This window comes from Scyliorhinus canicula, chromosome 11, assembly GCF_902713615.1.
Source record: "Scyliorhinus canicula chromosome 11, sScyCan1.1, whole genome shotgun sequence".
NCBI classification, from domain to species: Eukaryota; Metazoa; Chordata; class Chondrichthyes; order Carcharhiniformes; family Scyliorhinidae; genus Scyliorhinus; species Scyliorhinus canicula.
In genome coordinates, this window is record NC_052156.1 from 1,208,607 (window position 1) to 1,271,669 (window position 63,063).

Here is a 63,063-nt window from a genome sequence, read left to right on the forward strand (position 1 = left end):
GCTTCAACAATACACTGAGATGCCACCAAATCTGGGATAGACTTTTTTGGACCTCAAGGTTATTAACATCTTAAAGCTGAATTGTTTTGAATTCACTCCCTGACATGGACTAGATCCAGAGCAGGATCCCTGTCCACCAGCTCCTGATTCATCGAGCAGCCAGTAACTCACAGAGGAGGTCCTAGCTGAGGTTGTTGTCGAGTGGATTGAGATGGCAGTGTTTGAGGGAGTGGATTGAGGGCCTTTCGAAGGGGTTGCTGAAACTACCCCACCTGAGATTTACCTCCCCGTTGTTTTTCCAGCCCTCAGTCGAGGCGGTGAATGAAGTCGCTAAACTGAACTGCTCCTTTTATCAATTTAATCTGGGGCTGTGGACATTGCTGGCAATGTCAGAGGTTATTGCCCATCATTCGTCACTCTGAGAGGGGGTAGGCCATGTCATAATATACACCAGTATATCATGGTGCAGACACACACACTGATGGACATACACCAGGACCAATCAACATGCACAAACACCGCAGCCAATCACCAGTTAGAACACACTCACTATAAAGACAGAGGGCATCAGTTTTCCCGCTCATTCGGGATGCAGCCTCTCAGAAGTACAGAGCTTACAGCTTACAGCCCAGATCCTCACCATGTGCTGAGTGATTAGACTGGTTAGGACAGGCACAGGTCTTTAGTTTAATCTAACATTGTGTTAACCCACAGTGAGAGTATGTTCAACAGTTTATAGTTTAATAAAATAGTGTTGTACTATTTTAAGTGTCGGTGGCCTGTATGTGTTTCACGGATCCAGAGCACCCAACCCATCATGCGTGTTCACTCAGTCACACCAGTGGGTTAACTAAGAGCCGGCAATGTTACAGGGGGTCTGAAGTCACATACATGTCCAGTCTGGGTAACAACAGCTGCACTCCTTCCCTGAAATATAGTTAGGTTTTTCTGACATTCCGACAGTTTCATCGTCACTTTTACTGAGATCAGATTTTGCTGTTCAGACTTTTTAAAACTGCACTTAAATTCTCAATGTGCCCAGGTTAGATTCGAACTCTGGACACTCGGGAGTATTGGCCCAGGATTACCCAGGCAGCCAGCGTCCGCCTGTGCTCATCACCAAGCCAGAACAAAAATAAAGCTTGTTTCCAATGTGAGGCAGTGATTAACAAGATTTGCCTCCAGCCTGTGGCTGATGGTGTGTGTCTGACCCTCTCTCTGTCCACACCTTTCCAATAGGATTGCCTCCAGCCTGTGGCTGATGGTGTGTGTCTGACCCTCTCTCTGTCCACACCTTTCCAATAGGATTGCCTCCAGCCTGTGGCTGATGGTGTGTGTCTGACCCTCTCTCTGTCCACACCTTTCCAATAGGATTGCCTCCAGCCTATGGCTGATGGTGTGTGTCTGACCCTCCCTCTGTCCACACCTTTCCAATAGGATTGCCTCCAGCCTGTGGCTGATGGTGTGTGTCTGACCCTCTCTCTGTCCACACCTTTCCAATAGGATTGCCTCAGCAATTTGAGAAAAACACAGAATTAAGATCTGCTTTGGCAAAACTCATTTCCTTCTTTCAGAGTTTGACATTTACTGTGTAATATCCTTCCTGATTCAAGTATGTACTTCCTCTGATAAGGTTTTTGGACTTCAATAAAATTTCCTTTCTTATGCATCCTCCTTGGCTGTTCATTGACTTCCTGGTGTCAAGAGATTCAGGATCCCCGCACACCCTCCCTCCGGCTCCCAGTTGGCCAGCTTGGGGTGCATTACAGGGGAACAGGGGGCGATTTCTGCCCCTCCTGCTTTGCAAAGGGGGACTTTGATACTTACTGGAGTCTGTGAGCTCAAATCCCACAAGGGCCAATCATCCATGATCCAACGGAAAGATGGATCAAGTTTGAGGAGTTAAATGGCTTCTTCCTGTTTCCATATTCCTATTTATGACTTGCAGCTCAGAATGTACCAGTGACTGGCCAGTCACACAGTTGGCAAACTCTTGCCTTAGGCAGAAGATTCATTAATGCCTCTCTGATTCTCCAGCTCTGTACTCGCTGTGTCCATGTCAGTGTTGTCAACATCCCCACCAGGGACAGAACCTGAAAGACCTCGGTTCAAGTTGTTGGTGGACGAAGAGCAGAAAATGAGAGAGCTCGGCACAGGTCAGAAAAAATGTCTGCCCACCTGTTTAATGGAAGTTCATTGCCAAGTGACTCCCACCCAATCCAACTGCTCCCAAATCCTCAGCCCAACTCCCAGTCACATGAGTGAAATGATTTTCTCTTAATAATTGTCCTGTGAAGGATGGTGTCAGTCATAGAACATTACAGCGCAGTACAGGCCCTTCGGCCCTCGATGTTGCGCCGACCGTGAAACCCCTCTAAAGTCCCATCTACACTATTCCCTTATCGTCCATATACCTATCCAATGACCATTTGAACATGTTTAATGTTGGTGAGTCCACTACTGTTGCAGGCAGGGCATTCCACGCCCTTACTACTCTCTGAGTAAAGAACCTACCTCTGACATCTGTCCTGTATCTATCTCCCCTCAATTTAAAGCTATGTCCCCTCGTGCTGGACATCACCATCCGAGGAAAAAGGCTCTCACTGTCCACCCTATCTAATCCTCTGATCATCTTGTATGCCTCAATTAAGTCACCTCTTAACCTTCTTCTCTCTAACGAAAACAGCCTCAGGTCCCTCAGCCTTCCCTCATAAGATCTTCCCTCCATATCAGGCAACATTCTGGTAAATCTCCTCTGTACCCTTTCCAATGCTTCCACATCCTTCCTATAATGTGGCGACCAGAATTGCTCTACCAATAAAAGCTAACACACCGTACGCCTTCTTAACAACCCTCTCAACCTGGGTGGCAACTTTCAGGGATCTATGTACATGGACACCGAGATCTCTCTGCTCGTCCACACTACCAAGAATCTTATCATTAGCCCAGTACTCTGTCGCTACTGGATAAAGAAGGGGTGATGGCAGCATGATGGGGATAAGTGGAGGATGTGAGGTAGGGTTTTCTGGGAGGTGGTTGGGGGTGTGAGCCAGGGTAGTGTGAGGGTAGTGGGGGTGAGCTGAAGTCTCTATTTTTCAGCATCTGGGTAGATCAGAATTTGCTTTCAGAATTCTGCTTCCATATCGGATCAACCCCTCCCAAGGAACTGGGAGCAGTGTGACCCAGGAGGGAGTGGGTGGGTTTTACTGCCTGCTTTAGCAATACCTCCTGTTTAACTTCTCTATTATTCCTAATCTTTTCGCAATGCTAAGGTTTTTGGGTGAGTTGATTGTAATCAGCAAGTCAAGAATAATCAGCAGGAAACTGAACTGACGCACGAGGAAATGGATTGACTTGGAGCTGAGACTGAATCTGAAGTGAAATTCAAAGTGGCAGTGGTGCTGACAGACTCTGCACACTCTGGACTGAGGGTAGTTGTCAGGTAAGAATCCTCTCCACTCCATTCACCCTCCCTCATAACCACTGCAGCTTTCTCTGTTGGCATTTTAGGATTTCACTTGATGGACCAGTGCATCAGTAGTGAGTAGGAGTTTTAAAGTGGATTGGGATTTGTGTGAATTCATGGCTGAGACGGCGAGACTAAAGGAAACAGGACATAGGGAATGGATGAAGATTTTTAAATGTTTTCATGGAATCTGGGCGTCGCTGGCTCGATCAGCATTTATTGCCCACCCCTAGTTGCCCTTCAGAAGTGGTGTTGTTTCCTTCTTGAGCCGCTGCAGTCCGTGTGGTGTAGGTACATCCACTGTGCTGTTAGGGAGGGAGTTCCAGAATGTTGCCCCAGCGACAGTGAAGGAACGGCCGATATATTTCCCAGTCAGGGTGGTGAGTGACTTGGAGGGGAACCTCCAGGTGGTGGATTTCCAGGTATCTGCTGCTCTTGTCCTTCTAGATCTAGATGGTGGTGGTCGTGGGTTTGGAAGGTGCTGCCTAAGGAACCTTGGCGAGTTAGTTCAGTGCATTTTGTAGATGGTACACACGGCTGCCACTGTTCGTCGGTGGTGGAGGGTTAAATGTTTGTGGAAGGGGGAGCAATCAAGCAGGGCTGCTTTGTCCTGGATGGTGTTGAGCTTCTTGAGTGTTGTTGGAGCTGCGCTCATCCAGTAAGTGGAGAGCATTCCCTCACACTCCTGACTTGTGCCTTGTAGATGGTGCACAGACTTTGGGGGGTCAGGAGGTGAGTTACTCGCCGTAGGATTCCCAGCCTTTGTCCTGCCCTGGTAGCCACAGTATTAATGTGGCTGGGTCCAGTTCAGTTTCTGATCAATGGTAACCCCCAGGATGTTGATTGTGGGAGATTCAGCGATGGTAATGCCATTGAATGTCAAAGGATGGTGGTTAGAGCCTCTCTTATAGGAGATGGTCATTGTCTGGCACTTGTGTGGCATGAATGTAACTTGCCACTTGTCAGCCCCAAGCCTGGATATTGCCCAGGTCTTGCTGCATTTGGACAGGGACTGCTTCATTATCTGAGGGGTCAGCAGCAAAACTCCTCACTTCTGATAAAAGTTAAAACTGTGGACGAAGGAAATATGTAATAAAAACAGAATATGCTGGATAAACTCAGCTGGTCTGGCAGCATCTGTGGAGAGAGAAACTTTGAGTCCATTGACTTTTCTTCAAAGCTAAAGAAAGGGAGAAATGTTATGGATTTGATACTGTTGAAAGAGGGGGAGGGGCATCTGGAGCAAAAGAGAGTGTCAGGGATCGATTAGAGGGTGCAAAGACACAATGGCAAAGATATCATGGAACAGATAACAGAAGGTAAAGTGGAAATCATATAGCAGAACATGGGAAGGTACATCGTATCCTTCACCCTGTGCTGTCTGCATAAGAACAAGGAGCAGGAGGAGACAATTCTGCCCCTCGAACCCTGTCCGCCATTTAGTAAAATCATGGCTCATCTCATCTCCACCTTCCAGCCCGCTCCCCATCCTTCATCCCACTAATTAAAAACAATCTGTCTCCTCCTTAAATGTGTTTAATGTTCTGGCGTCCAATGCACTCTGGGATAGAAAATTCCACAGATTCACCACCCTTTGAGTGATGTAATTCCTCCTCATTTCTGTTTTAAATCTGCCACTCCTTAGACTAAAACTACGGCCTCTTGCCCACCAAGGGGAAGCATCCACTCTACGTCTGCCCTGTCAATTCCCTTTAGCACCATGTATCCCTCAATTAGATCTACATTCATTCTTCGAAACTCCAACGAGTATAAACCTAAGCTACACAATCTCTCTTCATAAGACAAGTGCTCCATCCCTGGGATCAATCTAGTGAACCTTCTCTGAACCGCCTCCAATGCATTTGCATCTTTCATCAATCAAGGAGACCAAAACTGTGCTCCGTGCTCCATACAGCTTCAACACCTCTTCCCTACTTAGCAATGGATATCAAAATTCCATTTGCCTTCCTTATTTCCTGCTGCACCCACAAACTAACTTTCTGCGACTCATGCACAAGGACACCCAGATCCCTCTGCACTGAAGCACTCTGACATTTCTGTCCATTGAGATAAGTTACCTTTTTATTCCTCAGACCAAAATGCATGAGCTCACACTTACCCACGTTAAACTCTATCTGCCACTTACCTAACCCATCTGTATCCATTTCTTACATTTATTTCCTCATTGCCACTTACTGTCCCACCAATTTTAGTGTCATCTGCAAATTTGGCTGCAGCTTCTATAGGGGCTGGTTTAGCACACTGAGCTGAACAACTGGCTTGTAATACAGATCAAGCCCAGCACACAGGTTCAATTCCCGTACCAGCCTCCACAGGCACCGGAATGTGGTGACTTGTGTGAATGTGGCTTTTCTCAGTAACTTCATTTGAAGCCGACTTGTAACAATAAGTGATTATTATTATACCTGCATCCAAGTCATTAATACAGATTGCAAATAATATAGATTGTATATAATATAATATAGATTGTAAATAGCTGGGGCCCGAGGACTGAACCATAGATTCCCTACGATGCAAAATGAGGCTATTCGGCCCATCAAGACAGCACTGACCCTCCGAAAGAGCACCCCACCTAGGCCCCACCCCCCACTCAAATCACTATAACCTCACGCGTTGATCACGGCCAATCCACCTAACCTGAACATCTTTGGACTGTGGGAGGAAACCGGAGCACCCGGAGGAAACCCACGCAGACACGGGGAGACTCCGCACAGACAGTTACTCGACGTCACCGTCGGGAGGTCACGGATTGGTGGCTTCTGCCAGAATTGATTTTCTCGGCTCTCCACACCCAGTTTTGGGAAAATTATTTTGTGAGAAGTTGTGGGAGGTTTGAGACATTTCAAGAATGTCAAAAACCGGGAGCAGGAACCTAGAGAGAGAGGGAGTGAGTGAAAGTTCGATGCCGAGCCTGGTGAGGAATTCAGCGGGAGAAAAGATGGCGGGGGAGAGCGGTGGGAGGGATGGCTGAAGTGATGGCCGAGGAATTTGAGCGGCTGTTCTCAAACAATTTGAAAGGCAGCAGACAGAGATGATGGCCTTGCTTAAGAGGTGGGTGGGTGAGACCCTTGCTCGATGAGAGAGGAGTTATGAAGACTTTAACGGTGTGGGAACAAGGAGAGAATGAAGGGGGTGGAGGAGGCATTGTCGCGGCAACGCGACCAGTTCATCCCGCTGGGTGAGGAGTTGCGGAAGGTGTCGGTGATCAACAGAGGGCTGACAGCAAAAGTAGAGAACCTGGAGAACAGATCACAAAGGCAGAATTTGAGGGTAGTGGGTTTGTGTGAGGGGGCGGAGGGCCGGCGGCCTACAGTGTACTTCACCAAGATGCTGGCAAGGTTGATGGGGAAGTGGGAGGACGCCTCCCAGTACGAATTGGACAGCATCCACTGGTCACTCTGGCTGAAACCAAGAACAAATGAACTGCCAAGAGCTGTGGTCATCTGTTTTCATAATTTTCAGGTGAAGGAGAGGGTGCTGAGGTGGGTGAAGCGGGAGGTGGAGAGGGATGGTAAGGGTGTACGTACACACCAGGACTTGACAATGGAGCTGGCAAGAACGGACGGCCTTCGGTCCGGCCAAGGTGGCGTTGTATTAATGCAATGTGCTGCTTCGTGTAGTTGACAGGGCGAAGCTAAGGGTCACTCATAATGGCAGCGAAAGCAGAAGGCGTGGAACTGGACTCAGGTTGGACTTTGACGGTTTTGATCGGGTTTTTTTTTGACGTTATTCTTTCCCTTTATGGATGTTATGGTAACTGTTTTGCGTACGAGGTGTTCGGGTTGGGGTGGTTTAGGGAGGGTGGTTGGGATTTGTGGTTTGTTGAGTTTTGGGGTTTGTTTGGACGCAGGGTGTTGGGTGTTTGGAGGGAGGTTGGGAGCTTTGGAGTAGGTTTATTTTCTTGATGTGGGGGAGGGGCACTGGCAGAGGCGCTAACAAATGCAATGTTGGCTGGTGAACGGGAGCGAGGTGGGGGGAGGGGCCATGGTCGATGGAACCTGTAGACAGGGCTTGATGGGCCTGGGAGGTGGAGGGATGGGGACAATATTGGGAGCGGAGTTTTCAAGAGGAAGTGGTTGGCGGGGTTTCTGGGAAGGTGGGGATGGGGGGGGGGGGGGGGTGATGGTGACCATGGCCGGGGCTGGGTCTTGCTTGCCTGCCAGGACTTGGGGGGATGGTCATGGTGGGTAGGGAGGGTGAGGGGAGGTGAGAAAGCTCCAGTCAGAGTGGTGTTGTGGAATGTGGGAGGATTGGGAGGACCGGTGAAGTGAGCACAGGTTGTCTCACACTTGAAGGGTCTGGAGGCCTCAAACAGCGATGACACAGGGTATGTGAGCAAAATGCCGGCGGCATTTCTGGACCTGGATACTCACCTGGGTGGCGGGAGTACAGTGTTGGACCCGAAAATGGACAGGTCCCGGCCATGATCACTGGCCCCTTCCGGGGGGAGGAGGGAAGGAGGGGGGTGAAAAGGTGTTGGCGTGAAGGAGATGGGACGGGTGGACTGTGGAAGATTTTCAGCCCCCCCCCCATCTCCACGTCATTGATCAGAACAGAGAGTATTTGTTCTTTTCGCCGATGCATACGGTGCACTCGAGGATTGACTTTATCGTGGCGGGGAAGATGCTGCTGGATGGAAAGGAATGCTGAGTATTCGGTGATTGTGATATTGGACCACGCTCCGCACTGGGAGGATGCATAGCTCCAGGGTCCCAGGTTCGATTCCGGCTTGGGTCACTGTCTGTGTGGAGTCTGCACATCCTCCCCGTGTCTACGTGGGTTTCCTCCGGGTGCTCCGGTTTCCACCCACAGTCCAAAGGTGTGCAGGTTAGGTGGATTGGCCGTGCTAAATTGCCCTTAGTGACCAGAATTGCCCTGAGTGTTGGGTGGGGTTACTGGGTTATGGGGATAGGGTGGAGGTGTGGGCTTGGGTGGGGTGCTCTTTCCAAGAGCTGGTGCAGACTCGATGGGCCGAATGGCCTCCTTCTGCACTGCAAATGCTATGATATCTATGATGATGAGAGGCATGGATAGGGTGAACGCACTCAGGCTTTTCCCCAGGGAACTAGAGGGCACAGGTTTATGTTGAGAGGGGAAAGGATGAATGGGAACCTGAGGAGAAACTTTTTTACCCAGAGCGTGGTCCGTATGTGGAATGAGCTGCCGGAGGGAGTGGGTGAGGCAGGGACATTGACAACATTTAAAAGACAGATACATGGATAGGAAAGGTTTAGAGGGATCTGGGCAAATGGGGTTGGCTTCGATGGGCTTTTTGGTTGGCACGGACCAGTTTGGGCCGAAGAGCCAGTCTCTGTGCCGTAGATTCTATGATTCTCTGAATAATGATAAAATATGCAATAAATACAATTGAATAAGGACACACCAACCCACTACCCTACCTGCTACCCACCCATGCAACACAGACAAACATACTCAATGCTCCACTGTCACGGGGTCAGTACTGAGGGAGTGCTGCACTGCCAGAGGGTCAGTACTGAGGGAGTGCTGCACTGCCAGAGGGTCAGTACTGAGGGAGTGCTGCACTGTCAGAGGGTCAGTACTGAGGGAGTGCTGCACTGTCAAAGGGTCAGTACTGAGGGAGTGCCGCACTGTCAGAGGGTCAGTACTGAGGGAGTGCCGCACTGTCAGAGGGTCAGTACTGAGGGAGTGCCGCACTGTCAGAGGGACAGTACTGAGGGAGTGCTGCACTGTCAGAGGGTCAGTACTGAGGGAGTGCTGCACTGCCAGAGGGTCAGTACTGAGGGAGTGCTGCACTGTCAGAGGGTCAGTACTGAGGGAGTGCTGCACTGCCAGAGGGTCAGTACTGAGGGAGTGCGGAACTGTCAGAGGGTCAGTACTGAGGGAGTGCCGCACTGTCAGAGGGTCAGTACTGAGGGAGTGCTGAACTGTCAGAGGGTCAGTACTGAGGGAGTGCTGCACTGTCAGAGGGTCAGTACTGAGGGAGTGCCGCACTGCCAGAGGGTCAGTACTGAGGGAGTGCCGCACTGTCAGAGAGTCAGTACTGAGGGAGTGCTGCACTGCCAGAGGGTCAGTACTGAGGGAGTGCCGCACTGCCAGAGGGTCAGTACTGAGGGAGTGCTGCACTGTCAGAGGGTCAGTACTGAGGGAGTGCCGCACTGTCAGGGGGTCAGTACTGAGGGAGTGCTGCACTGTCAGAGGGTCAGTACTGAGGGAGTGCTGCACTGTCAGAGGGTCAGTACTGAGGGAGTGCTGCACTGTCAGAGGGTCAGTACTTAGGGAGTGCTGCACTATCAGAGGGTCAGTACTGAGGGAGTGCTGCACTGTCAGGGGGTCAGTACTGAGGGAGTGCTGCACTGTCAGAGGGTCAGTACTGAGGGAGTGCTGCACTGTCAGAGGGTCAGTACTGAGGGAGTGCTGCACTGTCAGAGGGTCAGTACTTAGGGAGTGCTGCACTATCAGAGGGTCAGTACTGAGGGAGTGCTGCACTGTCAGAGGGTCAGTACTGAGGGAGTGCTGCACTGCCAGAGGGTCAGTACTGAGGGAGTGCCGCACTGTCAGAGGGTCAGTACTGAGGGAGTGCTGCACTGTCAGAGGGTCAGTACTGAGGGAGTGCTGCACTGTCAGAGGGTCAGTACTGAGGGAGTGCCGCACTGTCAGAGGGTCAGTACTGAGGGAGTGCTGCACTGTCAGAGGGTCAGTACTGAGGGACTGCCGCACTGTCAGAGGGTCAGTACTGAGGGAGTGCCGCACTGTCAGAGGGTCAGTACTGAGGGAGTGCCGCACTGTCAGAAGGTCAGTACTGAGGGAGTGCCGCACTGTCAGAGGGTCAGTACTGAGGGAGTGCCGCACTGTCAGAGGGTCAGTACTGAGGGAGTGCTGCACTGTCAGAGGGTCAGTACTGAGGGAGTGCTGAACTGTCAGAGGGTCAGTACTGAGGGAGTGCTGAACTGTCAGAGGGTCAGTACTGAGGGAGTGCCGCACTGTCAGAGGGTCAGTACTGAGGGAGTGCCGCACTGTCAGACGGTCAGTACTGAGGGAGTGCCGCACTGTCAGAGAGTCAGTACTGAGGGAGTGCTGCACTGTCAGAGGGTCAGTACTGAGGGAGTGCCGCACTGTCAGAGGGTCAGTACTGAGGGAGTGCTGCACTGTCAGGGGGTCAGTACTGAGGGAGTGCTGCACTGTCAGGGGGTCAGTACTGAGGGAGTGCTGCACTGCCAGAGGGTCAGTACTGAGGGAGTGCTGCACTGCCAGAGGGTCAGTACTGAGGGAGTGCTGCACTGTCAGAGGGTCAGTACTGAGGGAGTGCTGCACTGTCAGAGAGTCAGTACTGAGGGAGTGCTGCACTGTCAGAGGGTCAGTACTGAGGGAGTGCTGCACTGCCAGAGGGTCAGTACTGAGGGAGTGCCGCACTGTCAGAGGGTCAGTACTGAGGGAGTGCTGCACTGTCAGAGGGTCAGTACTGAGGGAGTGCTGCACTGTCAGAGGGTCAGTACTGAGGGAGTGCCGCACTGTCAGAGGGTCAGTACTGAGGGAGTGCTGCACTGTCAGAGGGTCAGTACTGAGGGACTGCCGCACTGTCAGATCGTCAGTACTGAGGGAGTGCCGCACTGTCAGAGGGTCAGTACTGAGGGAGTGCCGCACTGTCAGAGGGTCAGTACTGAGGGAGTGCCGCACTGTCAGAGGGTCAGTACTGAGGGAGTGCCGCACTGTCAGAGGGACAGTACTGAGGGAGTGCTGCACTGTCAGAGGGTCAGTACTGAGGGAGTGCTGCACTGCCAGAGGGTCAGTACTGAGGGAGTGCTGCACTGTCAGAGGGTCAGTACTGAGGGAGTGCTGCACTGCCAGAGGGTCAGTACTGAGGGAGTGCGGAACTGTCAGAGGGTCAGTACTGAGGGAGTGCCGCACTGTCAGAGGGTCAGTACTGAGGGAGTGCTGAACTGTCAGAGGGTCAGTACTGAGGGAGTGCTGCACTGTCAGAGGGTCAGTACTGAGGGAGTGCCGCACTGCCAGAGGGTCAGTACTGAGGGAGTGCCGCACTGTCAGAGAGTCAGTACTGAGGGAGTGCTGCACTGTCAGAGGGTCAGTACTGAGGGAGTGCCGCACTGTCAGAGGGTCAGTACTGAGGGAGTGCTGCACTGTCAGAGGGTCAGTACTGAGGGAGTGCTGCACTGTCAGGGGGTCAGTACTGAGGGAGTGCTGCACTGTCAGGGGGTCAGTACTGAGGGAGTGCTGCACTGCCAGAGGGTCAGTACTGAGGGAGTGCCGCACTGCCAGAGGGTCAGTACTGAGGGAGTGCTGCACTGTCAGAGGGTCAGTACTGAGGGAGTGCCGCACTGTCAGGGGGTCAGTACTGAGGGAGTGCTGCACTGTCAGAGGGTCAGTACTGAGGGAGTGCTGCACTGTCAGAGGGTCAGTACTGAGGGAGTGCTGCACTGTCAGAGGGTCAGTACTTAGGGAGTGCTGCACTATCAGAGGGTCAGTACTGAGGGAGTGCTGCACTGTCAGAGGGTCAGTACTGAGGGAGTGCTGCACTGCCAGAGGGTCAGTACTGAGGGAGTGCCGCACTGTCAGAGGGTCAGTACTGAGGGAGTGCTGCACTGTCAGAGGGTCAGTACTGAGGGAGTGCTGCACTGTCAGAGGGTCAGTACTGAGGGAGTGCCGCACTGTCAGAGGGTCAGTACTGAGGGAGTGCTGCACTGTCAGAGGGTCAGTACTGAGGGACTGCCGCACTGTCAGAGGGTCAGTACTGAGGGAGTGCCGCACTGTCAGAGGGTCAGTACTGAGGGAGTGCCGCACTGTCAAAGGGTCAGTACTGAGGGAGTGCCGCACTGTCAGAGGGTCAGTACTGAGGGAGTGCCGCACTGTCAGAGGGTCAGTACTGAGGGAGTGCTGCACTGTCAGAGGGTCAGTACTGAGGGAGTGCTGAACTGTCAGAGGGTCAGTACTGAGGGAGTGCTGAACTGTCAGAGGGTCAGTACTGAGGGAGTGCCGCACTGTCAGAGGGTCAGTACTGAGGGAGTGCCGCACTGTCAGACGGTCAGTACTGAGGGAGTGCCGCACTGTCAGAGAGTCAGTACTGAGGGAGTGCTGCACTGTCAGAGGGTCAGTACTGAGGGAGTGCCGCACTGTCAGAGGGTCAGTACTGAGGGAGTGCTGCACTGTCAGGGGGTCAGTACTGAGGGAGTGCTGCACTGTCAGGGGGTCAGTTCTGAGGGAGTGCTGCACTGCCAGAGGGTCAGTACTGAGGGAGTGCTGCACTGCCAGAGGGTCAGTACTGAGGGAGTGCTGCACTGTCAGAGGGTCAGTACTGAGGGAGTGCTGCACTGTCAGAGAGTCAGTACTGAGGGAGTGCTGCACTGTCAGAGGGTCAGTACTGAGGGAGTGCTGCACTGCCAGAGGGTCAGTACTGAGGGAGTGCCGCACTGTCAGAGGGTCAGTACTGAGGGAGTGCTGCACTGTCAGAGGGTCAGTACTGAGGGAGTGCTGCACTGTCAGAGGGTCAGTACTGAGGGAGTGCCGCACTGTCAGAGGGTCAGTACTGAGGGAGTGCTGCACTGTCAGAGGGTCAGTACTGAGGGACTGCCGCACTGTCAGATCGTCAGTACTGAGGGAGTGCCGCACTGTCAGAGGGTCAGTACTGAGGGAGTGCCGCACTGTCAGAGGGTCAGTACTGAGGGAGTGCCGCACTGTCAGAGGGTCAGTACTGAGGGAGTGCTGCACTGTCAGAGGGTCAGTACTGAGGGAGTGCTGCACTGTCAGAGGGTCAGTACTGAGGGAGTGCTGAACTGTCAGAGGGTCAGTACTGAGGGAGTGCTGCACTGTCAGAGGGTCAGTACTGAGGGAGTGCTGCACTGTCAGAGGGTCAGTACTGAGCGAGTGCTGCACTGTCAGAGGGTCAGTACTGAGGGAGTGCCGCACTGTCAGAGTGTCAGTACTGAGGGAGCGCCGCACTGTCAGAGGGTCAGTACTGAGGGAATGCCGCACTGTCAGAGGGTCAGTACTGAGGGAGTGCCGCACTGTCAGAGGGTCAGTACTGAGGGAGTGCTGCACTGTCAGAGGGTCAGTACTGAGGGAGTGCTGCACTGTCAGAGGGTCAGTACTGAGGGAGTGCTGCACTGTCAGAGGGTCAGTACTGAGGGAGTGCTGAACTGTCAGAGGGTCAGTACTGAGGGAGTGCTGCACTGTCAGAGGGTCAGTACTGAGGGAGTGCTGCACTGTCAGAGGGTCAGTACTGAGGGAGTGCTGCACTGTCAGAGGGTCAGTACTGAGGGAGTGCCGCACTGTCAGAGGGTCAGTACTGAGGGAGTGCCGCACTGTCAGAGGGTCAGTACTGAGGGAGTGCTGCACTGTCAGAGGGTCAGTACTGAGGGAGTGCTGCACTGTCAGAGGGTCAGTACTGAGGGAGTGCTGCACTGTCAGAGGGTCAGTACTGAGGGAGTGCTGCACTGTCAGAGGGTCAATACTGAGGGAGTGTTGCAGTGTCAGAGGGTCAGTACTGAGGGAGTGCTGCACTGTCAGAGGGTCAATACTGAGGGAGTGTTGCAGTGTCAGAGGGTCAGTACTGAGGGAGTGCTGCACTGTCAGAGGGTCAGTACTGAGGGAGTGCTGCACTGTCAGAGGGTCAGTACTGAGGGAGTGCTGCACTGTCAGAGGGTCAGTACTGAGGGAGTGCTGCACTGTCAGAGGGTCAGTACTTAGGGAGTGCTGCACTGTCAGAGGGTCAGTACTGAGGGAGTGCCGTACTGTCAGAGGGTCAGTACTGAGGGAGTGCCGCACTGTCAGAGGGTCAGTACTGAGGGAGTGCCACACTGTCAGAGGGTCAGTACTGAGGGAGTGCCGCACTGTCAGAGGGTCAGTACTGAGGGAGTGCTGCACTGTCAGAGGGTCAATACTGAGGGTGTGCCGCACTGTCAGAAGTGCCACTTTACAGATAAGATGAACACGTGAGGCCTGATCAATCATCTCTTGTAAATATAAAAGATCATCTGCACCTTGGAAGAAGAGCAGAGTAATTCTCCCCGAGGTCCTTGGGTCAAGAACTGGCCTTCAATGACATCACCAAGAGAAAATCTGTTTCTTCTCATGTTGCTGGTTTGAGATCTTTGTGCAATTTGACGGCTGTGTGTCCTGCAGTATCGCTGTTTTAAAGAAGGACGGTATCTGGATGCATGATCATCATGTGTAGATTCGCCTCCCAGAGCTAAAACTCAGCCAATTACATCATTATGTATGAAGAGTTTGGACAGGAAGTGACCAGTTGAGATGTTAACCAGGAAAGGGATGAACTCAGACCCTATTCAGTGTCATTTCCCGAGGGTTAATAGGCGGATGCTTGATTTCCTGCTTTTCAAATTTATTGCCGCACATCTTGCTGGCAGTTTAAAATTGACACTCCTGCAGCCTTGAATAATTATTTAGAAATAGTTTAACAAATCTCAGGGAACAAATAACACAATCAAATGAAGTAATTGTTCCAAAATATGGGTGGACACTGTTTCCAAACTGGGTAATATTCACAGATAAACATCCAACACTTTAAATCTGCAGAAATGTTCAACTTTGACTGTTATCTGGGTTTGCCTCGATTTCTCAGTCTCTGTTCCTCACACTAGCCTCATCTTAAACACATACGCACTATGATCCGAGTAGGCCATTCAGCCCTTTGAATATCCGTCATTCGATAGTATCATGGTTGTTCAACCTCATATCCTTTGGCCTTGTCAGTCAAGAATCTATCAACCTCAGCCTTCAAAATAATCAATTGTCCAGCCTCTCCCGCTCTCATAGAATCCCTACAGTGCAGAAGGCCATTTGGCCCATTGAGTCTTCACTAACCATCCAAAACAGCACCCTATCCAGGCCCACTCCCCCTAACCTATCCCCACAACAGAGCAGCAATTTACCACGGACAATCCACCTAACCTGCATATCTTTGGACTGTGGGAGGAAACCGGAGCACCCGGAGGAAACCCACACAGACACGGGGAGAACGTGCAGACTCCGCACAGACGTCACCCAAGGGCGGAATTGAACCCGGGTCCCTGCCGCTGTGAGGCAGCAGTGCTAACCACTGAAATTCAGAAGCCCATTGCCTGAGAGTGCAGTTTCAGAGCCTGTATCTGGGTGCCTGAGACAGAAAATACAGTCCAGAGACCCTGGGTGGGTTTCTCCGTCCCGCCATACCAGATTTCCAGTTCACCCCGCCTGCGGGATGCTCCGTTTCGCCGGCTGGTCAATGGGGTTTCCCATTGTGAGGCAGCCCCACGCCTTCGGGAAACCCCTGGGCTGCCAGTAAAATGGAGCATTCGACGGCGTAGAATCCAGCCCCCAGTGTCTATTCAAAGCATTGGGGTCCCGAGACAGAGACTGAGATCCAGTGTCTAAATGCACAATGCCTGAGAACCAGTGCCTGGGAATACAGTGTCTCAGAGCCAGTGCCTGACATACAGTGCTTGAGAGCACAGTCCTTGAGTTCAGTGCCTGTGACCCAGTGCCTTAGATCCAGTGCCCGAGAACACAGTGCGTGATATTGAGATCCAATATCTTGGAGCACAGGGCTGGAGATCAAGTGACTGGGTTCATACTGCCAGAGATCCAATGCATGAGAGCTGGGGTTACAAACGCTCCAGGCTCATCCTGGATTTAAGATCAATCTTCAGAGCAGCACTGTGTACAACCCTGGGGAAATATCATCGGGACATTAAAAAAGAGAGTTTTGTTGTGTCATTTCATTTGAACATTTCTCGTTATCAGTTCTATACAAATTGACTGATGGATGGAGTGTGCGGGCAAAACGTATGATGAAACATTCAGGAATACGTTTAATCACAGTTGGCAACCCAGTGTCTGGGAGCCGGTGTCCAGTGTCTGGAGCCAGTGTCCAGTGTCTGGAGCCAGTGTCCAGTGTCTGGAGCCAGTGTCCAGTGTCTGGGAGCCAGTGTCCAGTGTCTGGAGCCAGTGTCCAGTGTCCGGAGCCAGTGTCCAGTGTCTGGAGCCAGTGTCCAGTGTCTGGAGCCAGTGTCCAGTGTCTGGGAGCCGGTGTCCAGTGTCTGGGAGCCAGTGTCCAGTGTCTGGGAGCCAGTGTCCAGTGTCTGGAGCCAGTATCCAGTGTCTGGGAGCCGGTGTCCAGTGTCTGGAGCCAGTGTCCAGTGTCTGGGAGCCGGTGTCCAGTGTCTGGAGCCAGTGTCCAGTGTCTGGGAGCCGGTGTCCAGTGTCTGGAGCCAGTGTCTGGGAGCCGTTGCCCAGTGTCTGGATCCGGTGTCCAGTGTCTGGGAACTTAAGCAAGGAGTCAGGAGGTCTAAAAGGGGTCATGAAAAGGCAAATAGTGTTTTGGAAAATCCCAAGGCTTTTTACACGTACATAAAAAGCACGAGGGTAGCCAGGGAAAAAGTTGGCCCACTGAAGGACAGGGAAGGGAATCTATGTGTGGAGCCAGAGGAAATGGGCGAGGTACGAAATGAATACTTTGCATCAGTATTGATCACAGAGAAGGAATTGGTGGATGTTGAGTCTGGAGAAGGGTGTGTAGATAGCCTGGGTCACATTGAGATCCAAAAAGACGAGGTGTTGGGCGTCTTGAAAAATATTAAGGTAGATAAGTCCCCAGGGCCTGATGGGGTCTACCCCAGAATACTGAAGGAAGCTAGAGAGGAAATTGCTGAGGCCTTGACAAAAATCTTTGGATCCTCACTGTCTTCAGGTGATGTCCCGGAGGACTGGAGAAAAGCCAATGTTGTTCGGGGAGCACGGTAGCATAGTGGTTAGCACAATTGCTTCACAGCTCCAGGGTCCCAGGTTCGATTCCCGGCTTGGGTCACTGTCTGTACGGAGTCTGCACGTCCTCCCCGTGTGTGCGTGGGTTTCTTCCAGGTGCTCCGGTTTCCTCCCACAGTCCAAAGATGTGCAGGTTAGGTGGATTGGCCATGATAAATTTCCCTTAGTCCAAAATTGCCCTTTGTGTTGGTGGGGTTACTGGGTTATGGGGATCGGGTGGGGGTTGCGGGCTTGGGTAGGGCGCTCTTTCCAAGAGCCGGTGCAGACTCGATAGGCCGATTGGCCTCCTACTGCACTATAAATTCTATGATTCTATGATGTTCCTTTGTTTAAGAAGTGTCGCAAGGATAATCCAGGGAACTACAGGCCAGTGAGCCTTACGTCAGTGATAGGGAAATTACTGGAGAGAATTCTTCAAGAAAGGATCTACTCCCATTTGGAAGCAAATGGACGTATTAGTGAGAGGCAGCATGGTTTTGTGAAGGGGAGGTCGTGTCTCACTAACTTGATGGGAGTTTTTCGAAGAGGTCACAAAGGTGATTGATGCAGATAGGGCAGTGGATGTTGTCTATATGGACTTCAGTAAGGCCTTTGACAAGGTCCCTCGTGGTAGACTGGTACAAAAGGTGAAGTCACACGGGATCAGAGGTGAGCTGGCAAGGTGGATACAGAAATGGCTCGGTCATAGAAGGCAGAGAGTAGCAATGGAAGGGTGCTTTTCTAATTGGAGGGCTGTGACTAGTGGTGTTCCGCAGGGATCAGTGCTGGGACCTTTGATGTTTATAGTAACAAATAATTTGGAGGAAAATGTAACTGGTCTGATTAGTAAGTTTACCGGCGACACAAAGGTTGGTGGAATTGTGGATAGCGATGAGGACTGTCAGAGGATACAGCAGGATTTAGATCGTTTGGAGACTTGGGTGGAGAGATGGCAGATGGAATTTAATCCGGACAAATGTGAGGTAATGCATTTTGGAAGGTCTAATGCAGGTAGGGAATATACAGTGAATGGTAGAACCCTCAAGAGTATTGACAGTCAGAGAGATCAGGATGTTGCCTGGTATGGAGGGCATTAGCTATGAGGAGCGATTGAATAAACTCGGTTTGTTCTCATGGGAACGACGGAGGTTGAGGTGTGACCTGATAGAGGTTTACAAAATTATGAGGGGTATAGACAGAGTGGATAGTCAGAGGCTTTTTCCCAGGGTAGAGGGGTCAATTACTAGGGGGCATAGGTTTAAGGTGCGATGGGCAAGGTTTAGAGATGTACGAGGCAAGTTTTTTTACACAGAGGGTAGTGGGTGCCTAGAACTCGCTGCCGGAGGAGGTGGTGGAAGCAGGGGCGATAGTGACATTTAAGGGGCATCTTGTCAAATACATGAATAGGATGGGAATAGAGGCATACGGACCCAAGAAGTGTGGAAGATTTTAGTTTAGACGGGCAGCATGGTCGGCCCAGGCTTGGAGGGCTAAGGGCCTGTTCCTGTGCTGTACTTTTCTTTGTTCTTTGTTCTAGTGTGATTAGTTTGGGACTGACACAGGGCTATGGGGAGATAGAGGGCCAGTGTGTTCATTTGGGATTCATACAGGGCTACGGGGAGAGAGTGGGGCAGTGGGATTAGTTTGGGATTGATACAGGGATATGGGAGAGAGCGGGGCATTGGGGTTGGTTTGGGATTGATACAGGGCTATGGGGAGAGAGCAGGGCAATGGGATTAGTTGGGATTGGTACAGGGCTATGGGGAGAGAGCGGGACAGTGGGATTAATTGGGATTGGGGCAGTGTGATTAGTTTGGGATTGATACAGAGCTATGGGGAGAGAGAGCATGGCATTGGGATTACTTTGATATTCGTACAGGGCTATGGGGAGAGAGCAGGGCAATGGGATTAGTTTGGGATTGATACAGGCTATGGGGAGAGAGTGGGACAGTGGGATTAATTGGGATTGATACAGAGCTATGGGGAGAGAGCAGGGCAGTGGGATTAATTTGTGATTGATACAGGGCTATGGGGAGAGAGCGGGACAGTGGGATTAGTTTGAAATTGATACAGGGCTATGGGGAGAGAGCGGGGCAGTGGGATTAGTTTGGGGATTGATACAGGGCAATGGGGAGAGAGCGGGGCAGTGGGATTAGTTTGGGATTGATACAGGGCTATGGGGAGAGTGGGCAGTGGGATTAGTTTGGGGATTGGTACAGGGCTATGGGGAGAGAGTGAGGCAGTGGGATTAGTTTGGGATTGATACAGGGCTATGGGGAGAGTGGGCAGTGGGATTAGTTTGGGGATTGATACAGAGTTATGGGGAGAGAGTGGGGCAGTAGGATTAGTTTGGGAATGATACAGGGATATGGGGAGAGAGCGGGGCAGTGGGATTAGTTTGGGATTGACACAGGGCTACGGGGAGGGAGTGGGGCAGTGGGATTAGTTTGGGAATGATACAGGGATATGGGGAGAGAGCGGGGCAGTGGGATTAGTTTGGGATTGACACAGGGCTATGGGGAGATAGTGGGCCAGTGTGTTCATTTGGGATTGATACAGGGCTACGGGGAGGGAGTGGGGCAGTGGGATTAGTTTGGCGATTGATACAGGATTATGGGGAGAGAGTGAGCAGTGGGATTAGTTTGGGATTGATACAGGGCTATGGGGAGAGAGGGGGCAGTGGGATTATTTTGGGATTGATACAGGGCTATGGAGAAAGAGTGGGGCAGTGGGATTAGTTTGGGATTGATACAGGGCTATGGGGAGAGTGGGGCAGTGGGATTAGTTTGGGGATTGGTACAGGGCTATGGGGAGAGATTAGTGCAGTGGGATTAGTTTGGGATTGATACAGGGCTTTGGGGAGTGGGGCAGTGGGATTTGTTTGGGATTGATACATGGTTATGAGGAGAGAGCGAGGATGAGGGATTAGTTTGGGGATTGATACAGGGCTCTGGGGAGAGAGCGGGGATGATGGATTAGTTTGGGGATTGATACAGGGCTATGGGGGAGTGGGGCAGTGGGATTAGTTTGGGGATTGATACAGGATTATGGGGAGAGAGTGAGCAGTGGGATTAGTTTAGGATTGATACAGGGCTATGGGGAGAGAGTGGGGCATTGGGATTAGTTTGGGATTGATACAGGGCTATGGGGAGAGAGCGGGGTAGTGGGATTAGTTTGGGGATTGATACAGGGCTATGGGGAGAGAGTGGGGCAGTGGGATTAGTTTGGGAATTGATACAGGGCTATGGGAAGAGCGGGCGCAGTGGGATTAGTTTGGGATTGATACAGGGCTATGGGGAGAGAGTGGGGCAGTGGGATTAGTATGGGATTGATACAGGGCTATGGGGAGAGAGCGGGGCAGTGGGATTAGTTTGGGATTGATACAGGGCTATGGGAGAGAGTGGGGCAGTGGGGTTAGTTAGTATTGATAAAGGAAGAAAGCGGAACAGTAGAAATATTTTTGGTTTGATAAACGGCTATGGGATTCGTTTGGGATTGATCCAGGGCGATGTTAAGTGCTCCCGGTTTCAGTGGGCAGACCGTAATCTCGGTATCTGGAGGTTGCTGGTCCATTCTGCCTCTGGGTCCAGGGGTGAGCTGGTTGTGGGAATTTGGGAATGGTAATCTGGGACTGGGGATCTGGGAATGGTAATCTGGGACTGAGGAGCTGCATTGGGAATATAGACCTGGTATTGGGAACAGGGATAGTCATAGAATTTACAGTGCTGAAGGATGCCATTCGGCCCATCGAGTCTACACCAGCCCATGGAAAGAGCACCCTATCCAAGGTCACACCACCATCATGTCCTGGTAACCCAGCAACCCCTCCTAACCTTTTTGGACACTAAGGGCAATTTATCATGGCCAATCCACCTAACCTGCACATCTTTGTACTGTGGGAGGAAACCGGAGCACCCGGAGGAAAAGACACGGAGAGAACGTGCAGACTCCACACAGTGATCCAAGACGGGAATTGAACCTGGGACCCTGGAGCTGTGAAGCCACAGTGCTATCCACTGTGCTACCCTGCCGCTCATTGATTTGGGAATCTGGGTTTGGGAAAAGGAGATTTGAGAATGGGGATCTTGGACTTTGAATATGGGATTGGAGGAACTGGGAAATCTGAGATTGGGAAATCTAGGGTTGGGGAGTGGGGAATGAAGATCTGGGATTTGGGAATCGGGGTTTGGGGCTCTGGGACTGGGGAATTTGGGACTGAGAATGGGGATTTGGAAATTGGGATCTGGGATTTCAGTACCTGGGATTGGGGAATCAGGGATTGGGAATCTGGGATATGGGAATGAGGTATTGGGAATCTGGGATTGGGAGCTGCTATTGGGAAAGTGGGATCTGGGGCTGGGAGCTGGGCTTGGGAAAGTGGGATCTGGGATTGGGAGTTGGGACTGGGAAAGAGGGATCTGATTTTGGAGAATCTGGGATTGGGAATGGGGAATGTGGGATTGGGAACCTGGGATTGGGGAATCGAGGATTGGGATGAGGAATTGGGGAAACTGGGATTCGGAATGCAGGATTTGGGAATCCGGGATTGGGAATGCGGGATTTGGGAATCCGGGATTGGGAATGCGGGATTTGGAATACCGGGATGGGGATTCCGGGATGGAGATTCTGGGATTGGTATTCTTGGATTGGGAATATAGGGATTGGGATTCCGGGGTGAGGATTCCGGGATTGGGATTCTGGGACCGGGAATACCGGGATTGGGAATACCGGGATTGGAATTCAGGGATCGGGAATACCGGGATTGGGAATACCGGGAGTGGGATTCCGGGATGGGGATTCCGGACCCTCCCCCCCGGGAGGCCGCGCCCACTCCGGGCCCAGGGCCTCTCCGCCCGGGGCCCAGTCACTGAGTCCGGCAGCCGGATCCAGGCTGAGCCCAACCCGGGGCCGCGGCCCAGCCCAGCGGAGCGGAGCCCAGCGGCAGCCCGGGGACCCAGCGGGGGGGACGGGCCGAACCGCCACCGCCCCACAAACCCGGAGAAACAGTGAGAGGCGGGGGGGAGAGGGGGGTAACCGGGGGGGAGGGGGTAACCGGGGGGGAGGGGGGTAACCGGGGGGGAGGGGGGAGGGGGGTAACCGGGGGGGAGGGGGGTAACCGGGGGGGAGGGGGGTAACCGGGGGGGAGGGGGGAGGGGGGTAACCGGGGGGGAGGGGGGAGGGGGGAGGGGGGTAATCGGGGGGGGGGGTAACCGGGGGGGGGGGGGGAGGGGGGAGGGGGGTAATGGGGGGGGGGGGGAGGGGGGTAATCGGGGGGGGGGGTAATCGGGGGGGGGGGGGGGGGGGGGTAATCGGGGGGGGGGGAGGGGGGTAATCGGGGGGGGGGGGGGGAGGGGGGTAATCGGGGGGGGGGGAGGGGGGTAATCGGGGGGGGGGGGAGGGGGGTAATCGGGGGGGGGGGGGGAGGGGGGTAATCGGGGGGGGGGAGGGGGGTAATCGGGGGGGGGAGGGGGGTAATCGGGGGGGGAGGGGGGTAATCGGGGGGGGGTAATCGGGGGGGGGGGGGTAATCGGGGAGGTGGGGTAATCGGGGGGGGTAATCGGGGGGGGGAGGGGGATAATCGGGGGGGAGGGGGGTAATCGGGGGGGGGAAGGGGGGTAATGGGGGGGGAGGGGGGTAATCGGGGGGGTGGGTGGTAATCGGGGGGGTAATCGGGGGGGGGAGGGGGTAATCGGGGGGGGGAGGGGGGTTAATCGGGGGGGGAGGGGGGTAATCGGGGGGGAGGGGGGTAATGGGGTGGGGGGTAATCGGGGTGGGGGGGAGGGGGGTAATCGGGGGGGGGGGGGGGGTAATCGGGGGGGAGGGGGGTAATCGGGGGGGAGGGGGTAATCGGGGGGGGAGGGGGGTAATCGGGAGGGGGGTAATCGGGGGGGTGTAATCGGGGGGGGGGGGTAATCGGAGGGGGTAATCGGGGGGGAGGGGGTAATCGGGGGGGGGGGGGAGGGGGGGGGGTAATGGGGGGGGAGGGGGGTAATCGGGGGGGAGGGGGTAATCGGGGGGGAGGGGGGTAATCGGGGGGGTAATCGGGGGGGAGGGGGGTAATCGGGGGGGGAGGGGTAATCGGGGGGGAGAAGGGGGTAATCGGGGAGGGGAGGGGGGTAATCGGGGAGGGGGGTAATTGGGGGGAGGGGGGAATCAGGGGAGGGGGGGGGGTAATCGGGGGGGAGGGGGGTGATCGGGGGGGAGAGGGGGGTAATCGGGGGGGAGGGGGTTATCGGGGGGGAGAGGGGGGTAATCGGGGGGGAGAGGGGGGTAATCGGGGGGGGAGAGGGGGGTAATTGGGGGGGAGGGGGGTAATGTTGGACTCACTCCCACAGGGAGTGGGGAGAATGTTGGACTCACTCCCACAGAGAGTGGGGAGAATGTGGGACTCGTTCCCACAGGTAGTGGGGAGAATGTGGGACTCGTTCCCACAGTGAGTGGGGAGAATGTGGGACTCGCTCCCGCGTGGAGTGGGGAGAATGTGGGACTCGTTCCCACAGTGAGTGGGGAGAATGTGGCACTGTGAGTGGGGGAGAGGGGGGTAATTGGGGGGGGAGGGGGGTAATGTTGGACTCACTCCCACAGGGAGTGGGGAGAATGTTGGACTCACTCCCACAGGGAGTGGGGAGAATGTGGGACTCACTCCCACAGTGAGTGGGGAGAATGTGGGACTCGCTCCCACAGGGAGTGGGGAGAATGTTGGACTCACTCCCACAGGGAGTGGGGAGAATGTGGGACTCGTTCCCACAGTGAGTGGGGAGAATGTGGGACTCGCTCCCGCGTGGAGTGGGGAGAATGTGGGACTCACTCCCACAGTGAGTGGGGAGAATGTGGGACTCGTTCCCACAGTGAGTGGGGAGAATGTGGGACTCGCTCCCGCGTGGAGTGGGGAGAATGTGGGACTCACTCCCACAGGTAGTGGGGAGAATGTGGGACTCGTTCCCACAGTGAGTGGGGAGAATGTGGGACTCGCTCCCACAGGGAGTGGGGAGAATGTGGGACTCACTCCCACAGGTAGTGGGGAGAATGTGGGACTCGCTCCCACAGGGAGTTGGGAGAATGTGGGACTCGCTCCCACAGGGAGTGTGGAGAATGTGGGACTCGCTCCCGCGGGGAGTGGGGAGAATGTGGGACTCGCTCCCGCGGGGAGTGGGGAGAATGTGGGACTCGCTCCCGCGGGGAGTGGGGAGAATGTGGGACTCGCTCCCACGGGGAGTGGTCACGGTGAATGTTATTGAGACATTGAAGGGCGAAGCTGTATAAACAGTTGGGGGGACGGGAACAGAGTGAGATGAAGAGGGGAAGGGAGGAGGTTGGTGTGGAGAATGAGCACCAGTAGGGAGCAGTTGGGCCGAATGGCCTGTTTTTGAGTTGGTTTGTGATATATTAGCAACAGGGAAGGAAGCTGACACGAGGTAAGGAGGAATTAAACAATTTGAAATGCAGGAAGAGGCCATTCAGCCTCTGCCTCTGCTCGTTCTTTGAAAAAGTGACCCAATTATTCCTACTTCTCCGACCCTTTCCCTGTAGGCCTGGAATTTTCACCCCTCCTCAGATTTCTCCAATTCTGCTTCTGCCATCCTTCCAGACAGCGTCTTCCAGGTCACAATATTCCAGAACATTCCGGATCACACCTCACTGGACAATATATTTCACCCCTTTTTTGCTGAATCCATTAACTCTAATGGAAAGAAGGAGAAAGATCTCCTTTAATCTTACCTGTTTGAAGAAGAACAATTTACCGCAGTTAACTGAAATCCTTGATCCTGTTCCAGTGCATTTCCTCCCTACCCTCTCCAAAGACATGGGCGAGATTCTCCCGTCCCCTAGCCACATGTTCCTGAGCAGTAGGACCCTCTACTCCTGCCGCTTGTCAATGGGATTTCTGAAGCCACCTCACACCAGCAGGAGAAGCCCGTCTCCCAAACAGATAATTCAGCCCATCTTCCTGGATACAGTATTCTGGCTGAGGTTTAACCAGGGTTTCTATAAAGGGTTTAGCCTATTTACCAGAATGGTACACCCTAGCACCATAGAATTCCCACAGTGCAGAAAGAGGCCATTCGGCCCATTGAGTCTGCACCGATCCTCTGAAAGAGCACCAGATCCCAAAATAATTTGCAGCAGCATTGTATGATAAACCGAGCCACATGATTAGGTCAGGTGTCCAAAAGCTTGGTCAGGAAGCAGGATTCACAAAGTCTCTTCAAGAAGGGGAGGCGGGGTGGTGTCAGATTAGAATTCCAGAGTTTTGGATCCAGGCAGCTGAAAGCATGGCTGCTAATGATGGAACGATTGAGGGCAGCACGGTGGCACAGTGGTTAGCATTGCTGCCTACGGCGCTGAGGACCCGGGTTCGAATCCCGGCCCTGGGTCACTGTCCGTGTGGAGTTTGCACATTCTTCCCGTGTCTGCGTGGGTTTCACCCCCACAGCCCAAAGATGTGCAGGATAGGCAGATTGGCCACACTAAATTGCCCCTTAATTGGAAAAAATAATTGGGTACTCTAAATTTTAAAAAAAAAAATTAAAAAAAAATGATGGAACGATTGAAATCATTAATGGTCAAGAGGCCTGAATTAGAGAGAGTGCTAAGATCTCGGGTGAATGTGGGACTGGACGAGGTGAAGGGAGCTTTCTTTGTGTTCAGGGGGAACCAGCATGAGGGTAGATGGATGGTCATTGGCGGGTCCTTGGCGGGTCCTTTGAGCTGACCAATGGAATTATTCCAGCAATTTCTTCCCCCAGCCTCACCCAACCTTTTTCTATCTTTTCAAATGGATATCACTGTGGGTTTGGCCGCCCCGCCCCCACATACAACAGTGTTCAGCTCTCAGATACACTCTGCTGGGGAACACACACTTCTTTCCAGCGTTAAATACAGAATTTCTTCAAAATCTAGACATCAGATCAAAGAACATCAGGCACTTTTCATGAGTTTGGTGTGACCCTGTGTTTGTATATCATGTTCTCTCACTCTGAACAAACTCGCTCGCATCAGGAAACAGGGAATGTCGCAGACGAGATTTTATAACTCAATTTATTGTGAAAGCTGAATGCCCAGGGAGGTGCCGAATCTGGGAGGTGTGTTGAGGTGGGGGCTACAGAGGGAGTCTGGGGATAGGTGGAGGAGGGGGAAGCCTGGTAACTGTTGAATTCGTAGAATTTTACAGCACAGAAGGAGACCGTTCGGCCCATCGGGTCTGCACCAGCTCCCGAAAGAGCTGCCCAGCTAGTCCCATTCCCCGGCCCAATCTCCACAGCCCTCCAAATTCATCACTTTCAAATATACATTCCTGACCTCGTTCAATCAATTTCCTGCCTTGAGAAATGACATTGATAAGCTTAACACACTTCCGCTGCGCCATCCTGCCCTGGGGTCACACAGTTACTGAGAAATTACATTGATAACAGTTTGTTGTGAAGAATGAAGTTGTTTTTCTTTTAGTATTGAACTGGGCTCTTGTGTCAGTGTTAAAAATCGCACGGGGTTACTGTGAGAGCAAGTGTGTAGCCGTTAGAAACTCATTCCCATTTATCTCCTGAACTTGACAAATGTTTTCTAACGAGTCGCGTCAACCTGTAATCTGCTTTTAGCTCAGAACAATAATTGGGAGAATTCTGCTGTTGTTAGCTCTGAATTCTGCTCGCTTATCTTTGCGTTTACATTCCAGCGTTGAAGGACGGAGGGTGTGTGTGGGTTGGGCCACTCAATCGGAGGTCTGTCTGAGAACATTAAAGTGTCGCTGACTGGTATGTGGAAGAAAGTTGGTAATTAGTGTTCAAAGGCAGGAAGAGGCTGAGGAAAGTCAAACTTCATACCCGAGGTAACAAATCTTCACCATTCTGCTCTGATAATTGACATGTTTAGCCTCCCATTTCCTCAACCTAAATTGAGGAATGATGTGGAGATGCCGCCCTTGGACTGGGATGGTCAGTCTTACAACACCAGCTTTTAAAAAATAAATTTAGAGCACCCAATTCATTTTTTCCAATTAAGGGGCAATTTAGTGTGGCCAATTCACCAAGCCGGCACATCTTTGGGTTGTGGGGGGCGAAACCCAGGCGAACATCAGGTTAAAGTCCAACAGGTTTGTTTGGAATCACAAGCTTCCGGAGCGGAGCTCCTTCATCAGGCCAGTTATGAAATTGAGGAATATCGGGGGGTTTCTACAGAGGAAAGGGGTTGAAGTTGGAGAGATTCAGCACAGACACAACGGGGAAAGACTGGGAATGGTGCAGGTTGGAAGCATTTGTTTGTTTTCCGACTCTCACAGACACTCCCACAAAGGAGGAGCAGATTGATTCTTTCTCGAAACGTGGGTGTCTGGGCGGCACGGTGGGGCAGTGGTTAGCACTGCTGCCTCACGGGGTTGCACGGTGGGGCAGTGGTTAGCACTGCTGCCTCACGGGGTTGCACGGTGGGGCAGTGGTTAGCACTGCTGCCTCACGGGGTTGCACGGTGGGGCAGTGGTTAACACTGCTGCCTCACGGGGTTGCACGGTGGGGCAGTGGTTAGCACTGCTGCCTCACGGGGTTGCACGGTGGGGCAGTGGTTAGCACTGCTGCCTCACGGGGTTGCACGGTGGGGCAGTGGTTAACACTGCTGCCTCACGGGGTTGCACGGTGGGGCAGTGGTTAGCACTGCTGCCTCACGGGGTTGCACGGTGGGGCAGTGGTTAACACTGCTGCCTCACGGGGTTGCACGGTGGGGCAGTGGTTAGCACTGCTGCCTCACGGGGTTGCACGGTGGGGCAGTGGTTAGCACTCCAGCCTCACGGGGTTGCACGGTGGGGCAGTGGTTAGCACTCCAGCCTCACGGGGTTGCACGGTGGGGCAGTGGTTAGCACTGCTGCCTCACGGGGTTGCACGGTGGGGCAGTGGTTAGCACTGCTGCCTCACGGGGTTGCACGGTGGGGCAGTGGTTAACACTGCTGCCTCACGGGGTTGCACGGTGGGGCAGTGGTTAGCACTGCTGCCTCACGGGGTTGCACGGTGGGGCACTGAAATATGCGTGTCGATGGTTAGGCCAGCATTTATTGCCCATTCCTAGTTGCCCTTCAGAAGGTGGTGGTGAGCTGTCTTCTTGAACCACTGCAGTCCCTGAGGTGTAGGTACACCCACCGTGCTGTTAGGGAGGGAGTTCCAGGCTGTTGCCCCGGCGACAGTGAAGGAACGGCCGATATATTTCCCAGTCAGGGTGGTGAGCGACTCGGAGGGGAACCTCCAGTTGGTGGGGTTCCCAGGTATCTGCTGCTCTTGTCCTTCTAGATGGTAGTGGCTGTGGGTTTGGAAGGTGCTGCCTGAGGAGCCTTGGTGAGTTTCTGCAGTGCATCTTGTAGATGGTACACACGGCTGCCACTGTTCACTGGTGGTGGAGGTTTGAATGTTTGTGGAAGGAGGAGCAATCAAGCGGGGCTGCTTTGTCCTGGATGGTGTTGAGCTTCTTGAGTGTTGTTGGAGCTGCGCTCATCCAGGCAAGTGGAGAGTTTTCCATCGCACTCCTGACTTGTGCCTTGTAGATGGTGGACGGGCTTTGGGGGGGTCAGGAGGTGAGTTATTCGCTGCAGGATTCCTGGCCTTTGACCTGCTCTAATTGCCCTTGACACACTGTCTCAAATCATTCATAATTACTATTTTTTTAAAATAAATTTAAAGTGTTCAATTCTTTTTTCCAATTAAGGGGCAATTTAGCCAATCCACCTACCCTGCACATCTTTGGGTTGTGGGGGTGAAACCCACGCAGACTCGGGGAGAATGTGCAAACTCCACACGGACAGTGACCCAGAGCCGGGATTGAACCTGGGACCTCAGCGCCGTGAGGCAGCAATGCTAACCACTGTGCCACTATGCTGCCCGGGTCCTCAGCGCTGTGAGGCAGCAGTGCTAACCACTGTGCCACTATGCTGCCCGGGTCCTCAGCGCTGTGAGGCAGCAATGCTAACCACTGTGCCACTGTGCTGCCCAATCATTGATAATTATAACCCACCTGGTTCATTAATGTCGTTTAGGGGAAGAAATCGGCCGTTCTTACCTGATCTGTCCTACATGTGACTCCAGACCCACAGCAATGTGGTTGAGAGTCAATGTGTGTGGAACTGTATCCCAGTGAGAGTCAGTGTGTGTGGAACTGTATCCCAGTGAGAGTCAGTGTGTGTGGGACCCGTACCCCAGTGAGAGTCAGTGTGTGTGGAACTGTACCCCAGTGAGAGTCAGTGTGGGACCCGTACCCCAGTGAGAGTCAGTGTGTGTGGGACCCGTACCCCAGTGAGAGTCAGTGTGTGTGTGGGACCCGTACCCCAGTGAGAGTCAGTGTGTGTGGAACCCGTACCCCAGTGAGAGTCAGTGTGTGTGGAACCCGTACCCCAGTGAGAGTCAGTGTGTGTGGAACTGTACCCCAGTGAGAGTCAGTGTGGGACCCGTACCCCAGTGAGAGTCAGTGTGTGTGGGACCCGTACCCCAGTGAGAGTCAGTGTGTGTGGGACCCCAGTGAGAGTCAGTGTGTGTGGGACCCGTACCCCAGTGAGAGTCAGTGTGGGTGGGACCCGTACCCCAGTGAGAGTCAGTGTGTGTGGGACCCGTACCCCAGTGAGAGTCAGTGTGTGTGGGACCCGTACCCCAGTGAGAGTCAGTGTGTGTGGGACCCGTACCCCAGTGAGAGTCAGTGTGTGTGGGACCCGTACCCCAGTGAGAGTCAGTGTGTGTAGGACCCGTACCCCAGTGAGAGTCAGTGTGTGTGGGACCCCAGTGAGAGTCAGTGTGTGTGGGACCCGTACCCCAGTGAGAGTCAGTGTGTGTGGGACCCGTACCCCAGTGAGAGTCAGTGTGTGTGGGACCCCAGTGAGAGTCAGTGTGTGTATGGGACCCGTACCCCAGTGAGAGTCAGTGTGTGTGGGACCCCAGTGAGAGTCAGTGTGTGTGGGACCCGTACCCCAGTGAGAGTCAGTGTGTGTGGGACCCGTACCCCAGTGAGAGTCAGTGTGTGTGGGACCCGTACCCCAGTGAGAGTCAGTGTGTGTGGGACCCGTACCCCAGTGAGAGTCAGTGTGTGTGGGACCCGTACCCCAGTGAGAGTCAGTGTGTGTGGGACCCGTACCCCAGTGAGAGTCAGTGTGTGTGGGACCCGTACCCAGTGAGAGTCAGTGTGTGTGGGACCCGTACCCCAGTGAGAGTCAGTGTGTGTGGGACCCGTACCCCAGTGAGAGTCAGTGTGTGTGGGACCCCAGTGAGAGTCAGTGTGTGTATGGGACCCGTACCCCAGTGAGAGTCAGTGTGTGTGGGACCCCAGTGAGAGTCAGTGTGTGTGGGACCCGTACCCCAGTGAGAGTCAGTGTGTGTGGGACCCGTACCCCAGTGAGAGTCAGTGTGTGTGGGACCCCTACCCCAGTGAGTGTCAGTGTGTGTGGAACCCGTACCCCAGTGAGAGTCAGTGTGTGTGGAACCCGTACCCCAGTGAGAGTCAGTGTGTGTGGAACTGTATCCCAGTGAGAGTCAGTGTGTGTGGGACCCGTACCCCAGTGAGAGTCAGTGTGTGTGGAACCCGTACCCCAGTGAGAGTCAGTGTGTGTGGGACCCGTACCCCAGTGAGAGTCAGTGTGTGTGTGGGACCCGTACCCCAGTGAGAGTCAGTGTGTGTGGAACCCGTACCCCAGTGAGAGTCAGTGTGTGTGGGACCCGTACCCCAGTGAGAGTCAGTGTGTGTGGAACTGTATCCCAGTGAGAGTCAGTGTGTGTGGAACTGTATCCCAGTTAGAGTCAGTGTGTGTGGAACTGTATCCCAGTTAGAGTCAGTGTGTGTGGGACCCGTACCCCAGTGAGAGTCAGTGTGTGTGGAACCCGTACCCCAGTGAGAGTCAGTGTGTGTGGAACCCGTACCCCAGTGAGAGTCAGTGTGTGTGGGACCCGTACCCCAGTGAGAGTCAGTGGGTGTGGGACCCCAGTGAGAGTCAGTGTGTGTGGCCCCGTACCCCAGTGAGAGTCAGTGTGTGTGGGACCCCAGTGAGAGTCAGTGTGTGTGGGACCCGTACCCCAGTGAGAGTCAGTGTGTGTGGGACCCGTACCCCAGTGAGAGTCAGTGTGTGTGGAACCCGTACCCCAGTGAGAGTCAGTGTGTGTGGGACCCCTACCCCAGTGAGAGTCAGTGTGTGTGGGACCCGTACCCCAGTGAGAGTCAGTATGTGTGGGACCCGTACCCCAGTGAGAGTCAGTGTGTGTGGAACCCGTACCCCAGTGAGAGTCAGTGTGTGTGGGACCCGTACCCCAGTGAGAGTCAGTGTGTGTGGGACCCGTACCCCAGTGAGAGTCAGTGTGCGTGGGTCCCGTACCCCAGTGAGAGTCAGTGTGTGTGGGACCCGTACCCCAGTGAGAGTCAGTGTGTGTGGGACCCGTACCCCAGTGAGAGTCAGTGTGTGTGGGACCCGTACCCCAGTGAGAGTCAGTGTGTGTGGGACCCATACCCCAGTGAGAGTCAGTGTGTGTGGGACCCTGTACCCCAGTGAGAGTCAGTGTGTGTGGGACCTGTACCCCAGTGAGAGTCAGTGTGTGTGGAACCCGTACCCCAGTGAGAGTCAGTGTGTGTGGGACCCGTACCCCAGTGAGAGTCAGTGTGTGTGGGACCCATACCCCAGTGAGAGTCAGTGTGTGTGGGACCCGTACCCCAGTGAGAGTCAGTGTGTGTGGGACCCGTACCCCAGTGAGAGTCAGTGTATGTGGAACCCGTACCCCAGTGAGAGTCAGTGTGTGTGGAACTGTACCCCAGTGAGAGTCAGTGTGTGTGGGACCCGTACCCCAGTGAGAGTCAGTGTGTGTGGAACTGTATCCCAGTGAGAGTCAGTGTGTATGGAACTGTATCCCAGTGAGAGTCAGTGTGTGTGGGACCCGTACCCCAGTGAGAGTCAGTGTGTGTGGAACCTGTACCCCAGTGAGAGTCAGTGTGTGTGGGACCTGTACCCCAGTGAGAGTCAGTGTGTGTGGGACCCGTACCCCAGTGAGAGTCAGTGTGTGTGGGACCCGTACCCCAGTGAGAGTCAGTGTATGTGGAACCCGTACCCCAGTGAGAGTCAGTGTGTGTGGAACTGTACCCTAGTGAGAGTCAGTGTGTGTGGGACCCGTACCCCAGTGAGAGTCAGTGTGTGTGGGACCCGTACCCCAGTGAGAGTCAGTGTGTGTGGAACCCCTACCCCAGTGAGAGTCAGTGTGTGTGGGACCCGTACCCCAGTGAGAGTCAGTGTGTGAGGGACCCGTACACCAGTGAGAGTCAGTGTGTGTGGGACCCGTACCCCAGTGAGAGTCAGTATGTGTGGGACCCGTACCCCAGTGAGAGTCAGTGTGTGTGGGACCCGTACCCCAGTGAGAGTCAGTGTGTGTGGAACTGTATCCCAGTGAGAGTCAGTGTGTGTGGGACCTGTACCCCAGTGAGAGTCAGTGTGTGTGGGACCCGTACCCCAGTGAGAGTCAGTGTGTGTGGGACCTGTACCCCAGTGAGAGTCAGTGTGTGTGGGACCCGTACCCCAGTGAGAGTCAGTGTGTGTGGGACCCGTGCCCCAGTGAGAGTCAGTGTGTGTGGAACTGTACCCCAGTGAGAGTCAGTGTGTGTGGAACCCGTACCCCAGTGAGAGTCAGTATGTGTGGGACCCGTACCCCAGTGAGAGTCAGTGTGTGTGAGACCCCCTACCCCAGTGAGAGTCAGTATGTGTGGGACCCGTACCCCAGTGAGAGTCAGTGTGTGTGGGACCCGTACCCCAGTGAGAGTCAGTGTGTGTGGGACCCGTACCCCAGTGAGAGTCAGTGTGTGTGGGACCCGTACCCCAGTGAGAGTCAGTGTATGTGGAACCCGTACCCCAGTGAGAGTCAGTGTGTGTGGAACTGTACCCCAGTGAGAGTCAGTGTGTGTGGGACCCGTACCCCAGTGAGAGTCAGTGTGTGTGGGACCCGTACCCCAGTGAGAGTCAGTGTGTGTGGGACCCATACCCCAGTGAGAGTCAGTGTGTGTGGGACCCGTACCCCAGTGAGAGTCAGTGTGTGTGGAACCTGTACCCCAGTGAGAGTCAGTGTGTGTGGGACCCGTACCCCAGTGAGAGTCAGTGTATGTGGGACCCGTACCTCAGTGAGAGTCAGTGTGTGTGGGACCCGTACCCCAGTGAGAGTCAGTGTATGTGGGACCCGTACCTCAGTGAGAGTCAGTGTATGTGGGACCCGTACCTCAGTGAGAGTCAGTGTGTGTGGGACCCGTACCCCATTGAGAGTCAGTGTGTGTGGAACTGTGCATGATGCGGAGTTGGGGAATGAGTGTGAGAACTGGTATCGAGCAAGCATGGTGGGTGGCCACCTCAACATCGATAAATTAATAATAAAATAATCTTTATTGTCACAAGTTAGCTTACATTAACACTGCAATGAAGTTACTGTGAAAAGCCCCAAATCGCCACATTCCGGCGCCTGTTCGGGTCACAGAGGGAGAATTCAGAATGTCCAATTCCCCTAACAGCACGACTTTCGGGACTTGTGGGAGGAAACCGGAGCACCCGGAGGAAACCCACGCAGACACGGGGAGGACGTGCAGACTCCACACAGACAGTGACCCAGCCGGGAATCAAACCTGGGACCCTGGTGCTGTGAAGCCACAGTGCTAACCAATGTGCTACCGTGCTGCCCACATAGGGGAGGAGCTTTCAGGATAAGTGTCTGTTTTCTGAGACTGTTACGCACTCTGGTGTGAGTTGTGGGGGATTTTGAGTGTGATGTTTCTGACCTGTGCTAACGTTGTATCTTCCAGAATCTGGAGTGGGTTTAAAGTGGAACCGCAGCTTGTCCAGAAGCAGGCGGGAGGGTAACGGAGAGCAGCGGAGACATGGCCCAAAGAAGCGTCTCTGTTGTCCGAGCTCTGGCTTGTGTTGTGACCCTCCTGGTATCCAAGAGTCGAGCTCAGCTGAAGCAAACTTCCCGATTTGGGAACAAGCCCTTTGTGACCGTGTGGAATGCGCCAACTCAGGACTGTGTCCGTCATTCCGTCAATCTAAACCTCAACATGTTTGACATCATTTCATCTCCAAATGAAGGCTTTTACAACCAGAATTTAACCATATTCTACAAGGAGAGACTGGGCAAATACCCTTATTACCAGGGACGCCAGCCTGTGAATGGGGGTGTGCCTCAGAACAGCAGTCTCCTGGAACATCTGTCCACAATGGACTTGGATATTGAACGTTACATGCGATCTCGGAACACCAAAGGTCTGGCGGTGATTGACTGGGAGGAGTGGAGGCCCCTCTGGATTCGAAACTGGAAAGACAAACAGGTTTACCGGAACACTTCCCGGCGCCTGGTGTCTGACAGACACCCAGACTGGGCCGAGAGTAAACTGAACAGAGAAGCCCAGTTTGAGTTTGAGCAATCAGCACAGCGGTTCATGGTGGAGACTCTGCGCAGGGCCAGGAACTCCCGGCCACACAGTTTGTGGGGTTTCTATCTGTTCCCAGACTGCTACAACCACGACTACAAAAACAACAGGGCCAATTACACCGGCCGGTGCCCTGACGTGGAGATTTCCCGCAATGACCTGCTCAGGTGGCTATGGAGTAACAGCACAGCCATTTTCCCTTCCATCTACCTGGACCAAATGCTGAAATCCACAAACAGAGCCACAAAGTTTGTCCGGTCCCGAGTCAAAGAAGCACTGAGAGTGTCCGAACTTCACAGCAAAAACTATTCCCTGCCTGTGTTTGTCTATTCACAGCCCACTTACAGTTACACTTTCAACCTGCTCACCCAGGTAAGCAACCTCTTCCCAAAGGAACAGCACAAAGTCAATCAGCAGCAATCCTCTGCCAGATACAGAGTAAAGCCCCCTCTACACTGACCCCATCAAACACTCCCAGGACAGGTGCAGCACGGGGTTAGATACAGAGTAAAGCTCCCTCTACACTGTCCCCATCAAACATTCCCAGGACAGGTACAGCACGGGGTTAGATACAGAGTAAAGCTCCCTCTACACTGTCCCCATCAAACATTCCCAGGACAGGTACAGCACGGGGTTAGATACAGAATAAAGCTCCCTCTACACTGACCCCATCAAACACTCCCAGGACAGGTACAGCACGGGGTTAGATACAGAGTAAAGCTCCCTCTACACTGTCCCCATCAAACACTCCCAGGACAGGTACAGCACGGGGTTAGATACAGAGTAAAACTCCCTCTACACTGTCCCCATCAAACACTCCCAGGACAGGTACAGCACGGGGTTAGATACAGAGTAAGCTCCCTCTACACTGTCCCCATCAAACACTCCCAGGACAGGTACAGCACGGGGTTAGATACAGAGTAAAGCTCCCTCTACACTGTCCCCATCAAACACTCCCAGGACAGGTACAGCACGGGGTTAGATACAGAGTAAAGCTCCCTCTACACTGTCCCCATCAAACACTCCCAGGACAGGTACAGCACGGGGTTAGTTGGAGAGTGAATATGCCTTCGTAACATTTTTCCTTGGCCGCCCTATACTGTATAGCTGTGATATTTCCCATTTCCCCTCCAGTTTCGGATACCGAGGGGCACTGCTCCTCCGTGTGATGATGTGCTTCCTGACATCACCCTGAAGGAACAGACTCAAATTATAGCACTGAGATCCCGTCACCTGGACACCCAGACGATCTTTGTTCTGTCAAATCCTTTAACTATTAAAATACCTTCATCAGTTCTAATGTAATTTGACGAGTTAACCAGAGGTTATTGTTTTGGGGGCACAGATTAATCCAGAAGTCAGAGGGGCAGCACGGTGGTGCAGTGGGTTAGCACTGCTGCCTCACGGCACTGAGGTCCCAGGTTCGATCCCGGCTCTGGGTCACTGTCCGTGTGGAGTTTGCACATTCTCCCCGTGTCTGCGTGGGTTTCACCCCCACAACCCAGAGATGTGCAGCGTAGGTGGATTGGCCACGCTAAATTGCCCCTTTGTTGGAAAAAATGAATTGGGCACTCTAAATTTATATTTTTAAAAATCCAGAAGACAGAGGTCATGAGCGACACGGTAGCACAGTGGTTAGCACTGTGGCTTCACAGCTCCAGGGTCCCAGGTTCGATTCCCCGCTGGGTCACTGTCTGTGCGGAGTCTGCACGTTCTCCCCGTGTCTGCGTGGGTTTCCTCCGGGTGCTCCGGTTTCCTCCCACAGTCCAAAGCTGTGCAGGTTAGGTGGGGTTACAGGGATAGGGTGGGGAGTGGGCCTGGTAGGGTGCTAGCTCAAAAAAGATTAAAAGAAAAAAAAACATAAGGTTCACTAAAGTCCTTCAGGGAAATAAACCTGCCTCCTTACCCTGTCGGCCTACATGCGACTCCAGAGCCACAGAAATGAGGGTGACTTTGAAATGTCCGAGGGAGGCACTATGTTTAAGGGTAACAAATCCCAGGCAAGAATGTCAATAAAGTCTTCCCTCCTCAACTAAAAACAGACCTCCGGACATCCTGGGGACTCTGTGCTGCGCCCTCTCCCAGGTCAATCTCCCCTTCCTGACGTAGAGTCCAGGCTTGAACCTGGTAACTCCAGACCCTTGCTGACTGAGTCCCTGAACTGAAGTATCAATTCCTCCCCGTTATAGTCCAGCCTTTTGGGACAACGGACAACATTCCATTGGATATTTTGGTGATTTTCTGTATCCATTACCAGTTTTAATAAGTTATGAGCACCCTGTTTACTTTCCTACTTCACAGTTCCTCACTTGTCACCATCAGGAATGTATTCTGATTCCACTTTCTCAGATGTACAGACGCTAACCTCACATATGAACGCTACCTGTCACTTTTCTAGTTGCTTCGTTACTCTCTCTGACCTCCGCAAAAATTCCGTTACTCTCCCAGGTTGCTCTTGCACTCTCTATTCCAGACTCTCACTCTGACCTCTGTCCCTCCCCCTACCTCCCCCACACACTCTCAGCCTCAGTCATGTCCCCTCTCTCTCTCCAGCTCTCTCTCTCCTGCTCTCTCCCTCTCCTGCTCTCTCTCTCTCCTGCTCTCTCTCCCCTGCTCTCTCTCTCTCCCTGCTCTCTCTCTCCCCTGCTCTCTCTCTCTCTCCTGCTCTCTCTCTCTCCTGCTCTCTCTCTCTCTCTGCTCTCTCTCTCTCCTGCTCTCTCTCTCCTGCTCTCTCTCTCCTGCTCACTCTCTCTCCTGCTCTCTCTCTCTCTCTGCTCTCTCCCTCTCCTGCTCTCTCTCCCCTGCTCTCTCTCCCCGCTCTCTCTCTCTCTCCTGCTCTCTCTCACCTGCTCACTCTCTCTCCTGCTCTCTCTCTCTCCTGCTCTCTCTCTCTCCCTCTCCTGCTCTCTCTCCCCTGCTCTCTCTCCCCTGCTCTCTCTCCCCTGCTCTCTCTCTCCCCTGCTCTCTCTCTCCCCTGCTCTCTCTCTCTCCTGCTCTCTCCCCTGCTCTCTCTCTCTCCCCTTCTCTCTGTCCCCTTCTCTCTCTCCCCTGCTCTCTCTCTCCCCTGCTTTCTCTCCCCTTCTCTCTCTTCCCTTCTCTCTCCCCTGCTCTCTCTCCCTCCTGCTCTCTCCCCTGCTCTCTCTCTCTCCCCTTCTCTCTGTCCCCTTCTCTCTCCTGCTCTCTCTCTTTCCCGCTCTCTCTCTCCTGCTTACTCTCTCCTCTCTCTCTCTCTCCTCCGCTCTCTCTCCTCCGCTCTCTCTCCTGCGTTCTCTCTCTCCTGCGCGCTCTCTCTCTCCTGTGCTCTCTCTCTCCTGCGCTTTCCCTCTCCTGCTCTCTCTCTCTCCGCTTTCCCTCTCCTGCTCTCTCTCTTTCTCCTGCGCTCTCTTTCTCCTGCTCTCTCTTTCTCCTGCTCTCTCTCTTTCTCCTGCTCTCTCTCTTTCTCCTGCGCTCTCTTTCTCCTGCTCTCTCTCGCTCCTGTGCTCTCTCTCTCCTGCTCTCTCTCTCCCTGCTCTCCCTCTCTCTCTCCCTGCTCTCCCTCTCTGCCTGCTCTCCCTCTCGCCTTCTCTCTCTCTCTCCTGCTCTCTCTCTCTCTCCTGCTCCCTCTCTCTCCTGCTCTCTCTCTCTCTCCTGCTCTCTCTCTGTCTCTTGCTCTCTCTCCTGCTCTCTCTCTCTCTCCTGTGCTCTCTCTCTCACTGCACTCTCTCTCCTGCGCTTTCTCCTGCGCTCTCTCTCTTCTGCGCTCCCTCTCTCCTGTGCTCTCTCTCTCCTTCTTTCTCTGTATTGCGCTCTCTCTCCTGCACACTCTCTCTCCTGCACTCTCACTCCTGCGCTCTCTCTCCTGCTCTCTCTCTCGCTCCCTGCTCTCTCTCTCTTGCTCTCTCTCTCTCCTGCGCTCTCTCTCCTGCTCTCTCTTGCTTTCTCTCTCTCCCCTTCTCTCTCTCTCCTGCGCTCTATCTCTCCTGCTCTCTCTCTCTCTCCTGCTTTCTCTCTCTCTCCGCTCTCTCTCTCTCCTGCGCTCCCTCTCTCCCCTGCCCTCTCTCTCTCCTGCACTCTCTCTCCTGCTCTCTCTTGCTTTCTCTCTCTCCCCTTCTCTCTCTTCTGCGCTCTATCTCTCCTGCGCTCTCTCTCTCTCCTGCGCTCTCTCTCTCTCTCCTGCGCTCTCTCTCTCTCCTGCGCTCTCTCTCTCTCCTGCGCTCTCTCTCTCTCCCTGCGCTCCCTCTCTCTCGCTGCTCTCTCACTCCCCCTGCTTTCTCTCTCCTTGCTCTCTCTCTCCTGCGCTCTCTCTCTCCTGCGCTCTCTCTCTCTCCTGCGCTATCTCTCTCTCCTGCGCTCTCTCTCTCTCATGCTCTCTCTCTCTCCTGCGCTCTCTCTCTCTCCCTGCTCTCTCTCTCTCCCTGCTCTCTCTCACTCCTCTGCTCTCTCTCCTGCGCTCTCTCTCTCCTGCGCTCTCTCTCTCCTCTCTCTCTCCTGCGTGCTCTCTCTCCTGCGCTCTCTCTCTCTCTCTCTCCCTGCTCTCTCTCTCCCTGCTCTCTCTCTCTCCCTGCTCTCTCTCCTGCACTCTCTCTCTCTCCTGCGCTCTCTCTCCTGCTCTCTCTCTCCTGCGCTCTCTCTCTCTCCCTGCTCTCTCTCTCTCTCCCTGCTCTCTCTCTCCTGCACTCTCTCTCCCTGCGCTCTCTCTCTCTCCCTGCTCTCTCTCTCCTGTGCTCTCTCTCCCTCCTGCACTCTCTCTCTCTCCCTGCGCTCTCTCTCTCTCCCTGCGCTTTCTCTCCTGCTCTCTCTCTGTCTGCGCTCCCTCTGCTCTCTGTCTGTCCTGCTCTCTCTCTCCTGCGCTCTCTCTCGTCTGCTCTCTCTCTCTCCTGCACTCTCTCGCTCCTGCGCACTCTCTCTCCTGCACTCTCTCGCTCCCTGCGCTCTCTCTCTCCTCTGCTCTCTCTCCTGCGCTCTCTCTCTCCTGCTCTCTCTCTCTCCTGCACTCTCTCGCTCCTGCGCTCTCTCTCTCCTGCTCTCTCTCTCTCCTGCACTCTCTCGCTCCTGCGCACTCTCTCTCCTGCGCTCTCTCTCTCTCCCTGCTCGCTCTCTCCCTCTCCTGCTCTCTCGGTCTCTCTGCCTTGTGCAGCTTTTCCAGTGGGTGCAGACTGGCTCTAAGGTAGATCTCCAGAAACCCTGACTGTAGGAAAAGGTTCAGTCTGTCCTCCTAACTCAGTGGACAGCTGTGACTGCGCTGAGTGGCACCTGCACAGTCACATAGTTTGGCAACACACTCTTAGGTTTGAACATAAATAATGGGGCTGTGGGAAGAGTCAGAATCCATGTGCCCATGGATGGGCCACATCAATTTGGTGTCTTCACATCTGTTGACTGGAGAATTGCTAATGTTGTCCCTTTGTTTAAGAAGGGTAGCAGGGATAATCCAGGGAATTATAGACCTGTAAGCTTGACGTCAGTGGTAGGCAAACTGTTGGAGAAGATACTGAGGGACAGGATCTATTCACATTTGGAAGAAAATAGACTTATCAGTGATAGGCAGCATGGTTTTGTGCAGGGAAGGTCATGTCTTACAAACCTAATAGAATTCTTTGAGGAAGTGACAAAGTTAATTGATGAGGGAAGGGCTGTAGATGTCATATACATGGACATTAGTAAGGCGTTTGATAAAGTTTCCCATGGCAGGTTGATGGAAAAAGTGAAGTCATATGGGGTTCAGGGTGTACTAGCTAGATGGATAAAGAACTGGCTGGGCAACAGGAGACAGAGAGTAGTGGTGGAAGGGAGTGTCTCAAAATGGAGAAGGGTGACTAGTGGTGTTCCACAGGGATCCGTGCTCTGACCAGTGTTGTTTGTGATCTACATAAATGACCTGGAGGAAGGTATAGGTGGTCTGATGAGTAAGTTTGCAGATGATACTAAGATTGGTGGAGTTGCAGATAGCGAGGAGGACTGTCAGAGAATACAGCAAAATATAGATAGATTGGAGAGTTGGGCAGAGAAATGGCAGATGGAGTTCAATCCAGGCAAATGCGAGGTGATGCATTTTGGAAGATCTAATTCAAGAGCGGACTATATGGTCAATGGAAGGGTCCTGGGGAAAATTGATGTACAGAGAGATCTGGGAGTTCCGGTCCATTGTTCCCTGAAGGTGGCAACGCAGGTCGATAAGTGGTCAAGAAGGCATACAGCATGCTTGCCTTCATCGGACGGGGTATTGAGTACAAGAGTCGGCAGGTCATGTTACAGTTGTATAGGACTTTGGTTAGGCCACATTTGGAATACTGCGTGCAGTTCTGGTCGCCACATTACCAGAAGGATGTGGATGCCTTGGAGAAGGTGCAGAGGAGGTTCACCAGGATGTTGCCTGGTATGGAAGGTGCTAGCTATGAAGAAAGGTTGAGTAGATTAGGATTGTTTTCGTTGGAAAGACGGAGGTTGAGGGGTACTTGATTGAGGTCTACAAAATTATGAGAGGTATGGACAGGGTGGATAGCAACAAGCTTTTTCCAAGAGTGGGGGTATCAGTTACAAGAGGTCACGATTTCAAGGTAAGAGGGGGAAAGTTTAAGGGAGATGTGCGTGGAAAGTTTTTTACGCAGAGGGTGGTGGGTGCCTGGAATGTTTTGCCAGCGGAGGTGGTAGAGGCGGGCACGATAGCATCATTTAAGATGCATCTAGACAGATATATGAACGGGCGGGGAAATGAGAGAAGTAGACCTTGGAAAATAGGCGACAGGTTTAGATAAAGGATCTGGATCGGAGCAGGCTGGGAGGGCCGAAGGGCCTGTTCCTGTGCTGTAATTTTCTTTGTTCTTTGTTCTTTGAATAGCAAGATCTGATTACGACGATTGGAGAGACAGCGGCGCTCGGAGCAGCTGGTATTATATTCTGGGGAGATGCAGATTACAGTAACAGTAAGGTAAATATCAACCTTTTGCTGACCTGACATTCTGCTTAATATCTTTACAAATGTTAGCTTCCACCTTTTTATTTGACTTGTTCACAGGATTTGGGCCCTCGAACTCTAACTTTATATCCTCTGGCCTATCAGCTGTCTTTGCTCAATTATATGTTTTTTCTTTAAGTTTGATGTGGTCTTTAACTTTTTTATTTAAGCTCTGCTGACGGGTGTGTTTCTCTGTTGCAATGTGCCTCTTGTGTATTTTGAAATATCCCTTCAAATATCTGTCACTGTTACTCTCTTGACCAATTCTTTAACCTCATTTGCCTGTTTCCTTGAGCTAGCTCTACTTTAGTTTAAAACATTTGTTCTGGACCCATTCTGCTCTCTGTCAAACTGAATATAAAATTCAATCATATTGTGATCACTGCTACCTCAGGGTGCCTCTGCTATGAGATTGTTGATTGATTCTATCTCATTGCACAATATCAGGTCTAGTACAACCTGCCCTCTGCTGAGCTGCAGAACGTGTTGTTCTGAGAAACTATCACAAAAACATTCTCTGAACTCCTCATCTACGCTACCTTTGCCCATCTGATTTTTCCAATCTCTGCGGAGATTGAAATCCCCCTTGATTAACTCTGTTTCACACTCTGTCCTGCTGTGTGGCCACAATTCAGGGGCCTGTACGCCCCTCCCACAAGTCACTTCCTGCCATTAACATTTCCCATCTTCCCCAAACTGCTTCTACATCCTGGTTTCCTGAATTTAGAATCTCGCTCTAATGTGTTAATACCATCATTAATTAACAGAGCCACCACTCCACCTTTCCATTACTTCCTGTCCTTCCTAATATTCAGCCCCATTCCATGTCACCCTGTAACCAGGGCCGGGATTCTCCCCTACCCGGCTGGGTGGGGGGTTTCCGGCGTGATGGAGTGGCGCCAACCACTCCGGCGTCGGGCCGCCCCAGAGGTGCGGAAGTCTCCACACCTTTAGGGGCCAAGCCCTAACATTGAGGGGCTAGGCCCGCGCCGGAGTGGTTGGCGCTCCGCCGGCTGGCGGGAAGGCCTTTGGCGCCACACCAACCGGGGCCGAAGGGACTTCGCCGGCCGGCGTAAGTCCGCGCATGCGCAGGAACATCAGTGGCTGCTGACGTCATCCCCGCGCATGCACAGGGGAGGGGGTCACTTCCGCCTCCGCCATGGTGAAGGTGGAAGGAAAAGAGTGCCCCCACGGCACAGGCCCGCCTGCCGATCGGTGGGCCCCGATCGCAGGCCAGGCCACCGTGGGGAAACCCCCCGGGGCCAGATTGCCCCGCCCCAGGACCCCGGAGCCCGCCCGCGCCGCCTGCTCCCGCCGGTAAAGTAGGTGGTTTGATCTACGCGGCGGGAGAGGCTTGACAGCGGCGGGACTTCGGCCCATCGCGGGCCGGAGAATCGCCACGGGGGGCTCGCTGACCGGCGCGGACCGATTCCCGCCCTCGCCGAATCTCCGGTGCCGGAGAATTCCGGACACGGCGGGGGGGAGGGGGGGCGGAGAATCCAGCCCCAGGTCTCTGGAATGGCTATCAGATCATATTTATTTATTGCTATCAGTTCATGTTTTATTTCAAATGCTTTGTGCATTCAGATACTCAGCTTTTAGTCTTGTCCTTTTATTATTTTTGTAATCTCAAGCTTTTACTGCTATTTAACTCTTCGATTTGTACTCTATACATTCCTGTTTAGCTTTTCCCACATTAATACCGTTCTCTCTTGCCTGGTCTCTAATCTTTGAGTGACCACAGCTTTCCATTTGTTTTAATGTGAGAAGTGTAGCAGGTAAGGCAGATGAACTTAGGGCTTGGATTAGTACCTGGGAATATGATGCTATTGGTATTACTGAGACTTGGTTGAGGGAAGGACAAGATTGGCAACTGAATATCCCAGGGTATAGATGCTTCAGGAGGGATAGAGAGGGAGGTAAAAGGGGTGGAGGAGTTGCATTACTGGTCAGAGATGATATCACAGCTGTGATTAAGGAGGGCACGATGGAGGATTCAAGCACTGAGGCAATATGGATAGAGCTAAGAAATAGGAAGGGTGCAGTAACATTGTTGGGACTTTACTACAGGCCTCCCAAAAGTGAGCGTGAAGTAGAGGTACAAATATGTAGACAGATTATAGAAAAATGTAGGAGCAATAGGGTGGTCGTGATGGGAGATTTTAACTTCCCCAACATCGAATGGGATTCGTGTAGTGTTGGAGGCGTAGATGGAGCAGAATTTGTAAGGAGCATCCAGGAGGGTTTTCTAGAGCAGTATGTAAATAGTCCAACTCGGGAAGGGGCCATACTGGACCTGGCGTTGGGGAATGATCCCGGCCAGGTGGTTGAAGTTTCAGTCGGTGATTACTTTGGGAATAGCGATCACAATTCCGTAAGTTTTAGAATACTCATGGACAAAGACAAGAGTGGCCCTAAAGGAAGAGTGCTAAATTGGGGAAAGGCAGAGTATAACAAAATTCGGCAGGAGCTAGGGAATGTGGATTGGGAGCAGCTGTTTAAGGGTAAATCCACATTTGAAATGTGGGAGTCTTTTAAGGAAAGATTGATTAGAGTGCAGGACAGACATGTTCCTGTGAAAATGAGGGATAGAAATGGCAAGATTAGGGAAGCATGGATGACGGGTGGAATTGTGAGACTAGCTAAAATGCAAAAGGAAGCATACATAAGATCGAGGCGACTTAACACTGATGAAGCTTTAGAGGAATATCGGGAATGTAGGACAAATCTCAAACGCGCAATAAAGAGGGCTAAAAGGGGTCATGAAATATCTTTGGCTAACAGGGTTAAGGAAAATCCCAAAGCCTTTTATTCGTATATAAGGAGCAAGAGGGTAACTAGAGAAAGGATTGGCCCACTCAAAGACAAAAGAGGGAATTTATGCGTGGACTCAGTGGAAATGGGTGAGATTCTTAATGAGTACTTTGCATCGGTATTCACCAAGGAGAGGGACAAGACGGATGTTGAGGCTAGGGATGGATGTTTAAATACTCTAGGTCAAGTCGGCATAAGGAAGGGGGAAGTTTTGGGTATTCTAAAAGGCATTAAGGTGGACATGTCCCCGGTCCGGATGGGATCTATCCCAGGTTACTGAGGGAAGAGAGTGGTAGGTCTGTGGAATTCATTGCCACAGAGGGCGGTGGAGGCCGGGACATTGAGTGTCTTTAAGACAGAAATTGATAAATTCTTGATTTCTCGAGGAATTAAGGGCTATGGGGAGAGAGTGGGTAAATGGAGTTGAAATTAACCATGATTGAATGGTGGAGTGGACTCGATGGGCCGAATGGCCTTACTTCCACTCCTATGTCTTATGGTCTTATGGAAGCGAGGAACGAAATAGCTGGGGCCTTAACAGATATCTTTGCAGCATCCTTGAGCACGGGTGAGGTCCCGGAAGACTGGATAATTGCTAATGTTGTCCCTTTGTTTAAGAAGGGTAGCAGGGATAATCCAGGGAATTATAGACCTGTGATCTTGATGTCAGTGGTAGGCAAACTGTTGGAGAAGATACTGAGGGATAGGATCTATTCACATCTGGATGAAAATAGACTTATCAGTGATAGGCAGCATGGTTTTGTGCAGGGAAGGTCATATCTTACAAACCTAATAGAATTCTTTGAGGAAGTGACAAAGTTAATTGATGAGGGAAGGGCTGTAGATGTCATATACATGGACTTTAGTAAGGCGTTTGATAAGGTTTCCCATGGCAGGTTGATGGAAAAAGTGAAGTCGTATGGGGTTCAGGGTGTACTAGCTAGATGGATAAAGAACTGGCTGGGCAACAGGAGACAGAGAGTAGTGGTGGAAGGGAGTGTCTCAAAATGGAGAAGGGTGACTAGTGGTGTTCCACAGGGATCCATGCTCGGACCTCTGTTGTTTGTGATCTACATAAATGACCTGGAGGAAGGTATAGGTGGTCTGATTAGCAAGTTTGCAGATGATACTAAGATTGGTGGAGTTGCAGATAGCGAGGAGGACTGTCAGAGAATACAACAAAATATAGCTAGATTGGAGAGTTGGGCAGAGAAATGGCAGATGGAGTTCAATCCAGGCAAATGCGAGGTGATGCATTTTGGAAGATCAAATTCAAGAGCGGACTACACGGTCAATGGAAGAGTCCTGGGGAAAATTGACGTACAGAGAGATCTTGGAGTTCAGGTCCATTGTACCCTGAAGGTGGCAACGCAGGTGGATAGAGTGGTCAAGAAGGCATACAGCATGCTTGCCTTCATCGGATGGGGTATTGAATACAAGAGTTGGCAAGTCATGTTCCAGTTGTATAGGACTTTGGTTAGGCCACATTTGGAATACTGCATGCAGTTCTGGTCGCCACATTACCAGAAGGATGTGGATGCTTTGGAGAGGGTGCAGAGGAGGTTCACCAGGATGTTGCCTGGTATGGAGGGTGCTAGCTATGAAGAAAGGTTGAGTAGATTAGGATTGTTTTAGTTGGAAAGACGGAGGTTGAGGGGGGACCTGATTGAGGTCTACAAAATTATGAGAGGTATGGACAGGGTGGACAGTAACAAGAGTGGGGGTGTCAGTTACAAGAGGTCACGATATCAAGGTGAGAGGGGGAAAGTTTAAGGGAGATGTGCGTGGAAAGTTTTTTACGCAGAGGGTGGTGGGTGCCTGGAACGCTTTACCAGCGGAGGTGGTAGAGGCGGGCACGATAGCATCATTTAAGATGCATCTGGACAGATATATGAACGGGCGGGAACAGAGGGAAGTAGATCCTTGGAAAATAGGGGACAGGTTTAGATAAAGGATCTGGATCGGTGCAGGCTGGGAGGGCCGAAGGGCCTGTTCCTGTGCTGTAATCTTCTTTGTTCTTTGTTCAAATTTGACCCCTTGCCCCTATTATTTGGTTTAAAACCCTCTCCACTCTCCAGAACATCAGGCCCAGCACAGGTCAGCTGGGACACCTCACTTTCCCCAGTCCTGCAGCCAAAGCCCCATTTCCACCAACCTTTGAGCCATTCACACATTCATCTCTTTCATCTTGTTTGCTCTTTGTTTATCTGCACATGGCTCATGTCAGAGATTATTACCTGTGATGTTTTGCTTAATGTGGTGTGTGCTCCTTATACTGTCGGTGCAGAACTTCCTTCCTCATTCCACCTACATTGTCGGTATTTGCAAAGATCATGAAAACGGGATCCTCCCTCTGCCAGTTCCTCTCCAGCCCAGAGCAGATGTCTTGGACCCTGTCACTGGGCAATCAGCACAGTCGCCTGGACTCTGGCTCTTTGCTGCAGAGATCAGTGTCAATCCCCTTATTCTACTGTCCCCATTACCACTACATTCCTTTTGCTCCTCCCATTTGGGGCTCCTGTACCGTATTATGATGGAAGGGAGGTCATTGATAAATCAGCTGAAGATGGTTGGGCCGAGGGCACTACCCTGAGGAAGTCCTGCAGTGATGTCCTGGAACTGAGATGATTGACCTCCAACCATCACAACCATCTCCCTTTGTGCCGGGTCTGACTCCAACCAGCCGAGAGTTTCCCCCTGATTCCCATTGGCTCCAGTTTCGCTCGGGCTCCTTGATGCTATACTCGGTCAAATGCTGCCTTGATGTCAGGGCAGTCACTCTCACCTCCCCTCTGGCCTTCAGCTCTTTTGTCCATGTTTGAACCAAGGCTGTAATGAGGTCAGGAGCTGAGTGACCCTGGGCGGAACCCACACTGAGTGTCCGTGAGCAGGTTATTGCTGAGTAAGTGCAGCTTGACAGCGCTGTTGATGACTATTTCAATCACTTTGCTGATGATGGAGAGCAGGCTGATAGGGTGGTAATTGGCTGGGTTGGATTTGTCCTGATTCTTGTGTACAGGACACACCTGGGCAAGTTCCCACATTGCCGGGTAGATGCCAGTGTTGTAGTTGTACTGGAACAGCTTGGCTAGGGGTGCGGCAAGTTCTGGAGCACAGGTCTTCAGTATTATTGCCGTGATATTGTCAGGGCTCAGAGCAGGGGTGGGCAAACTACGGCCCGCGGGCCGCATGCGGCCCGCCAAAGGTATTTCTGCGGCCCACCAAGTCATTAAAAAAAAAAAAAAAATTTTTTTTATTTAAAAAAAATTTTTTTTTTTTAAGGTTAATGGGGGTGGGGGGCTGTTGGGTTACTCACTGGTATAGGGTGGATACGTTGACTTGAGTAGGGTGATCATTGCTCGGCACAACGTCGAGGGCCGAAGGGCCTGTTCTGTGCTGTACTGTTCTATGTTCTATATGAGGCGCCCAGAATCATAACCGGGTGAAGTAATTATTTTACTTAATATACTATGCGGCCCTTTGTGAATTGTGAATTTCTGAATGTGGCCCTTGCACGGAAAAGTTTGCCCACCCCTGGCCCAGAGCCTTTGCAATATCCAGTGTCTTCAGCCATTTCTTGATACCATATGGAGTGAATCGTCTTGGCTGAAGACTGACATCTGTGATACTGGGGCCCTCCGGAGGAGACCGAGATGGATCATCCACTCGGCACTTCTGGGTGAAGATTGTTGCGAATGCCTCAGCCTTGTCTTTTGCACAGATGTGCTGGGCTCCTCCATCACTGAGGATGGGGATAATTGTGGAGCCGCCTCCTCCACTGAGTTGTTTAATTGTCCACCGCCATTCACGGCTGGATGTGGCAGGACTGCAGAGCTTAGATCTGATGTATTTATTGTGGAATTGCTTAGCTCTGTCTATTACTTGCTGCTTATGCTGTTTGACACAAAAGTAGTCCTGTGTTGTAGCTTCACCAGGTGACACCTCATTTTTCAGTATGCCTGATGTTGCTCCTGGCATGCTCTCCTGCCCTCTTCATTGAACCAGGGTTGATCCCCTGGCTGGGTGGTAATGGTAGAGTGGGGGATATGCCGGGCCTTGAGGTTACAGATTGTGGTTGAACACAATTCTGCTGCTGCTGATGGCTGCAGAGCCTCATAGATGCCCAGTCTTGAGTTGCTATATCTGTTCAAAGTCTGTCCCATTTAGCAGGGTGGTAGTGCCACACAACAAGGAGGGTATCCTCAATGTGAAGATGGGACTTTGTCTCCACAAGGACTGTGCGGTGGTCACTTCTCCCAATACTGTCATAGACAGATACATCTGCAGCAGGCAGGTTGGTGAGGATGAGGTCAAGTATGTTTTTCCCTCTTGTTGGTTCCCTCACCACCTGCTTCAGACCCAGTCTAGCAGCTATTGTCCTTTAGGACTCGGTAGCTCAGTCTGTGGTGGTACTACTGAGCCACTCTTGGTGATGGTCATTGAAGTCCCCCCCCCCAGAGCATATACTGAGCCCTTGCCACCCTCAGTGCTTCCTCCAAGTGCTGTTCAACATGGAGTACTGATTTGTCAGCTGATAGTGGCCGGTACATGGAATCTGCAGAAGGTTTCCTTGCCAATGTTTAACCTGGAGCCCTGAGACTTCATGGGGTCCAGAGTCGATGTTGGGGAATCCCAGGGCATCTCCCTCCCGACTGGATCCCACTGTGCCACCACCTCTGCTGGGTCTGTCCTGCCAGTGAGACAGGACATACCCAGGAATGGTGATAGTGGTATCTGGGACATTGTAAGGTATGATTCTGTGAGTGTGACTATGTCAGGCTGTTGCTCTCCCAACTCTCAGGACGTTGCAGGGTCGGCAGGGCTGGGGGGGCAGGGCTGGGGGGCAGGGCTGGGGGGGGCAGGGCTGGGGGGGCAGGGCTGGGGGGGCAGGGCTGGGGGGGGCTGGGGGGGGCAGGGCTGGGGGGGCAGGGCTGGGGGGGGCTGGGGGGGCAGGGGGGGGGGGCTGGGGGGGCAGGGCTGGGGGGCTGGGGGGCAGGGCTGGGGGGCAGGGTGGGCAGGGCTGGGGGGGGCAGGGCTGGGGGGCAGGGTCGACAGGGCTGGGGGGCATGGCTGGGGGGGGCAGGGCTGGGGGGGCAGGGCTGGGGGGCAGGGCTGGGGGGCAGTGCTGGGGGGCAGGGCTGGGGGGGGGCAGGGCTAGGGGGGCAGGGCTGGGGGGGCAGGGCTGGGGGGGCAGGGCTGGGGGGCAGGGTCGACAGGGCTGGGGGGCATGGCTGGGGGGGGCAGGGCTGGGGGGGCAGGGCTGGGGGGCAGGGCTGGGGGGCAGTGCTGGGGGGCAGGGCTGGGGGGGCAGGGCTAGGGGGCAGGGTCGGCAGGGCTGGGGGGCAGGGCTGGGGGGGCAGGGCTGGGGGGCAGGGTCGGCAGGGCTGGGGGGCAGGGCTGGGGGGGCAGGGCTGGGGGGCAGTGCTGGGGCAGGGTGGGCAGGGCTGGGGGGGCAGGGCTGGGGGGCAGGGTGGGCAGGGCTGGGGGGCAGGGCTGGGGGGGGCAGGGCTAGGGGGGCAGGGTGGGCAGGGCTGGGGGCAGGGTGGGCAGGGCTGGGGGGCAGGGCTGGGGGGGGCAGGGCTGGGTGGGCAGGGTGGGCAGTGCTGGGGGGCAGGGCTGGGGGGGGCAGGGCTGGGGTGGGCAGGGCTGGGGTGGGCAGGGCTGGGTTTGCCGTTTCCGATGCTGGGTGGTCCGTCCCGTTTCATTCCTTTTTGTTGTGCCTTTTCGTAGCGGCTAAATACAGCTGAGTGTCTTGCTCGGCCTTTTCAGACCCACATTACAGTCACATGTAGGCCAGACCGGGTAAGGGTGGCAGATTTCCTTCCCTAAAGAACATTATTGAACCAGGTGGGTTTTCACGACAATGGTTTCACGGTCATCATTAGACTTTTACCAGATATTTTATTGAGTTTAAATTCCACCACCTGCTGTGGTGGGATTGGAACCCGGGTCCCCAGGTCATGATCCTGGGTCTCTGGGTTACTACTCCAGCAATAATACCACCACCGCCTCCCCAGCTCAATAGCCCAATCCCACCTTCCCCCCATATCATTTGATCCCCTTCACCCTCAGAGCTATATCTAAAAGTTTAAGGGAGATGTGCGTGGAAAGTTTTTTACGCAGAGGGTGGTGGGTGCCTGGAACGCTTTACCAGCGGAGGTGGTAGAGGTGGGCACGATAGCATCATTTAAGATGCATCTAGACAGATATATGAACGGGTGGGGAACAGAGAGAAGTAGATCCTTGGAAAATAGGTGACAGGTTTAGATAAAGGATCTGGATCGGTGCAGGCTGGGAGGGCCGAAGGGCCTGTTCCTGTGCTGTAATTTTCTTTGTTCTTTGTTCATTCTTTTGAACTCCAGCAAAAACAATCCTAAGCGAATCAGTTTCTCCTCATACATCAGTCCCACCATCCCAAAAATCAGTCTGGGACCCCTTCGCTGCTCTCCCTCCAGAGTAAGTACGTCCTTCCTCAGATAAGGAGACCAAAACAGCTCACAATGTTCCAGGTATTGTTATCACAATTTTCAAATATCTCAATAAAATATTATTTTAAAAAAAACAATATTCCAGGTGTGGCCTCACCAAGGCACTGTACAATTGCAGCAACACATCCCAGCTTCTATACTCGAAACCTCTCACTATGAAGGCCAACATACCATTATCCTTCTTTGCCGCCTGCTGCCCCTGCATGCTTACCTTCAGCGAATGGTGCACAAGGACACCCAGGTCCCGCTGCACACTCCCCTCTCCCAATTTATGGCCATTCAGATAATAGTCTGCCTCTTTGTTTTTGCTACCAAAGTGGATAACCTCGCATTTCTCCAATTTATACTGCATCTGCCACTCATTCGTAAAAATCACATTGAAGGATCTCTGCATCCTCCTCACAGCTCACCCTCCCACCCAACTTTGTGTCCTCTGTAAATTCGGAGATATAACATTTTGTTCCCTCCTGTAAATCATTAATATATATTGTGAATAGCTGGGGTCCCAGCACCGATCCCTGCCGTACCCCACTAGCTGGGGTCCCAGCACCGATCCCTGCCGTACCCCACTAGCTGGGATCCCAGCACCGATCCCTGCCGTACCCCACTAGCTGGGGGTCCCAGCATCGATCCCTGCCGTACCCCACTAGCTGGGGTCCCAGCACCGATCCCTGTGATACCCCACTAGCTGGGATCCCAGCACCGATCCCTGCCGTACCCCACTAGCTGGGGGTCCCAGCATCGATCCCTGCCGTACCTCACTAGCTGGGATCCCAGCACCGATCCCTGCCGTACCCCACTAGCTGGGGTCCCAGCACCGATCCCTGTGATACCCCACTAGCTGGGGACCCAGCACCGATCCCTGCCGTACCCCACTAGCTGGGGTCCCAGCACCGATCCCTGCCGTACCCCACTAGCTGGGGTCCCAGCACCGATCCCTGCCGTACCCCACTAGCTGGGGTCCCAGCACCGATCCCTGCCGTACCCCACTAGCTGGGGTCCCAGCACCGATCCCTGCCGTACCCCACTAGCTGGGATCCCAGCACCGATCCCTGCCGTACCCCACTAGCTGGGGTCCCAGCACCGATCCCTGCCGTACCCCAGTAGCTGGGGGTCCCAGCACCGATCCCTGCCGTACCCCACTAGCTGGGGTCCCAGCACCGATCCCTGTGATACCCCACTAGCTGGGGGTCCCAGCACCGATCCCTGCCGTACCCCACTAGCTGGGGTCCCAGCACCGATCCCTATGGTACCCCACTAGCTGGGGTCCCAGCACCGATCCCTGCGATACCCCACTAGCTGGGGTCCCAGCACCGATCCCTGCCGTACCCCACTAGCTGGGGTCCCAGGACCGATCCCTGCCGTACCCCACTAGCTGGGGTCCCAGCACCGATCCCTGCCGTACCCCACTAGCTGGGGTCCCAGCACCGATCCCTGCCGTACCCCACTAGCTGGGTTCCCAGCACCGATCCCTGCCGTACCCCACTAGCTGGAGTCCCAGCACCGATCCCTGCCGTACCCCACTAGCTGGGGTCCCAGCACCGATCCCTGCCGTACCCCACTAGCTGGGTTCCCAGCACCGATCCCTGCCGTACCCCAATAGCTGGAGTCCCAGCACCGATCCCTGCCGTACCCCACTAGCTGGGGTCCCAGGACCGATCCCTGCCGTACCCCACTAGCTGGGGTCCCAGCACCGATCCCTGCCGTACCCCACTAGCTGGGGTCCCAGCACCGATCCCTGCCGTACCCCACTAGCTGGGTTCCCAGCACCGATCCCTGCCGTACCCCACTAGCTGGAGTCCCAGCACCGATCCCTGCCGTACCCCACTAGCTGGGGTCCCAGCACCGATCCCTGCCGTACCCCACTAGCTGGGTTCCCAGCACCGATCCCTGCCGTACCCCAATAGCTGGAGTCCCAGCACCGATCCCTGCCGTACCCCACTAACTGGGGTCCCAGCACCGATCACTGTGATACCCACAATTTACTGACTGCCAATTTGAAAAAGACCCATTAATTCCTACTCTTTGTTTTCTGTCTGCCAACCAGTTTTCTACCCATAGGGTCAGACAGCACATAAAAGACCCTTTGGCCATCAAGTCTGCGCTGGTCACAAACAAGCACCTAAACTAGTCCTATTTTCTAGCACTGGGCCCATGGTCTTGCGGATTGATCCTGATTGGTTTGGTTCTGAATGACATAAATCCTTTTCTCTTTTGTCCTTTAGGATCGCTGCAAGATGCTGAAGAATTATCTAGAAGATGATTTTGGTGGTTATGTCCTCAATGTGACCAGAGCCACACAGTTGTGCAGCCAGGCCCTGTGTGAGGGGCATGGTCGGTGTGAGCGGAGGGACAGTCAATCTGACGCTTACCTCCACCTCAATGCAGACAGCTTCCAAATCCAGAGGAAAAATGTGAGTGGAGGGACTGAGCTGGTGCTCACAGGAGCTCTGGGAAAGAGAGACATCAGCCAGTTCCAGGAGGGGTTTCGGTGCCGATGCTTTCAGGGTTGGGAAGGTCAACGTTGCAACATTAAGACAAGTGGAGCCCATCAGATTCTGCCTCCTGTTCCCGCCCTCCTCCTAATGCTGCTACTGTCTCTGACAATCTGACAACCAAAACCTTCCACCACCTTCAACCCAGTATTGACCTTTTCTTTCAGATGGGGCTTCCCCCCCTCAAAGTATTTCTGTTGTTCGTTTCAACAAACATCAGTGGAACATTTTAAATGGGAAAATACTTTTAAGATATGAATTGTACAGAGAGACGTGTGTCTGCTTAGCTGATGAAGGGGCAGTGTTTGCACCTCACACTGATATTTATTGAAGCAGCAATGTTGGGTGTGGCCGGAAGCTGGGAGGAGCAGCGACTGCCTCCGTTTTCTCAATCTGCCAAAGTCATTGCTTCCTTATCTTGTGGCTGAAGGGTATTTTTACAAACAAAAGACAAATTCATGTCAGTTCACGGAGACACAATAACCCAGAGAGCAGAGAGCAGACAATCACCCTCCTGTCAGTAGATAGTCTTCAACGGAACCAAAGCTGTAAATTCCTTTTAAAATTCCTTTTTGTACCATGAGGTGTAAAGTTTTGTACATTTCACTCCAATAGAAGCTGACTGTTAGCCAGGGTTACGGCTATTCCCCAATCAGACACAGTATTAGGGAGGGCCTGGGCCGAGGCGCAGGACAGCGGCGGGGGGGGGGGGGGGGGGGGGGGGGGGGTGGAGAGAGGCAAAGGGACACCAACTCCTGTTTGACAATTCCAGAGGCTTCCATCACTGGATTTCTCTCCTTCTTGTGTGTCTGCCATTGAATCACCTGAGACAGCTGCCCCTCCAGTGATCAGCTAGTATTAGGGACGGAGGGGGGGGCTGAGGAATAGAATCATAGAATTTACAGTGCAGAAGGAGGCCATTCAGCCCATCGAGTCTGCACCGGCTCTTGGAAAGGGCACACTACTTAAGCTCACACCTCCACCCTATCCCCGTAACCCAGCAACCCCACCTAACTTGAGGGCAATTTATCATGGCCAATCCACCTAACCCGCACATCTTTGGACTGTGGGAGGAAACCGGAGCACCCGGAGGAAACCCACGCAGACACGGGGAGAACATGCAGACTCCACACAGACAGTGACCCAGCCGGGAACCGAACCTGGGACCCTGGAGCTGTGCTACTGTGCCACCCGTGGTGTCGCGGTGAGGTTGGAGGGGGTGAGCGGGAGGGGTGATGGTGGGGGTGATGCGGGTGGGGAGGGGGTGGGGGTGATGTGGGGAGGGTGGGGGTTTGGGGTAAGGGCGATGGGGAAATGGGAGTGGTGGGGAGTGGGTAGGAAAGGTGTGAGGGTGGGGGTGATGCCGGTGGGGTGGGGAGGGTGTGAGGGGTGGTTGTGGGTGCGTGATCCCACTGAATCAGGCTCCGATGAGTCAACGTGGATGAGAGGCTCAGCCGGCAGGATTGGGGGGGGGGGGGGGTCAGCCAGCAGAATGGGGCGGAGTCGGAGGGTGGGGGCGCGGCAGGATGGGCGGGGGGTGAGGGCACGGCTGGATGGTGCAGGGTTGGGGGATGGGGGCGCGGCTGGATTGGCGGGGTCAGTGGGTGGGGGGTGGGGGCGCGGCTGGATGGGCGGGGTCAGTGGGTGGGGGCGCTGCAGGGCGGGGTGGGGGGCGCGGCAGGATGGGCGGGGTGGGGGCGCGGCTGGATGGTGCAGGGTTGGGGGATGGGGGCGCGGCTGGATTGGCGGGGTCAGTGGGTGGGGGGTGGGGGCGCGGCTGGATGGGCGGGGTCAGTGGGTGGGGGCGCTGCAGGGCGGGGTGGGGGGCGCGGCAGGATGGGCGGGGTGGGGGGCGTGGCTGGATGGTGCAGGGTTGGGGGGTGGGGGCGCGGCTGGAAGGGCGGGGTCAGTGGGTGGGGGGTGGGGGCGTGGCTGGATGGGCGGGGTCAGTGGGTGGGGGCGCTGCAGGGCGGGGTGGGGGGCGCGGCAGGATGGGCGGGGTGGGGGCGCGGCTGGATGGGGCAGGGTCAGTGGGTGGGGGCGCGGCTGGATGGGCGGGGTCGGTGGGTGGGGGCGCGGCTGGATGGGCGGGGTCGGTGGGTGGGGGGTGGGGGTGCGGCTGGATGGGCGGGGTCGGTGGATGGGGGGTGGGGGCGCGGCTGGATGGGGGAGTGGGGGCGCGGCTGGATGGGCGGGGAGGGGGGGCAACAGGATGGTGCAGGGGGGGGCAACAGGATGGTGCAGGGGGGGATATTGGGGGTCTGGTTCAGAGAGGATTGCAGAGATTCACCAGAATGGTTTCAGGGATGAAAGGTTTAGGTTGGAGAAGCTGAGATTGTTTAACTCGGAGATTGAGGGAAGGTTTGAGATGTTCAAGGTTAGTTTGGATATGGTGGACAACGAGGAGCTGTTCCCATTGGCTGATGGCACAAAGACCAGGTGGGTTTGGTGTTTTAAACCAGAGCTACAGGGGGAATGGGGAAGGTTTTTAAGCAGAGCAATGATAATGAGTGGGATCCAGTGCCCACAAGCTTCGTATTGTGGAGAATTTCAGTCATTTCTAAAGGGACTTGGAAGTGTGTTTGAAATTACCTTTCAGAGAGACAGAGATAGAGGAGGGGGGGGGGGGGGGGGGGCAGGGGGGGGGGGGGGGGGGATTGGCTGACTAAACAACTCTGCAGGTTGCTAGCACGCACTCAATTGGCCAAATGGCCTCTTGTCCTATAAATTACCCTCTTGACTGTCTGTGTCAAACCAAAATGAGAAATGCCTTCACTTAGAGAATCTTCGGAACCCAGGGAGCTGCTGGACCGTGAATTATTGGGTTCAGGCTGAGAGTTTGGACTGCGAGGGAATTGGGAGATTGGATCGGAAGATCAGGCAACAGAACCGAGTTGATGGCAACAGTTCAACGTGATCTGAGTAACTGGCAGAGTGGAGGGGCTGAATGTCACATTCCTGCTCCTATTATTGTTCTTCCGCTTCCTTGGCTGTGGTGCTGGGACTGAACATAATTCTCCAAGTGGAATGTGTCCACAGACTCCTGCAGTTTCAAACCTGCTGCTGGCAGCTGTTCAACAACTCTGATTAAACAAATCTTAAAGTAAATACTTTTTCTTGCAGTTTTGTTGGACTCTCAGATACCTCTTCAGTTTTTAATCAGACCTCCAGTGAGCTAGCTGCTAATTGGGTTGTCTGGTTGGTGGGGCCTATTTTGATGGAGTAGATGTGGAGATGCCAGCGTTGGACTGGGGTGAGCACAGTAAGAAGTCTTACAACACCAGGTTAAAGTCCAACAGATTAGTGCTGTGGGAGAAGGTCTAATTTGGCAGGGATGGGAACCAGGATGAAATAAGAGAGAGGAGAAAGTGGTGCAGAAAGAAAGTAAAGAGACAAACAGCAAAAGTTCAGAAATAAAGGAAGGGAGAGGTCAGGAATTCAAAACTGGCTGAGGTGTGGTTAGAATGCATGTGTGGAATGTGAGAAATCTGGTTTGAGAGTTAAAGGCACAAGTTGCCACATGAGTTTCTGATCTTAATAACAGCACTGACTGAAGAATGGGAATGTTGCATTGCTTACTAAGGGCCAGTACAGATCAAAGAAACTCACTCTCCTGAGAAGGCATGATATGACAGGATTCAAGAACAGAATCTTTCCGGCTAGAATTAACATAAGTATCAGGAGCAGGATTTTTTTTTTAAATGACGGTATGTGGGCGACGCTGGCTGAGTTTGCATTTATTGCCCATCCCTGAGGGTGGGTCTGGGGTCACGTGCAGACCTAACTAGGTAAGGATATTAGTGAACCAGATGGGTTTTTACGACAATCGACAATGCTTTCATGGTCATCATTAGACTTCATTCCAGAATTTTAATGAATTCAAATTTCACCATTTGCAGTGGCGGGATTGGTTAACTGGTTAACTAGTCCAGTGACAATACCACTCTGCCACCCCTCCCCATTGCGCCTGTGCCTTGCATCAATACCATCATGGCTGATCAGGGCTTTACCTCCCATTTCCCACCTGTTCTTTATATCCCAATGATTCCCTGAGACCAAACATCTGTCTATTCCAGCAATAAATATATTCCATGATGGAGCCCACAGCCCTCTGAGCTTGAGAATTCCAAAGATTCCCAATCCTTTTTTTTTTACACAGAGGGTGGTGGTGGCCTGGAATGCACGGCCAAGTGAGGTGGGTGAGGCAGATACGTTAGCGACCTTTGAGACTTATCTGGATAGGCACATGAACAGACGGGGTATAGAAGGATACAGGTGGTTGGTCTCGATAGGACACATGATCGGCACAGGCTTGGAGGGCCGAAGGGCCTGTTCCTGTGCTGTATTGTTCTTTGTTCTTTGAAGTAATTTCCCCTCACCTCAGTCTTAGATGATCAACCCCTTCTCCTGAGACTGCACCCCCCGTGTTCTAGACTCCCCAGCCAGGGGAGACAACCTCTGTGTTCACCCTGTTGATCCCTTTCAGAATCTTGTGTGTTTCAATGAGATTGTCTCTCGTCCAACCTCAGGGAATATAAACCCAATTTACTCAGCCTCATCTCAGGGACCAATCCAGTGAAACTTTCTGCCTGCAATGTAAATATATTCTTCATTAAATGTGGGGACTAAAACTGCACATAATATTCCAGGTGTAATCTCATGAAAGGCCTGCACTATTGCAGGAGTCCTCTTGCATTGCAAACATATGAATGTACAAATTATTAGGAGAAGGAGAAGGATTATTGGGCAGCACGGTAGCATAGTGGTTAGCATAAATGCTTCACAGCTCCAGGGTCCCAGGTTCGATTCCCGGCTGGGTCACTGTCTGTGTGGAGTCTGCACGTCCTCCCCCTGTGTGCGTGGGTTTCCTCCGGGTGCTCCGGTTTCCTCCCACAGTCCAAAGATGTGCGGGTTAGGTGGATTGGCCATGCTAAATTGCCCATAGTATCCTAATAAAAGTAGGGTTAAGGGGGGGGTTGTTGGGTTATGGGTATAGGGTGGATACGTGGGTTTGAGTGGGGTGATCATGGCTCGGCACAACATTGAGGGCCGAAGGGCCTGTTCTGTGCTGTGCTGTACTGTTCTAAGGAGGATGCCACTTGAACCCTCGAGTCTGCTCTGCAATGCAAAAGGTTATGGCTGATCTGAATGTAACTTCCTGTCTACCTCCCAATAAAGTCCAACATACCCTTGGCTTCCTAATCACTTGTACCTGCATGTTAACGTCTTCCATTCCTTCAAAGGGTTCCTCCCAATATCTCTGGATATCAACATTTATAAGTTTCATGCCTTTAAAAATATTCTGCTTTTATATTATCTAGTCTAAGGTGAATAACAGAGTGTGAAAAAAAACGAATGAGTCTGATCTGATGGGCATTATAGAGGCATGGCTACAGGATGGCATAAATTGGGACCTGAATATTGAAGGTTATGTGACATTTAGCAAGATCAGGAAGTTAGGAAAAGGTGGAGGGGTGGTTCTGTTAATTAAAGACAACATTAGCACAATAGAGAGGGTGACCTAAGTTTTGGGAACCAAAATGTAAAACTAGTTTGGGTTGAGGTGAGAAATGATAAAGGCAAGAAGACACCTGTGGAAGTGGCGTACAAACCCCCTCATTGTAACCTCACGGCAGGACAGATTATGAAATGAGATACTGGGACTTCTCAGAAAGGTACAACGGTATTCATGAGGGACTTTAATCTTCATATAGACTGGAAAACCTAAATGGGAAGTGTAGATGAGTTCATAGAATGCTTTCTGGATAGTCTTTTAGAACAGCATGTTCTGGGGCTAACCAGAGAGCGGGCTATACTAGACCTGGTATTGTGCAATGAGATAGGATTAATTAATGGCCTCATAGGGGCAGCACGGTAGCATGGTGGTTAGCATAAATGCTTCACAGCTCCAGGGTCCCAGGTTCGGTTCCCGGCTAGGTCACTGTCCGTGCGGAGTCTGCACGTCCTCCCCGTGTGTGTGTGGGTTTCCTCTGGGTGCTCCGGTTTCCTCCCACAGTCCAAAGATGTGCAGGTTAGGTGGATTGGCCATGCTAAATTGCCCGTAGTGTCCTAAAAAGTAAGGTTAAGGGGGGGGGGGGGTTGTTGGGTTACGGGTATAGGGTGGATACGTGGGTTTGAGTAGGGTGATCATTGCTCGGCACAACATCGAAGGCCGACGGGCCTGTTCTGTGCTGTACTGTTCTATGTTCTATAGTGAAGGTTAGGCAGCAGTGATCATAATATGATTGAAGTTTACATTAAGTTTGAGGGAGGAAAGCGGGGGTGGAAGACTAATGTTTTAAACTTAAATAAGGGCAATCATGAGAACATGAAAACATAAAGTGGACTGACAAATGAGATTAAGAGATGTACTTGCAGACATTCAAAGGGATATTTTGAAATATACATAACATTCAAAAGAAAACAAAGTCCAAGAGATGGGCCCACCATCTGTGTTAACTAAAAAAATTAAAGACAGTATGAAACATAAAGAAAAAGCATATTAGCTGGCATTAAGGCATCTTGGGAGCCTGACTTGACTACTGAGCTTTCTGGTAATTTATTGCAGTCAATCCTTTTGCGAGTGCGTTCTTCACCGTTGTGTATTAGACAGGATCTGCTTCAATTTAATGTCTTCTTCAGCTCTATCTTACAGAGCTGGATCCTGTGCAAGATGGAATTTGGCTCCTGTGACACTGTTTCATGTTTTGGTCATGTCCAAGATTGGCTACTTTCTGGTCCTCTGTGTTCTCAACTTTTTTATACGTGTGTGACAAATCTATTTATATGAATCCTATTTTGGGGATAATTCCTGGCAAAATAGCTATAGACCATCAGCAATCAGACGCCTTGGCATTTGCTTCATTGTCTGCCCGTCAACTTATCTGATTGAAATGGAAGTCTGCGTCTCCACCCTCTCACTTTCAATAAGTGAAGGAGACAATGAAATTTCTTAAACTTGAACAGATTAAATATACTTTATGCAGATCAACTGAAACATTCGATTCAATCCGGCAACCTTTTGTTCCTTATTTTGACAGTCTTCCTTTTTCCTCTCCGAGTTGAACAAGTCTCCTTTGTTTTCTTGTTTCACCCACTTTTATTCCAACTTTTCCTTTCCTGTATTTTACGATATGCTGTTTTGTACGTTTTATAAAAAAACAATGAAGTTTGAAAAAAAAAAGAAAAGAAAAAACATCTAATTGTGCAAAGTTGGAGAGGGGACAGGTGAGATGATTTGGACAGAATATAAAAAACAGCAAAGAATGAGATGAATACGGAGCGGAAGGATAGAGCATGAGGGAAAGCTAGCCAGAAATATAGAGAATTTCTACCAATATTTTAAAAAGCAGAGTTAACAAAGTGAGTATTGGTCGGACAGAAAGGCAACCTGGGGAATTATTAATGGCAGCTGAAATAAACTGATAATTTCCAACAGTTTTTCGGAACTTTCCCCTGAAAACAACTCAATCGGGTAACGGGAGGGAAGGAATCAGGAAAATGACAAAGATCAGGGAAGTAGCAGAGGGCGGGTGACAGAGCTTCATCCTCGGGGCGAATGGAGAATCGAGGCTCAGCTTTTAATTTACCCAAATTTCCCAAATTCAGGTAGTGTTTGGAAAATGGAGAATGTGAAACTGCAGGAGGGTCCTCCGGGCCATGGGGGTGGCGCTGCAACGGGAGGAGAGAGTCCTCCGGGCCGCGGGGGTGGCGCTGCAACGGGAGGCGAGAGTCCTCCGGGCCATGGGGTGGCGCTGCAACGGGAGGAGAGAATCCTCCGGGCCGCGGGGGGTGGTGCTGCAACGGGAGGCAGAGAGTCCTCCGGGCCATGGGGGTGGCGCTGCAACGGGAGGCGAGAGAGTCCTCCGGGCCATGGGGTGGCGCTGCAACGGGAGGAGAGAGTCCTCCGGGCCGCGGGGTGGCGCTGCAACGGGAGGCGAGAGTCCTCCGGGCCATGGGGTGGCGCTGCAACGGGAGGAGTGAGTCCTCCGGGCCATGGGGTGGCGCTGTAACAGGAGGAGTGAGTGCTCCGGGCCATGGGGTGGCGCTGCAACGGGAGGTGTGAGTCCTCCGGGCCTGGGGTGGCGCGTGATGGGAGGAGTGAGTCCTCCGGGCCGCGGGTGTGGCGCTGTGAAGGGAGGAGTGAGTCCTCCGGACCACGGGGGTGGCGCTGTGACGGGAGGTGTGAGACCTCCGGGCGCGGAGTGGCGCTGTAAAGGGGGAGGAGTGAGTCCTCCGGGCCGCGGGGTGGGGCTGTATCAGGAGGAGTGAGGCCTCCGGGCCGCGGGGTGGGGCTGTATCAGGAGGAGTGAGGCCTCCGCGTTCGGGGAGCGCTGGGCGGGAGGAGTGAGTCCTCCGGGCCGCGGGGTGACGATCTGATGGGAGGAGTGAGTCCTCCGGGCCACGGGGAGGCGCTGTGACGGGAGGAGTGAGTCTTTCGGGCCGCGGGGTGGCGCTGTGCGGGAGGAGTGAGTCCTTCGGGCCGCGGGGTGGCGCTGTGACGGGAGGAGTGAGTCCTCCGGGACGGGGGGGTGGGGCTGCGACGAAAGGAGTGAGTCCTCCGGGCCGCGGGGTGGCGCTGGGAGGGAGGAATGAGGCCTCCAGGCCGCGGGGTGGCGCTGTGACAGGAGGGTGAGTCCTCCGCGTTCGGGGAGCGCTGTGGCGGGGGGGAGTGAGTTCTCGGGCCGCGGGGTGACGCTGTGACGGGAGGAGTGTCCTCCGGGCCGCGGGTAGGCGCTGTGAAGGGAGGAGCGAGACCTCCGGGCCGCGGGGTGGCGCTGTGACGGGAGGAGTGAGTCATCCGGGCCGCGGGGGTGGCGCTGTGACTGGAGGAGTGAGTCCTCCGGACCGCGGGAAGGCGCTGGGACAGGGAGTGAGTCCTCCGGGCCGGGGGGTGACGCTGTTTACGAGGACGAGTAAGTCATCCGGGCCGCGGGTAGGCGCTGTGACGGGAGAAGTGAGTCCTCCGTGCCGCGAGGAGGCGCTGTAAAGGGAGGAGTGAGGCCTCCGGGTTTGCGGGGGTGCGCTGTGAAGGGAGGAGTGAATCCTCCGGGCCGCGGGGGTGGCGCTGTCACGGCAGGAGTGAGTCCTCCTGGCTTGGGGTGGCGCTGTGGCGGGAGAAGTGAGTCCTCCAGGGCCGCGGGTAGGCGCTGTGAAGGGAGAAGTGAGTCCTCCGGGACGCGAAGAGGCGCTGTGAAGGGAGGAGTGAGGCCTCCGGGCCGCAGGGTGGCGCTGTAAAGAGAGGAGTAAGGCCTCCGGGCTTGCGGTGACTGGAAAGCAAGATGGCGGCGGCTGTTTGCCGCGGGGTGGCGCTGTACCAGGAGGAGTGAGTCCTACGGGCCGCGGGGTGGCGCTGTGACAGGAGGAGTGAGTCCTACGGGCCGCGGGGGTGGCGCTGGTGACAGGAGGAGTGGTTCCTCCGGGCCGCGGGGTGGCGCTGTGATGATAGGAGTGAATCCTCCGGGCCGTGGGGTGGCGCTGTGGCGGGAGGAGTGAATCCTCCGGGCCGCGGGATGGCGCAGTGACGGGAGGAGTGAGTCCTACGGGCCGCGGGGTGGCGCTGTGACAGGAGGAGTGGGTCCTCCGGGCCGCGGGGTGGCGCTGTGATGATAGGAGTGAATCCTCCGGGCCGTGGGGTGGCGCTGTGGCGGGAGGAGTGAGTCCTCCGGGCCGCGGGGTGGCGCTGTGACGGGAGGAGTGAGTCCTCCGGGCCGC

At 53.5% G+C, this 63,063-nt stretch overlaps 1 protein-coding gene across 4 annotated transcripts; it reads left to right on the plus strand.

Moving 5' to 3' along the window:
• Positions 1–3,351: 3,351 nt before the first annotated feature.
• Positions 3,352–53,927, plus strand: LOC119973700 (hyaluronidase-2-like). Of its 4 annotated transcripts, XM_038812078.1 has the most exons (5): positions 22,049–22,227; positions 26,895–27,047; positions 33,995–34,990; positions 41,436–41,525; positions 53,080–53,927. In XM_038812078.1, exons 3-5 carry the CDS (start codon positions 34,070–34,072, stop codon positions 53,464–53,466), a joined length of 1,398 nt encoding a protein of 465 aa, XP_038668006.1. In that variant the 5' UTR covers positions 22,049–22,227; positions 26,895–27,047; positions 33,995–34,069; the 3' UTR covers positions 53,467–53,927. The 4 variants fall into 4 exon arrangements, with proteins under 4 accessions (XP_038668009.1, XP_038668006.1, XP_038668007.1 ...); XM_038812081.1 differs by lacking the exons at positions 22,049–22,227; positions 26,895–27,047 and adding an exon at positions 3,352–3,442; XM_038812079.1 differs by lacking the exon at positions 26,895–27,047.
• The last annotated feature ends 9,136 nt before the right edge of the window (positions 53,928–63,063 follow it).

Excerpts from the sequence above, each read along its gene's own strand:
- LOC119973700 (XM_038812081.1), top strand. The coding sequence starts at position 34,070 with ATGGCCCAAAGAAGCGTCTCTGTTGTCCGAGCTCTGGCTTGTGTTGTG. Across the intron at positions 34,991-41,435 it reads CTTTCAACCTGCTCACCCAG|CAAGATCTGATTACGACGAT; the intron begins GTAAGCAACCTC and ends TTCTTTGAATAG. Across the intron at positions 41,526-53,079 it reads CAGATTACAGTAACAGTAAG|GATCGCTGCAAGATGCTGAA; the intron begins GTAAATATCAAC and ends TTTGTCCTTTAG.